Below are 72,089 nucleotides of genomic sequence, written 5' to 3' on the forward strand. Positions count from 1 at the left end.
TGATGAGTATAACTCAGTGGTGGAAGAACTCAATCTGATAAATTCTTGATCAGAAGACACATCAGAGGTTTCTAGATCTTTCGGCGGTTTTAGCGACGGAGGACGGTGGCCGACGTGAGCTCTTCGTGCTGATAACGTGTTATGATTTCATATTGTATATGACATATAAGGAAGATACTAATATGAAGGAAGAAAGAAGAGATTAAATTCTTATTTAAGAATGGTGTACATATCCTTACAATTGAGTGAGTATTTATAATACTAAAAGTTAACTATACATTACTCGTTTTCACAATCAATTATAGAGTAGGTGAAATAGTAATCAATAATTTATAATTTTACTGTACATGATTATCAATCATCTCTATTCATCTGCATGCGTACAAAATGAGAATCCATCCATATCGTAACAGTTCTCCATAATTTGCAAAAGTCTAATTAAATATAATCCTTCTACAGAAATATTCATTTACATCCTTAGTTTTTGCATCCTTAATTTTGTTTGAACACTAGGGAATAAATCTCAGCTCTTGGATCAATATAATCAATGGCTATGGCTGAGATTAAAAATGCAGGACAATCACATGTAATTGGTTAGGATTTAAAATGCAGGACAATCACTTGTGATTGTCATTACGATTACAAGTGATTGTAAGATTCAATCACATGTGTTGTAAGATCTCAAGCAAAATTAAGGATTCAAATGAATATTTAACCTTCATTATAAGCAAAATTAAGGATTCAATATGAATATTTCACAATCCGTCTAATCAGAATTGAACAATTTGTTCAAGTAAGACCATACACTATGGTTATCAACGGGAGCACCGTTGTATTACGTGGAAAACAACAATGAACACAACAATGGCTTATGGGCCGTTGTTATTTTCTTAGTTGTGGTGTAATGATGAAAAACCACGATGAACGTGTTTCTTATAACGATTACATACCTTCATCACACTCATCCTGCTTTGCCTCATTACGATGACTCCAAATGGAACTGGATGAAAGGTGCATTCGCGACGGTAGATAGGGTTTATGGAGTTTTAAACAAGGTGTTTCATAATATCACTGATACACATGTGTTGCACCATTTGTTTTCATACATTCCTCATTATCATGCTATGGAGGCTACTAAAGCGATTAGACCGATTTTGGGAGAGTTTTATAAAACTGATAGCACACCTTTTTCATGGCGTTATGGAGAGAATCTAAGAACTGTCTGTTCATTGAGCCCGATGAGAGTGATGAGAAGAACAAAGGTATCTACTGGTATAGGAACAAGTATGACTGAACAAGAGGGTATAAAAGTTAAAAGAGAATGTGTTATTATTCTATATAATTTGGATGAATGCTGTAATATTTGAACTTTGTTATTTTCTGTTCTCAATGTGATGTAATTCCTTCAAATGGTGTTCATCAATAAAAATAATATAGTGTTATATGTCACTACTAGCTAGTATCTGATAGAAGGATCAAAGTGATCATTTTCTGATTACAAGTGGAGCAACATAGAAAAGAAATTAAATTTACGTGGAGCAACTAAAGTAAAATTAATAAAAAAAAATTAGCGAATTTTGATATCTCTGAGATGACATACGAATTTGAACGGACTATAGAAAAAATTTCAAATTTGAGTGATCTACAAAAATAAAATAATAATATAACTTGATAATCCAATAACGATACATATTCACTGAAGTTTCAATAAATATTCGTATAACCATGTAAATATTTCTTCGTTTCGTTTGCAAAAGTTTACATTGAAAAGACTAACGGAACAGAGGAATGATTGTATGTAATAAAGCGCAAACTAATACGGATCGGAAGAAGTAAGGCTTTAGATTACCAGATCCTGGACAAAATCTTTCTAGAAATGGAGAATTTTTCTAGTCTTTTAATTGAATCTATAGGGATAGAGGTGTGACGATCCGGAAATTTTCAACCAAATTTAAACTTAATCTTTATAAGATCTCGACATGATAAGCAAGGTCTGTAATGTGAGTTTCAAAATTTTTGAACTGTTTTAATATATTCATTTAACCATTGACTACTCTCGACGATTCACGAACTATGGTCTGTAAATAAATATGTAATTAATAAACGATAATATTAACATATTAAATTTAAATTATAAGTAAAATATAGTTAATACATTATTGTTAGTATCATGGTTATTAGTAAAATTTTAAATTTAATTATTATTAGGATTGTTGAAGGTATTATTATTAATCTGATTACTAAATTATTATATTATTTAAAATTGATAGTTTCATTATTCTTACTAGTATTATTATGATGTAATATCATCTTTATTATAAATATTACTAGTTTTGTTATTAAAATTAATATTAAAGTTAAATATTAATGTTTGTGTTATTTATAATATTATGTTTCCTTAATATGAAAAATACATATATATTGATATATAAATTTCAGATAAACAGATATATAGATATAAAATACGGGGATATGTACAGATTAAACATATATACATAATACAGACATATATATATAATAAATATAAATACCGTATATATATATATATATATATATATATACATAAATACAGGTAAACAAGTATTCTGTTTCCAATCATTTTCAAACTTTAAGCAAGTTGTTTTCTATCTCTTGAGTCGTACAATTAAGAATCCAATTATCATGAACAAACAAATTTCTGTTACAGTAAATTTTATTTTATATTCTGACAGAATATTTTTCTTGTCGAGCAAATCAAGCTATAATACATATACATAGAATGATAGAGAATGACAACGGGAATCTTGTGTGTTTTCGATCACCATTAACTTACTCTCTTCTTCTCCATCACCTCATTTCCCTCTTCTCTCTTTCTTCATATTTTTTTTTCTTTTCTTTTCTTTCTGATGGATTCATGAACACCAACAAAACAAACCTGCAACTCATTACTAATCACTGCTAGATACCTGCTTCTGTCTCCTTGCTACTGCTATATTTTCCTGTTCTAGTATACTCCATGCTATAAACACCTTAGAATAAATCGTTGCTGCTACACTGCAACTTTCTGATTTTATACAAACTATAAACCAACACCACTCACCACCCTAAATCCACCACATAAAATTTAATGCAACTATCATGGTTTCCTTTTCTTATTCGAACAATATCATCAAATAAACCAACAACAATTACTGCTATATCAATGTTGTCGATGCTCAATGTTTCTGCTGTTTGTATTCAAAAACTAACCAAGAAAAAGAAGAGGAGAGGAAGAGTATAAGGGAAGATGATAGGCGATTATGAAACTAGATTATGATAAATATAATGACCTGAGTTGTAAAGAAAATAGCACTTACCAATTATTTATACAAAAGTATTGTTTTTCTAGCAATGGTACGGTATGATTAGGATTGCTAAACTAAACTGTTCCTGTTCCTGCTTTCTTTCGGTCGAGCAACCCACAGTTGGATATTATTATTTTTTTCTCCCCTTGCGACTTTAAGATAAAGTATGATTACACCTCAGTTTATTAATGGATCACGTTCAAATAAAGTAGATCCTCAACAACGAAATTTTTATTAAAGCTCCCCACTTGCCATTTTCTATGATTAGTTCCATTTTTTTTTTACCAAAAGCCAACTTGCTAAGATTAAAGGTAGTTGTTATTGCTTTAGGTAAAGAGCATTACCAACACCCACTAACAAGTTAATTGAATAAATACGGAAAACGAGTATCTGAGGTATGCAATTTCGGTTAGGTCGAAGGGTACAAGATGGTATTATGGGCCATACATGTTTTAAGAGGAGAGTGTCGGTTTTTACAATTATAAATGCATACAGCCGTGTAAAGTTTGATGCTGGGCCATCGGGTACCTCTTTTCACACTTGAGCCATAAGGATTAAAGAAAATAAAAGGTGGTAGAATAAATTATGTTGTGGGACAAACCATACACCATTTGGCCGATCAATTTGGACTAGGGGATGTAAGTGCATTTTTTTTTTAACTTGATAAAGATAAACAATGATGATGATGATGATGTGCTATGATGATGAGGTGACCTACGGGTTATTATTGATGAAGGTAGTTCGACAATGAGGAAATGGTCACGAATGATATTAATTAAAAGACGATAAAATTGTTGAGTTGTCGTGGATGCTACTGTGATCGGGCAAAACAGACAAATAGAAACTCAAGATTTTTTTTGACAACATGTTATGAATCATTCTTTTATCATAAGTGGACTTGTCAAAAATTGCTAAGTGGGTTAGTGTAAACTTGGGTTTGGGAAATAGTTGTTGGGCCGTTACAATGCTTGATCTACTAAACGAATCTAGCTGCTATATTTTTTTTGCGTTTATTGTTGCTGTAAGCCGAAGAAGAACACAGAAATTTAGTTAAAAAGATTTAAAGTATGAGATAAATAAGAAGGGTTACAAGCAGAACAATGGTTTGGTACATTATTGGGTTAGCGGGACGTCGTGGGTTCAAACTCGGATTTGGGCAATTTTAAGGATACTCCTTTGAGGTAGTATTACTAGTACCATTATTATTATTATTATTATTATTATTATTATTATTATTATTATTATTATTATTATTATTATTATTATTATTATTATTATTATTATTATTATTATTATTATAATCATTATTATTTTTATTATTATCATAAGTACTAGTATTATTATTAGTAGTATTATTATCATTATAGATATTAAAATAAATATTAGTATTATTATTATTTGTAAAATCATTATTTTTATAGTTATTATTATTAGTAGTATTATTATTATAATCAAACACAACTTTTATTACTACTATTGATATTATGTTACCAAATAAACATTTCATATATAAAATATACTTTTAGTAATATTACATATAAGTAGGTATTAATCACATTAACATTTTTATATAGATATTCATATATAACAAATTAAGTATTTTTAATATAATAATAATCAAATATATATTAATATAACTATATAAATAGTAGTCATTATAAATGTATATACACAAATTAAATATATATATGTATATATATATAATATAAAAAATAAGTTATAATATATGAAATTGTTCAAATACGATTATAGGTATTAATAAATATACAAATGATATAGGTTCGTGAATCCGAAGTCAACCCTACACTTGTTAAATGACGTCATATGTATTTTTACTACAAAATACAATATGGTGAGTTCATTTTCTCCCTTTTACTCTTTACATTTTTGGGACTGAGAATACATGCACTGTTTTTACAACTGCTTTATTAAATGCTTTTGAAATATATTTTTGAATTGCGAATACATGAAATGCTTTTTTATAAATGTTTGACAAGATAGACACAAGCAAAACATTCCTCGAATGAATTATTATGTAGACGGAAGTTGTGTGAATTATTATTGCATTAGTTGGACGTGATAATTGCCATTAATTGTTGTGAATATTTTCCCCTGGTTATTATTGCTTGGTAACCTAAGAATTAGAATCGGGTATAGCCCTAATTCACGCGAATCCTAAAGGTAGCTACCGGGTTTAACACCCCCACCCAGAATGTTCACTAGACGAAAGAGCTAGTGGGCGTGGTGTTTAGTACTTCGAGGTTTATATATTTATACAGACGAGATGTTCTGTTTTGGGGATATTATTATGCGCATTATATGTTAAGGTGGGTTACCAAGCCAAGCAATGAATGAAAAGTGAATGTTATGTATCGAGAGAATGATTTTATACACAGGTTATGTGTATGATATTTTTGTACACGAGATATGTGTACGGTTACTAAGATTTATGAAAAATGGTTTTGTACACGAGATAGGTGTACTGTATTTAAATCTTGTGGTTAATCAAAATGATGAATTTTATTGTTTACGATAAACTTATGAACTCATCAACCTTTTGGTTGACACTTTAAAGCATGTTTATTCTCAGGTATGAAAGAAATCTTCAGCTGTGCATTTGCTCATTTTAGAGATATTACTTGGAGTCATTCATGACATATTTCAAAAGACGTTGCATTCGAGTCATTGAGTTCATCAAGATTATTATTAAATCAGTAATAGTTGGATATATTATAAAATGGTATGCATGTCGTCAACTTTCGATGTAATGGAAGTTTGTCTTTTAAAAACGAATGCAATGTTTGTAAAATGTATCATATAGAGGTCAAGTACCTCGCGATGTAACCAAATGTAATGTATTTGTCTAGATGGATTAGTACGGGTCGTTATAAGAGGAATATAGTAAGAAAGAAAGAGAAAAAGGATAGATTTCAGATTTCTTACATGAATTCGATCCAACTTCGATTTGAGCATTTCCCTAGCCTACCTACTTTCGAATGAGTTACAGGGACTTTGCAATACTATCAGTGGTGGAACTTGAACCCGACTACAGAGGGGGCGAGTCTAAAAATTTAATAAATTTTTCATTGTCAGTAGGGGCAAACACTAAAAAAACCCTTATTTTTTGGTAATTTTTTTTTTAGTGTAAAATTTTTTTCCCGTTAAATCCAAGGGGGACGGGCGCCCCCCATTGGAATACCTTATGTTCCGCCCCTGAATACTATGGAAATAAAAGTACAAGGCAAGTTCTTCAATTTTAATACATGATTCGATTAAAAATCACAATCTCGTTTTTAGCTTTAACAAGGATCGATACGAATGGATTTTGATTGAAAACGATGTTATGTCTTCTGAAATAGTTGAGGGTGATGGTAGATACATGATTATCAATTCAACTAAGACATCGAACTCAAAATCTGTTTTTGATAATCACGTTTCTAGCCCTCTCGATCCTTCTTTCGGTGGTGAGACATCTTCCGGTTAAAAAGTCAAAAGTGATTGCAGCCGAAATGGAATGGAGTCAATCGTCAAACCTTGGTCCCCCAGAAAACCTCTATTATCCGAGAATGTAATCGGCGATGAGGGAATTCAATAGACTCAATGTCATGATTCTTTTCAAATTACAACTATGATTCTGACGTTTCCATGGGTGTTGGCGGTCAGCTCAAAAGATCGTCAAATGAAAAAGATCATTGTGACGCCCCGTACAAAACCATCGTGTACGATTCATCAACAACAGGATCTTTACACGGTCAATTACTACATGCTGTTTGAAAATCAGTTTTGCATTCATAAAAAGATAGCGTTTACAAAAGATAACGTGAAGCAAAGGTCGTTACAAAGTTGTTATTTGAAAATAACATAAGTTACGAATGCAAGATAAAGTTCCATGATTGAGACATCTCTAAGTAATGCAGCAGAAATCTAACACAGCAGGTCCATAACAGCAAGTCTAAAACACCAAGATAGTAAGTCTAACAGCGGAAGCAACATCGTCTAAGCACCTGAGAAATACACGCTTAAAAGTCAACACGAATGTTGTTGAGCTATAGTTTGTAAACAGTAAAGTAATGTAGACCACGAGTTATCGTATTCAAAACAGTATGAAAAGTATATGCTTATCCGTGGGCACCCGGTAACTAACTTAACGTAATAGTAATATCCCCTAAAAGTACACTTGGAGAGTGAGTATGTCCTCGAAGTATCTAACACCCGTTAAATGCTAGCGCGACTAGCCCGAGTGGGGATGTCAAACCCTATGGATCCATATCTAATATTCGCATTCACCGGTTCAAAACCAATGATTAAACGTTACCGTGCTAAGGGGAATTTTTATGCCGTTATATAACCCACACATATGTAAAGTTTAAGTACTCGTGTAAAGTAAGTAAAACATAAAAAGCGCATGTATTCTCAGTACCAAAAATAGTAAAAAAGTAGTAAGGGATGCAATAACTCACAGTGAATAAGCAGTAAAAGTCGATACGAAACGTATGCAGGTAGTAAGTCAGTCCGAAAGGTCGTCAACCTAAGTCAAAGGACACTAGGTCAGTATGTTGTCCCAAAAGGTTAAAAGTGAATAAATTAAGTTTAAGTGTCATCATCATCATCATTCATCATCATAAAAGCTAAGTAAGTTTGACAAGAATAGAGATCGAAACAATAGGCTGACTTAGGTCAGCTACTACGACCTCTATACAAAACGAAAAGATGCGTAGTCAGTGGCTATGGCTCCGTATATGAGTACTATAATCGTTGACCAATTTCCAGAACCTAAATCGTCTTCGTTTGACCGTGGCGACGGTTTAAGTGCGAGTAGGTCAGAAATTTCAGCACAATGTTACAACGGCGTAGTGACTTTCGGAGGGCTATAAATCCTAAACCGTATATCGGATTAAGACGAGGCCTAAACAAAAAGTCATTTACTCGAAACGAACTAATTGAAAATCAATTTTCCAGAAGTACAGGAATCTGATCAGATCCCAAAAAATAGTAAACAAGTGCTCCGGTGGGGTTCTTGGTGCTTGATGCTCATCACGGTTCTCATCCTTGATGCTTGTAGCTTCAAGTGTACAACTCATTGATGGGTTAGCATCACCTTGACCAAGATTCTACCATCAACATATAATATGTTAAGACCAAGTAAGAACACAACTCATTTAAGAGTCTTAGATGGATGATGAACCAATGTTACATCATATCCTTAGTCTTAACACAATTACAAGTTCTATTTACAATGAAAGCTACAAACTTTACTTCAATCAAACAAATATGAACATAATATAAATCAAATAAAGTGATGGAACCCTAAGCTAGAGAGCTTGGATCCTTTTCACACAAGTTATAAGATTACAACGCGAGAAAGCTTGAACCTTTACAAGATTAATGAGACCATAAGCTATAAAGTTAAGATCTTTAACAAAATAATGAAAGTAATGAGACGATAAGCTAAAAAGCTAAGATCTTTAACATAATAATGAGACCCTAAGCTAAAAAGCTTGGATCTTTAGTGTTCTTGAAAATCTTGAAGCATAAAGCTTGGATCTTTAAGATACATGAAGATTACAAACACAAGTTTGAATCTTTATAACAAAATAACAAGATTAAAGCTAAAAAATTTAGATCTACAAAGTAGGTGAAGATTCAAAGCTAGAAAGCTTGAATCTTCCATGTTCTTGAAGGATTCAAATCCATGTTTGAATCTAAAAGATGTAATCAAGATCAAAAGCTAAAAAGCTAGACTCGTGATGATGATGATGATGATGATGATGATTTCGTGAGAGTGAGAGGAAGAAGAAGAAGAAAAATCAAATACTTACACTTTTTAGAGAGAGAAAGAACTAGAAAAGGAATTAGAGAGTGAGTGTGTGTAAATTACAAATGAAAGCAAGTGTAAAATGGATGGAATAAGGCTTGTATTTATAGGTGGTGAGGTGAGGGAGGGGGTGGGTTGGCCGTAGGTTTAGTGGGGGGACAAGGGGTACACCTTTTTGCTTTTTGGTTAATGGTTGTCTAAAGTTGGTGCTTATGTTAGGATCCCATGCAACATTAAGGATAATACTTGACAAAAATGCTAGCATGTTCCCTCTAATAAATGGACATTTGTCTTACTTATTAATGGGTCACTAGTTACTTATAATTGGGCTAATTAAATAGTCCACTAACTAGTGTAGGGTGGGCTAAGGTCCAACAAGGTAGAAAGTCCAACAAGACTAACTAGTGTGCTCTAGTAAATTACTAAGCGTAATTAAACATCCAAAAACCAAAGTAATTGTTATTATAAAATAACAATTTGTATTTCGTAGTCATAATATTCCGTTTACGACAAAAGTTAAACGTGTACGCAGTACGCAGTTCGTTAAAAACGTCAAGTGACACTAACGGTCATAAAGGCTTCCGAGGGTTAAGTTAAGTACCCTACGTACTTAATGATACGTTTTAACATATAAACGAAAGTAATCAACTTGTAGGGAGTCTCCATAGTATAATATAGCTCAGTACGCAAAAATTCGCAGTTTCGTGAAAACACAAAGCACAAAAGCAAGTCGAAAAAGTCGGGTCGTTACATTACCCACCTGTTAATGAAAATTTCGTCCCAAAATTTTATGATGAGGTATACGGTAGAGTTGAAAAGAGGTGAGGATACTTCTACATCATTTGATCCTCTCGCTCCCATGTAAACCCTGGTACTCGTTTTGCATTCCATCGTACTCGGATGATCGGAATCTTGTTGTGTTTCAAGGTTTTAACCTCATGGTCCATAATTTCGACAGGTTCTTCCACGAAATGGAGTTTGTCGTCAATCGTAAGCTCCTCAAGAGGTATGACGAGTTCTGGTTCAGCAAGACACTTCTTTAGATTCGATACATGGAAGGTAGGATGAACGGAGCTCAATTGAGTCGGAAGATCCAAACGGTAAGCAACGGGTCCAACACGTTCCAAAACTTCAAAAGGACCAATTTATCGCGGGTTCAACTTTCCACGTTTTTCGAAATGGATTACACCTTTCCAAGTTGCGACTTTCAACATAACGCGGTCGCCGATTTGAAATTCACGATCTCCACGTTTAAGGTCGGCATAGCTCTTCTGACGATCACGGGCCGTCTTGAGCCTCGCTTGAATTTGAACAATCTTCTCCATTGTCTCATGGACTAACTCGGGTCCGGTGATTTACTTCTCACCTACTTCAGCCCAACAAATAGGAGAACGACACTTGTGGCCATACAACGCTTCGAAAGGTGCGGCATTAATACTCGAATGATAGCTATTGTTGTAAGAAAATTCGGCTAGCGGCAAATGCTTCTCCCAAGCTTTTCCGAAATCTATAACGCAAGCACGCAACATGTCCTCCAAAGTCTGAATCATTCGTTCGCTTTGTCCGTCAGTTTACGGGTGATACGCAGTGCTCATGTCGAGACGAGTTCCCAAGGCTTCTTGCAAAGAATGCCAAAATCTAGAAGCGAAACGGGTATCGCGATCTGAGATAATCGATAAAGGTACACCGTGGCGAGATACAACTTCATTTATGTATAGTTACGCCAGTCTTTCCATCGTATCGGTTTCCTTCATGGCTAGGAAGTGAGCAGATTTGGTAAGACGGTCAACGATAACCCAGATGGTATCATAACCTCCTACTGTCTTCGGTAGCTTTGTGATGAAATCCATTGTTATTCCTTCCCACTTCCATTGCGGGATTTCGGGTTGTTGGAGTAATCCAGACGGCTTCTGATGTTCGGCTTTGATCTTGGAACAAGTCAAACACTTTCCAACATAAGTTGCAACATCCCTTTTGAGGTTCGGCCACCAATATTGAACCTTGAGGTCGTGGTACATCTTACCAGCTCCTGGATGAATTGAATACCTTGACTTATGGGCTTCGTCTAGAATAAGGCTCCGTAAATATCCATATTTAGGCACCCAAATTCTTCTGGAAAAAGTATCGGAGTCCAGTCTCCTTGACCTCAAATCGAGAAACGAGAATGTTCAAGTGCTCTTGAGAAATATTCTCCTCCTTGAGAGCCTCATCTTGAGCTATGCGGATCTGGTTATTGAGATTCGCCTGAATGGTGATGTTCAAGGTACGGACACAAAGAGGTACCGTTCTCTCCTTTCGGCTCAAGGCATCCGCTACAACATTTGCCCTTCCGGGATGATAACGTAGTTCACAATCATAGTCGTTCAACGTCTCGATCCATCGTCACTGTCTCATATTCAGCTGCTTCTGGTCGAAAATGTGTTGGAGGCTTTGTGATCGGTGAAGATAGTACTTTTGGTTCCATAAAGATAGTGTCTCCACAGTTTTAGTGCAAAGACAACAGCTCCAAGTTCAAGATCGTGCGTTGTGTAATTTCGCTCGTGAATCTTCAGTTGTCGAGAGGCGTAAGCAATAACTTTCGTTCTTTGCATCAATACGCAACCAAAACCATTTTTCGAGGCATCACAGTACACAACAAAATCATCACTGCCTTCGAGAAGTGATAAGATAGGTGCGGTGGTTAACTTCTGCTTCAGGGTTTGAAATGCCGACTCTTGTTCGGCTTCCCAAACGAACTTCTTCCCCTTATAAGTTAATACAGTCAAAGAACGTGCAATCAGAGAGAAACCTTCAATGAATCTTCGGTAATAACCGGCGAGGCCTAAAAATTGGCTGATATGAGTAGGAGTAGTGGGAGTTTCCCATTTGCTGATAGCTTCGATCTTTGCGGGGTCAACTTTGATACCCTAGTTGCTCACAATATGACCCAGAAATTGGACTTCCTTCAACCAAAACTCACACTTGGAGAATTTGGAATAAAGTTGCTCTTGTCTCAGGAGTTCTAGCATGAGTCGAAGATGTTGCTCATGTTCTTCTTCGCTTCTGGAATAGATGAGGATATCATCTATGAAGACGATAACAAACTTGTCCAGGTAGGGTTTACATACTCGATTCATGAGATCCATGAATACAGCATGTGCGTTGGTTAAACCGAAGGCATCACGAGAAACTCATAATGACCATAACGGATTCTGAACGCAGTCTTCATCACATCGCTCTCCTTCACCCTCAACTGGTGATATCCTGATCATAAATCTATCTTGGAGTAAATGCTGGATACTTGCAGCTGATCGAAAAGATCGTGAATTCTGGGAAAAGGATATCGATTCTTAATCGTCAGCTTATTCAGCTCACGATAATTGATACACATGTGGAAAGATCCGTCCTTCTTCACAAACAAAACAGGTGCGCCTCAAGGCGATGAACTCGGTTGGATAAATCCACGGTCTAGTAATTCCTGCAGTTGACTCTGCAACTCTTATAGTTCAGAAGGTACTAGTCGATAAGGTGCGCGAGCTACGGGTGCAGCTCCTGGTACTAGATCAATCTGTAATTCCACTGATCGCCGCGGCGGTAATCCAGGCAACTCTTCCGGAAAGACGTCGAGAAATTCGTTCACAATCCGTACATCATCAACACTCTTCTCCTCGGTTTCTAACTTCTTCACATGTGCCAGAATAGCAAAACGCCCTTCCCTCATGACCTTCTGTGCCTTCATGCAACTAATAAGGTTCAACTTTGGGCTACCTTTCTCTCCGGGTACGATCAATGGCACACTGTCTTCGCGAGGTATACGGATAATCTTCTCCCCACAAACAACTTCTGCTCTTACTTTGGACAACCAGTCCATACCAACTATCACATCGAAACTTCCCAACTTGATGGGTATCAATTCAATCTCAAAATCTTCACCAGCTAAGTTTATTATACCTCCTCGACCAATTTGGTCGACTTTCTCAAGTTTTCCATTGGCTACTTCAACAAGCATACTCTCCTCCAAAGGTACTAATGACCAATATATCTTAGAGCAAAAGTGTCTATCTACATAACTCCTATCGGCACCGGTATCAAACAGAACAGAAGCCAATAGGTTATTGATAGTTAATGTACCTGTGACTAAATCAGGATCCTCAAGGGCATCTCGAGCGTTCATGTTGAAAACTCTCCCACGTGCTGGTCTGACATCCTTCTTGTGATGCCCTGTATAAAACCATCGTGTACGGATCATCAATAACAGGATCATCACAAGGTCAAACACTATATGCTGTTTGAAAACCGATTTGCATTCATTAAAAAAATAACGTTTTACAAAGATAACATGTCATAAGACTTATTACAAACCATTGTTCCAAAATAATATAAGTTAACGAATGCAAAACATAAGTTTCATAATATGAGACATCTCTAGTAATGCAGCGGATAACTAGTACAGTAGGTCCATAACAGCAATTCAATAACAACATGACAGCAAGTGTAACAGCGGAAAAAATAAACCTCTAGGCACCTGAGAAATACACGCTTAAAAAGTCAACACGAATGTTGGTGAGCTATAGTTTAAGTTGTAATAGTAACGTAAGATAGGCCACGAGATTTCAGTGCTGCAACAGCGTATCAAAACAGTATAAAAAGTATATGCATAACCGTGGGCACCCGGTAACTAGACTTAACGTTTATTACCCCCTGAAAGTACAGTTGGCGAGTGCGTATGTTCACGAAGTATTAAACACTCGTTAAATGCTAGCGCGACTAGCCTGAGTGGGGATATCAAACCCTATGGATCCATATCTAAGATTCGCGTTCACCGGTTCAAAGACCAATGACTAAACGTTACCGTGCTAAAGGGAATGTTTATGCCGTTATATAACCCACACACATATAAAGTTTAAGTACTCGTACCTAGTATGTAAACATAAAAAGCGCATGTATTCTCAGTCCCAAAATAGTTAAAGTAAAAAGGGATGCTATAACTCACAGTGATAAAAGCGGTAAAGTCGGTAATGAAGGTACGCAAGTAGTAAGTCGGTCCGAAAGGTCGTCAACCTAAATCAAATGATACTAGGTCAGTAGGTTGTCTTTATAAATTCTAATAGTGCATAAAATAAGTTTAAGTGTCATCATCATCATCATTCATCATCATAAAAGCTAAGTAAGTTCGACAAGAATAGAGATCGAAACAATAGGCTGATACGGTCAGCTGCTACGACCTCTACGTAAATTGAAAAGACGCATAGTCAGTGGCTATGGCTCCGTATATGAGTCCCCTAACAGCTGACCAATTTTCAGAACCTAACTCGTCTTCGTTTGACCGTGGCGACGGTTTAAGTGCGAGTAGGTCAGAAATTTTAGCACAACGTTAATAGGGTGTAGTGACTATCGGAGGGCCATAAATCCTAAACCGTAAATCGGATTAAGACGAGGCCTAAACTGAAAATCATCTACTCGAACCGAACTAACTGAAAATCAACTTTGCAGTAGCCCAGGTGGTGTGATCAGATACGAAAATTAGTGGACAAGTGCTCCGGTGGGGTTCTTGGTGCTTGATGCTCATCACGGTTCTCATCCTTGATGCTTGTAGCTTCAAGTGTACAATTCGTTGATGGTTTAGCATCACTTTTGACCAAGATTCACCATCAATACACAATATGTTAAGACCAAGTAAGAACACAACTCATTCATGAGTCTTAGATGGATGATGAACCAAGGTTACATCATATCCTTAGTCTTAACACAATTTCAATTCACAATAACAACTAAAGCTACAAACTTTACATTAATTCAACAAGTATAAGCACAATCCAAGTCAAAAGAGGTGATGGAACCCTAAGCTAGAGAGCTTGGATCCATTTCACACAAGTTACAAGGTTACAAAGCTAGAAAGCTTGAACCTTTAAGTGTTCTTGAAGATCTTGAAGCATAAAGCTTGGATCTTGAAGATACATGAAGATTACAAACAAAAGTTTGAATCTTTTCAACAAAATAACAAGATCAAAGCAAAAAGAACTTAGATCTAACAAAAAGATATGAAGATTCAAGCTAGAAAGCTTGCATCTTGTTTGTTCTTGAAGATCTTGAAGCATAAAGCTTGGATCTTGAAGATGCATGAAGATTACAAACAAAAGTTTGAATCTTTATCACAAAATAGAAAGATTAAAGTATAAGAGAAGTAGATCTACAAAAGATATGAAGATTCAAGCTAGAAAGCTTGAATCTTCCATGTTCTTGAAAAATTCATGCTTGAATCAACAAGATATAAGTAAGATCAAAGCTAAAAGGAACTTGATCTCCATAAGAATGATGATGATGTACACGAAAATGATGAAGAAAAGAGGAAGAAAAAGAAAACTTACAAGTAAGGAAAGAAAGAAAGAACAAGTGTGTGTGAAATTCAAATATGAGTAAGTGTTAAATGAATGGGATTAGGCTAGTATTTATAGGAATAATTTGACTTGGATTGGTGACATGGAAGGCCATATGGCCAAAATTTTTGAGGGGGGGGGGGGGGAGACACCATTTTGCTTTTTGGTTAGTGGTTGTCTAATGTGTGTCCTTTTGCTAGAATCTCATGTGACAATTAGATAAACCTTATCCATTATGCTAGTATGACTCACTAATTATTTATTTATTTATTTATTTATTATTATGGGCCACTAGTAATAATACTTGGGCTAATTAATTGGGTCACTAGCTAGAGTAGGGTAGGCTTGAGCCCAACAAGGTAAAAAGTCCAATAAGACTAACTATTGGGCTTTAGCAATTAAATAAATAAAGTTAAGCATCCAAAGGCCCAAGTAATTATTATTATAAAATAATAATTAATATTTCGCAGTCCAAAAGTTCCGGTTCCGACAAAAGTCAAACGTGCGCGCAGTCCGCGGTTTATTCATAACGGCAAGTAACACTAACGTTTATAAAGCATCCAATGGACAAGTTAAGCATTCCACATACACCAAGGCATGTTTTAAGGTATATATGAATATAAAACATGTGTGTCAAGGTTTCGGAGTAATAAAGTAACACAGTACGCACAAATACGCAGTTTCGCTAAAATACAAGGCACAAAAGCAAGTCGAAATAGTCGGGTCGTTACATTACCCACCTGTTATTGAAAATTTCGTCCCGAAATTTAAGCTGAGGCAGGTGTTGGAGTTGAGAAAAGGTGAGGATACTTCTGCATCATTTGATCCTCTCGTTCCCAGGTAAACTCAGGTCCACGCTTGGCATTCCATCGAACTCGGACAATTGGAATCTTATTGTGTTTCAAGGTTTTGACCTCACGGTCCATAATTTCTACAGGTTCCTCCATGAAATGGAGTTTGTCATCAATTGTAAGTTCCTCCAGGGGTATGATAAGTTCCGGTGGAGCCAGACACTTTTTCAAATTTGATACATGGAAGGTAGGATGAACAGCACTCAACTGAGTCGGTAGATCCAAACGGTAAGCAACCGGTCTAAGACACGTTCCAAAATTTCAAAAGGACCAATGTATCGCGGGTTTAACTTTTCGCGCTTTCCAAAGCGAATTACACCCTTCCAAGGTGCGACCTTCAACATTACTCGGTCACCTACGTTGAATTCGAAGTCTTTACGTTTAAGATCAGCATAACTCTTTTGGCCATCGCGGGCCGTCTTAAGTCTTGTCTGAATCTCAGATATCTTCTCCGTCGTTTCATGGACTATCTCGGGTCCGGTGATTTGCACTTCGCCTATCTCGGGCCAACAAATAGGAGAACGACACTTGCGGCCATACAACGCTTCAAAAGGCGCGGCTTTAATACTCGAATGATAACTGTTGTTGTAAGAGAATTCGGCTAATGGCAGATGCCTTTCCCAAGACTTTCCGAAGTCAATAACACAGGCACGTAACATGTCCTCTAAAGTCTGAATCGTTCGTTCACTCTGACCGTCGGTCTGGGGGTGATACGCGGTGCTCATGTCGAGACGAGTTCCCAAGGATTCTTGCAAAGAACGCCAGAATCTGGAAGCAAAATGGGGATTTCGATCTGAGATAATTGATAGAGGCACACCATGATGAGATACAACCTCTTTGATGTACAGTTAAGCAAGTTTCTCCATTGTGTCTGTTTCTTTCATCGCTAGGAAATGAGCAGATTTGGTAAGACGGTTAACGATAACCCAGATTGTATCGTATCCGCCCACCGTCTTTGGTAGCTTCGTGATGAAGTCCATTGTAATTGCTTCCCATTTCCATTGTGGGATTTCTGGTTGCTGAAGTAATCCAGATGGCCTCTGATGTTCAGCCTTAACCTTCGAACAAGTCAAACACCTTCCAACATAAGTTGCAACATCCTTCTTAATATTTGGCCACCAATACTGTTCCTTAAGATCGTGGTACATTTTTCCGGCTCCTGGATGAATCGAATATCTTGACTTGTGGGCTTCATCAAGTAAAAGGCTTCGTAAATCTCCATAACGAGGTACCCAAATTCTTCCGGCATAACATCGGAGTCCAGACTCCTTAACCTCGAATTTAGAGACAAGAATGTTCAGGTATTCACGAGATATGTTCTCCTCCTTGAGAGCCTCTTCTTGGGCTACTCGGATCTGGCTATGGAGGTTCGAATGGATGGTGATGTTCAGAGCCCGAACGCGAAGAGGTACCGTCCTCTCCTTTCGACTTAATGCGTCAGCTACAACATTGGCCTTGCCCGGATGGTAGCGAAGTTCACAATCGTAGTCGTTTAGCATCTCAATCCATCGACGCTGTCTCATGTTCAGTTGCTTCTGATCGAAGATGTGTTGGAGACTCTTGTGATCGGTAAAGATAGTACTTTTAGTTCCATACAAATAATGTCTCCATAATTTGAGCGCAAAGACAATGGCTCCAAGTTCGAGATCGTGAATAGTGTAGTTTCGCTCGTGGACCTTCAGTTGACGAGATGCATAAGCAATGACCTTCGTTCTTTGCATCAACACACAACCAAAACCAATCTTCGAAGCATCGCAGTACATAACGAAGTCGTCACTGCCTTCAGGAAGCGATAAGATATGTGCGGTGGTTAACTTCTACTTCAGGGTTTGAAATGCTGCTTCTTGTTCGGTTTCCCAAAAGAACTTCTTTCCTTTGTGAGTCAGTGCGGTCAAAGGACGCGAAATCAACGAAAAACCTTCAATAAACCTTCTGTAGTAACCGGAAAGACCTAGAAATTGGCGGATGTGAGTCGGAGTAGTGGGTGTCTCCCACTTGCTGATAGCTTCAATCTTGGCGGGGTCAACTTTGATACCTTGATCACTCACAATATGACCCAGAAATTGGACTTCCTTCAGCCAAAATTCACACTTGGAGAATTTGGCATAAAGCTGCTCTCGTCTCAAGAGTTCAAGCACTAACCGAAGATGTTGCTCATGTTCTTCTTAGCTCTTGGAGTATATGAGGATATAATCTATGAAGACGATAACGAATTTATCCAGATAAGGCTTGCAGACACGATTCATGAGATCCATGAACACAGCAGGTGCGTTGGTTAATCCGAATGGCATCACGAGAAACTCGTAATGACCATAGCGGGTTCTAAACGCAGTCTTCATCACATCACTCTCTTTCACTCTCAACTGGTGATAACCGGATCACAAATCGATCTTAGAGTACACGCTTGATCCTTGTAGTTGATCAAAAAGATCGTCAATTCGGGGAAGAGGATATCGATTCTTGATCGTCAATTTGTTGAGTTCGCGGTAGTCGATACACATACGGAAGGATACGTCCTTCTTCTTCACGAATAAAATAGGTGCACCCCAAGGCGATGAGCTCGGTTGGATAAACCCTCGGTCGAGCAATTCCTGCAGTTGACTCTGCAACTCTTGCAGTTCCGAAGGTGCCAGACGATAAGGCGCACGAGCTACGGGTGCAGCTCCCGGTACTAGATCGATCTGGAACTCCACTGCTCTTGGTGGCGGTAATCCAGGCAACTCTTCCGGAAGGACGTCAGGGAATTCATTCACGATTCGCACGTCATTCACACTCTTCTCCTCTGATTCTAAAGCCTTCACGTGTGCTAAAACAGCAAGACGTCATTTCTTCATGATCTTCTGCGCTTTCATACAACTAATGAGGTTCAGTTTCGAACTACATCTCTCTTCGTATATAACCAGTGGCTCGCCATCTCCTTATGGTATACGAAGAGCTTTATCTCCACAGATAACATCAGCCCTTACTTTAGTCAACCAGTCCATGCCGACAATCACGTCAAAGCTTCCCAATTTGATGGGTATCAAGTCAATTTCGAAATCCACGCCAGCTATGTTGATAATAGCTCCTCGGCCAATTTGGTCAACCTTTTCAAGTTTACCGTTGGCTACCTCGACAAGCATACTTTCTTCTAAAGGAACTAATGACCAATTTATCTTATCGCAAAAGTGTCTACATACATAACTTCTATCGACACTAGTATCAAATAGGACATAAGCTAAAAGATTGTTGATTGTGAATATACCTGTAACCAAGTCGGGGTTCTCACGTGCATCCCTTGCATTAACATTAAAAGCTCTACCTCGCGGTGGTCCGCCGTCCTTCTTCTTATTGGGGCAATCATTCCTAAAGTGGCCCTGCTGTCCACACTCATAGCATTTCCTTGGCCCATTTTGGTTTGTCCCATTTTGGTTTGTCCTCGCAGCTGGGACGGGAATCTTGCAATTCTTACCAACATGTCCGATCCTGTTGCACTTTTCACAGACCACATTACAGTACCCAGTGTGGTGTTTGTAACACCTCTTGCACTGCGGTAGAGTGCCCTTGTAGTTCGGGTTTGAACTTGTACCGGGGTTGGGGTTTCTACCGTTATTGTGTCTCTTGGCAAGGATTTGATCGTAGATTCTTCCCTTGTTATTATCCCACTTGCGCTTGTCACTACTACCCGCTTCAGACTTGGACTTCTCCGGTTCATCGATGAGAATCTGATTCATGAGTGTATGCGCCATGAGCATTGCTTCGGGAACATTTGGTGGCTTGGACGAGGTGGCATTACCCTTGATGGACTTAGGGAGTCCCCAAAAGTATCTCTCCATACGCTTGAATTCCGGGGTGACCATGGTAGGACACATAAGAGCTAACTCAAGAAACCTCCGATTGTAACCATCGAGATCGTTGCCAACAGCTTTCAATTGCATAAACTCCATTTCCATCTTTTGTATCTCGGTTCTTGGGCAATACTCATCAATCATAGCCGCTTTGAACTCCTCCCATAGTGTAGCATACGCCTCATCAATACCTTGTGCCTGAGCCATGGTGTTCCACCACGTGAGGGCGCCATCAGATAGCGTGCAGGAAGCAAATTTAGTTTTGTTAGACTCGGAACAGTTGCTGACTCGGAATACTGATTCAAGCTTTTCAAACCATCTTGTGAGACCAACAGGCCCCTCAGTTCCGCTGAAGTTATGTGGTTTACAGCTCTGGAATTCCTTGTACGTGCACCCGTTTCGAACGGGTTGGATAATCGGCGGTGGTTCAGCTTGAGGGTTCATTTCCGCCAAGGCTGCGGCGACTCGTTCATTAATCATCTCTTCGATTTGAGCTGCTATGGGTGTTGTTCGTGTGTTTGCCATTGCCTTTCGAAACAGAAATTTTGACTCAAGTCAAAATCCAGCATACAACATACAATAATACCGTATATAGTAAACAGGGAAACAACACAACGCATGCCAATATAGTAACGCAACCAGGTATAAATACTGCAAAACCAACATACAGTAATGTAGATAGAACACTGTGCAAGAATTAAACAATACAAAGTTCCACTAATTAATAAAGAGTTGTATACATTCGCATAAGTTCGCACATTACATAAGGAAAACATGGAGCTACAAACGAGATTACAAAATGAAACCTACTACAAAGCTCTATGGTGACGGTGGGTAAAGGATGTCCAGCACATGGGACATCTGCTCCTCGAGCTCAGTCACCCATGTACGGAGGATCTCCACCTCCCTTTCCAGTTCCTCGATAGAGGGAGGGGCTGGCAGAGCAGGTGGTGCTGCTGGTGCAGGTGGTGCTGGTGGTGCAGATGGTCCGGCTCCAGAGGTAGATGTTGCACGACGGTAAGGCTTACGCACGAACGGATCAGCCGGGTAAGGCACGACCCACTTATGGGCGGTAACCTTACAACGCTGGCCATGTGCGTCAGTGAATTTTCGTCCTCCGTTGATCCCCGGAATAACGGTGCCATCGAAACGGTACCGCTTCTTCGACGGGGTGGAGGGTGGCTGTACAGGTGCATCATCAGGGTCCTCCTCGTCAGAGTCATCATCACTAGAGTCATCTGTGGATGAGTCGTCGGATGATGAATCAGCTGGGAGTGGCTGCACGGGTGGCTGTACTGGCTGTCCTCGAGCGGCCATCATCTGTCGGTATCTGCCGGGCGGAATCGGCACAAGACGTCCATCAGGAGCGCGTCGGCACCACATACATAAATGATTACGGAATGGAACTTCCCCGAATTCCGCAGGAATCACAACACCACCGGGGCGGGGCTGTAGCTCCTGAGGTACCGGGGCAACTGGAGCTGGAATCTTCGGAGGGTCCTGGGCTCCGACTGCGGTAACCACTGGTACAGGTGTATGGCTGCTGGTTCCGGAGGATGAAGCGCCGGGGTCACTGGTTAACGGGATCTGTGTGTCGGTAGCAGCAGTAGGTGAGGTGGCTGACGAGTCTGAATCACTGTCCAAAATGATGACAGGTGGAATATCCGACATCTGAACAAGGAAAATAACTTTTCCATATCAGTAAGTCATAAGCAAGCAAGTATTAGGCACTATAGCAACCTATCATGGCAATCAGTACTAATCAGAGATAACATGTGAAAGCAGTTAGTAATCATGCAATAGCGGAAATAAGCATACAACAAGTTTGCATGGCAGTGAAGATAAGCAATAGCAGGCAGTAAGATCACATAGCAGTAAAAGTAAGCAGTAGCATGCAGTAAGCCTCGCAGAAACAAGTAAACTAGCAAGTTGTAGATTAGTTCTATTAGTGAATCCTACTCGGGTCAGTCTAGACTCACTAATGCAACCTAATTCCCTACAACCAACGCTCTGATACCAACTGTGACGCCCCGTACAAAACTATCGTGTACGGATCTTCACAAGGTCAAACACTATATGCTGTTTGAAAACCGATTTGCATTCATTAAAAAGATAACGTTTTACAAAGATAACATGTCATAAGACTTATTACAAACCATTGTTCCAAAATAACATTAGTTTACGAATGCAAAACATAAGTTTCATAATTTGAGACATCTCTAGTAATGCAGCGGATAACTAGTACAGTAGGTCCATAACAGCAATTCAATAACAGCATGACAGCAAGTGTAATAGCAGAAGCAATAAACCTCTAGGCACCTGAGAAATACACGCTTAAAAACTCAACACGAATGTTGGTGAGCTATATTTTAAGTTGTAATAGTAACGTAAGATAGGCCACGAGATTTCAGTGCTGCAACAGCGTATCAAAATAGTATGAAAAGTATATGCATAACCGTGGGCACCCGGTAACTAGACTTAACGTTTATAACCCCCTGAAAGTACACTTGGCGAGTGCGTATGTTCACGAAGTATTAAACACTCGTTAAATGCTAGCGCGACTAACCCGAGTGGGGATGTCAAACCCTATGGATTCATATCTAAGATTCGCGTTCACCGGTTCAAATACCAATGACTAAACATTACCGTGCTAAAGGGAATGTTTATGCCGTTATATAACCCACACACATATAAAGTTTAATTACTCATGCCTAGTATGTAAAACATAAAAAGCGCATGTATTCTCAGTCCCAAAATAGTTAAAGTAAAAAGGGATGCTATAACTCACAGTGATAAAAGCGGTAAAGTCGGTAATGAAGGTACGCAAGTAGTAAGTCGGTCCGAAAGGTCGTCAACCTAAATCAAATGATACTAGGTCAGTAGGTTGTCTTTATAAATTCTAATAGTGCATAAAATAAGTTTAAGTGTCATCATCATAAAAGCTAAGTAAGTTCGACAAGAATAGAGATCGAAACAATAGGCTGATTTCGGTCAGCTGCTACGACCTCTACGTAAATTGAAAAGACGCATAGTCAGTGGCTATGGCTCCGTATATGAGTCCCCTAACAGGTGACCAATTTTCAGAACCTAACTCGTCTTCGTTTGACCGTGGCGACGGTTTAAGTGCGAGTAGGTCAGAAATTTTAGCACAACATTAATAGGGTGTAGTGACTATCGGAGGGCCATAAATCCTAAACCGTAACTCGGATTAAGACGAGGCCTAAACGGAAAATCATCTACTCGAACCGAACTAACTGAAAATCAACTTTCCAGTAGCCCAGGTGATCTGATCAGATATGAAAATCAGTGGACAAGTGCTCCAGTGGGGTTCTTGGTGCTTGATGCTCATCACGGTTCTCATCCTTGATGCTTGTAGCTTCAAGTGTACAACTCGTTGATAGTTTAGCATCACTTTTGACCAAGATTCACCATCAATACACAATATGTTAAGACCAAGTAAGAACACAACTTATTCATGAGTCTTAGATGGATGATGAACCAAGGTTACATCATATCCTTAGTCTTAACACAATTTCAATTCACAATAACAACTAAAGCTACAAACTTTACATTAATTCAACAAGTATAAGCACAATCCAAGTCAAAAGAGGTGATGGAACCCTAAGCTAGATAGCTTGGATCCATTTCGCACAAGTTACAAGGTTACAAAGCTAGAAAGCTTGAACCTTTAAGTGTTCTTGAAGATCTTGAAGCATAAAGCTTGGATCTTGAAGATACATGAAGATTACAAATAAAAGTTTGAATCTTTTCAACAAAATAACAAGATCAAAGCAAAAAGAACTTAGATCTAACAAAAAGATATGAAGATTCAAGCTAGAAAGCTTGCATCTTGTTTGTTCTTGAAGATCTTGAAGCATAAAGCTTGGATCTTGAAGATGCATGAAGATTACAAACAAAAATTTGAATCTTTATCACAAAATAGAAAGATTAAAGTATAAAAGAAGTAGATCTACAAAAGATATGAAGATTCAAGCTAGAAAGCTTGAATCTTCCATGTTCTTTAAAGATCCATGCTTGAATCAACAAGATATAAGTAAGATCAAAGCTAAAAGGAACTTGATCTCCATAAGAATGATGATGATGTACACGAAAATGATGAAGAAAAGAGGAAGAAAAAGAAAACTTACAAGTAAGGAAAGAAAGAAAGAACAAGTGTGTGTGAAATTCAAATGAGAGTAACTGTTAAATGAATGGGATTAGGCTAGTATTTATAGGAATAATTTGACTTGGATTGGTGACATGGAAGGCCATATGGCCAAAATTTTAGGGGGGGGGGGGGGAGGGGGGGAGACACCATTTTGCTTTTTGGTTAGTGGTTGTCTAATGTGTGTCTTTTTGCTAGAATCTCATGCGACAATTAGATAAACCTTATCCATTATGCTAGTATGACTCACTAATTATTTATTTATTTATTTATTTATTATTATGGGCCACTAGTAATAATACTTGGGCTAATTAATTGGGTCACTAGCTAGAGTAGGGTAGGCTTGAGCCCAACAAGGTAAAAAGTCCAATAAGACTAACTATTGGGCTTTAGCAATTAAATAAATAAAGTTAAGCATCCAAAGGCCCAAGTAATTATTATTATAAAATAATAATTAATATTTCGCAGTCCAAAAGTTCCGGTTCCGACAAAAGTCAAACGTGCGCGCAGTCCGCGGTTTATTCATAACGGCAAGTAACACTAACGTTTATAAAGCATCCAATGGACAAGTTAAGCATTCCACATACACCAAGGCATGTTTTAAGGTATATATGAATATAAAACATGTGTGTCAAGGTTCCGAAGTAATAAAGTAACACAGTACGCACAAATACGCAGTTTCGCTAAAATACAAGGCACAAAAGCAAGTCGAAAAAGTCAGGTCGTTACACTTCTTCTTATTCGGGCACCCATTCTTGAAGTGGCCCTGTTGACCGCACTCAAAACACTTTCTTGGTCCAGTAGGGTTTGTCTTCACAGCTGGGGTGGTAATCTTGCAGTCCCTGCCAATGTGTCCAGTCCTTTTACACTTTTCACAGACCACGTTGCAGTACCCTGCATGATACTTGTAGCATCTCTTGCACTGCGGAAGACTACCCTTATAGTTAGGGTTCGAGCTAGGGTTCGGGTTGGGGTTCCTCCAGCCGTTGTTTCCCTTGAAACCCTCGTGCCTCTTAGTTGGGTTCTGATCAAAGACCTTCCCTTTGTTGCTCTCCCACTTACGTTTCTCATAACTAGCTCCTGATTCTAGTTTCGCTTTCTCTGGTTCCTTGCGGATGATCTGGTTCATCAGGGTGTGCGCCATGCGCATAGCTTCCGGGACATCTGCTGGTTTTGAAGAGGTAACATTTCCCTGAATGGTCTTGGGAAGTCCCCACAAGTATCGTTCCATTCGCTTAAATTCAGGGGTAACCATCGTGGGGCACATCAAAGCTAACTCCAAATACCTTCGGTTATAGCCATCAAGGTCGGTTCCCACAACCTTCAGCTCCCAAAACTCAGCTTCCATTTTCTGAATTTCGGTTCGGGGGCAATACTCCTCGATCATAGCACTCTTAAACTCCTCCCAAGGGGTAGCATAAACCTCGTCAATTCCTTTAGCCTGAGCAAGCGTGTTCCACCAGGTTAAAGCGGCGTCCAACAGAGTACATGAGGCATACTTAGTTTTGTTCACTTCCGAGCAGTTGCTCACACGGAACACAGCTTCCAACTTCTTAAACTATCTCGTCAGTCCAACTGGCCCTTCTGTACCACTGAAATTATGGGGCTTGCAGCTTTGGAATTCCTTGTAGGTACACCCGTTCTGAACAGTTGGGTTGGGAGGTGAAGCTGGAGTAGGGTTGGCATTCACCATAGCTGTGGCGACTCGAGCAGCTATCATTTCCCCAATCTGTGCCGATGTGGGCGTTTCCCTTGGGACTCTCTCGTTTTCCATTGTTCCTCTGAACAAAAGTTTCGACTTACGTCAAAATTCCGCATTCAATAATATTATAGCATAAGGCACCCAGTATGGAACACAATACACAATTAAGTAAGGCAACCAGATACATATACCACAAAATCATCATACAGTAGCGTAAATAGAACACCGTACAAAATTTAAACAACAATAAGTTCTATTCAATAATAAGAAAGTTGCATACATCCGCATAAGGTTTGTACAACACATGAGTAAAACATGAAACTACTAACAGAGTTACATAAGGAAATCTAATACAATAATCCTACGGTGAAGGTAGGTAAATGATGTCCATCAGGTGGGACATCTGATCCTCGAGCTCAGTTACCCGGGCACGGAGGATATGCACTTCCCTCATTAATTTCTCGACGACGGGGGATGTTGGTGGGGCAGGCAGTGCAGATGGTGCAGATGTAGACGGCACAGTACGGGTGGTCTTACGTACGAATGGATCGGCAGGATACGGCACGACCCTCTCATGGGATGTGACCCTAACCAACTGTCTATGTGCATCCACGAACGGTCTTCCTCCGTTAATACCTGGGATAACGGTACCATCAAAACGATACCGCTTCTTCGGTGGGGTAGAGGGCGGCTGCACGGGCTCCTCCTCAGGGTCCTCCTCAGAATCCTCCTCGGGATCCTCCTCGTTGGAGTCATCGGATGACGAATCGTCTGAATCATCTGAAGGTGGATGTGCTCGGCCAGTGGTCATAAGTCGATATCTGCCAGGCGGGATCGGCACGACACGTCCATCAGCAAGGCATCTGACCCAATATCCTCGCTCGTTACGGAAAGGACCGTCTCCATTTCCCCCAGAAATCACAGTACCACCGGGATGGTGCTGTGGCCCCGGGAGTCTAGGGCTAGGTGAAGCCGGAATCTCCTCTGGATCCTCGTCTCCGTATGAGACATCCATAAGGTAAAGCACGAGTCCACTGGAAGGTGAATCGCCAGAGTCGTCGAAGGGTAGCGGTGAATCAGCAACAATCGTAGGCGAGGCAACAGTCGTCTCTGAGTCACTCTCGAAGTCAAAGGTCATGGGCAGCATGTCTGTCATCTGAACAAGGAAAAATAAATTTTCCATGTCAGTAAGACATATAGCAAGCACGTAATTAGGCACTACAACATCCTAGCAGTACATATCATGGCAATATTAACAAAATCCTACAAAAGTATCATGCAATCGAAAGCAAATAGTAGCATGCAGCAGCGAGAATAAGCAGTAGCATACAGCAAGTACACATAGTAGTAAAAGTAAGCAGTAGCATGCAGTAAGTTCCGCAGAAACAGTTAAACAAGGAAGTTGTAGATTAGTCCTATCAGTGAATCCTACTTGGCTCGGTCTAGACTTACTAATGCAACCTAATTCCCTACAACCTGGCTCTGATACCAAATGTGACGCCCCATACAAAACCATCGTGAACGATTCGTCAACAACATGATCTTTACACGGTCAATTACTACATGCTGTTTGAAAACCAATTTTGCATTCATAAAAAGATAGCGTTTACAAAAGAAAACGTGACACAAAGGTCGTTACAAAGTCATTATTTGAAAATAACATAAGTTACGAATGCAAGATAAAGTTCCATGATTGAGACATCTCTAAGTAATGCAACGGAAATCTAACACAGCAGGTCCATAACAGCAAGTCTAAAACACCAAGATAGCAAGTCTAACAGCGGAAGCAACATCGTCTAAGCACCTGAGAAATAGACGCTTAAAAGTCAACACGAATGTTGGTGAGCTATAGTTTGTAAAGTAATGTAGACCACGAGTTATCGTATTCAAAATAGTATGAAAAGTATATGCTTATCCGTGGGCACCCGGTAACTAACTTAACGTAATAGTAATACCCCCTAAAAGTACACTTGACGAGTGCGTATGTCCTCGAAGTATCAAATACCCGTTAAATGCTAGTGCGACTAGCCCGAGTGGGGATGTCAAACCCTATGGATCCATATCTAATATTCGCGTTCACCGGTTCAAAACCAATGATTAAACGTTACCGTGCTAAGGGGAATGTTTATGCCGTTATATAACCCACACATATGTAAAGTTTAAGTACTCGTGTAAAGTAAGTAAAACATAAAAAGCGCATGTATTCTCAGTCCAAAAATAGTAAAAAGTAGTAAGGGATGCTATAACTCACAATGATTAAGCAGTAAAAGTCGATACGAAACGTATGCAGGTAGTAAGTCGGTCCTAAAGGTCGTAAACCTAAGTCAAAGGTCACTAGGTCAGTATGTTGTCCCAAAAGATTAAAAGTGAATAAATTAAGTTTAAGTGTCATCATCATCATCATCATCATCATTCATCGTCATAAAAGCGTAGTGAATTTTTTGACAAGAATAGAGATCAAAAAAATAGGCTGACTTCGGTCAGATTCTACGACCTCTATACAAAACGAAAAGACGCGTAGTTAGTGGCTATGGATCCGTATATGAGTACTCTAATCGCTGACCAATTTTCAGAACCTAACTCGTCTTCCTTTGACCGTGGCGACGGTTTAAGTGCGAGTAGGTCAGAAATTTCAGCACAACGTTACAACGGCGTAGTGAATTTCGGAGGGCTATAAATCCTAAATCGTATATCGGATTAAGACGAGGCCTAAACGAAAAGTCATATAATCGAAACGAACTAACTGAAAATCAATTTTCCAGAAGTCCAGGAATCTGATCAGATCCCTAAAAATAGTAAACAAGTGCTCCGGTGGGGTTCTTAGTGCTTGATGCTCATCACAGTTCTCATCCTTGATACTTGTAGCTTCAAGTGTACAACTCATTGATGGGTTAGCATCACCTTGACCAAGATTCTACCATCAACACATAATATGTTAAGACCAAGTAAGAACACAACTCATTTAAGAGTCTTAGATGGATGATGAACCAAGGTTACATCATATCCTTAGTCTTAACACAATTACAAGTTCTATTTACAATGAAAGCTACAAACTTTACTTCAATCAAACAAATATGAACATAATCTAAATCAAATAAAGTGATGGAACCCTAAGCTAGAGAGCTTGGATCCTTTTCACACAAGTTATAAGATTACAACGCTAGAAAGCTTGAACCTTTACAAGATTAATGAGACCATAAGCTATAAAGCTAAGATCTTTAACAAAATAATGAAAGTAATGAGACCATAAGCTAAAAAGCTAAGATCTTTAACATAATAATGAGACCCTAAGCTAAAAAGCTTGGATCTTTAGTGTTCTTGAAGATCTTGAAGCATAAAGCTTGGATCTTTAAGATACATGAAGATTACAAACACAAGTTTGAATCTTTATAACAAAATAACAAGATTAAAGCTAAAAGATTTAGATCTACAAAGTAGGTGAAGATTCAAAGCTATAAAGCTTGAATCTTCCATGTTCTTGAAGGATTCAAATCCATGTTTGAATCTACAAGATGTAATCAAGATCAAAAGCTAAAAAGCTAGACTCATGATGATGATGATGATTTCGTGAGAGTGAGAGGAAGAAGAAGAAGAAAAATCAAATACTTACACTTTTTAGAGAGAGAAAGAACTAGGGAAAGAATTAGAGAGTGAGTGTGTGTAAATTACAAATGAAAGCAAGTGTAAAATGGATGAAATAAGGCTTGTATTTATAGGTGGTGAGATGAGGGAGGGGGTGGGTTAGTTGGTCGTAGGTTTAGTGGGGGGAAAAGGGGGACACCTTTTTGCTTTTTGGTTAATGGTTGTCTAAAGTTGGTGTTTATGTTAGGATCCAATGCAACATTAAGGATAATACTTGACGAAAATGCTAGCATGTTCCCTCTAATAAATGGACATTTGTCTTACTTATTAATGGGTCACTAGTTACTTATAATTGGGCTAATTAAATAGTCTACTAACTAGTGTAGGGTGGGCTAAGGTCCAACAAGGTAGAAAGTCTAACAAGACTAACTAGTGTGCTCTAGTAAATTACTAAGCGTAATTAAGCATCCAAAAACCCAAGTAATTGTTATTATAAAATAACAATTTGTATTTCGTAGTCATAATATTCCGATTACGACAAAAGTTAAACGTGTACGCAGTACGCAATTCGTTAAAAACGTTAAGTGACACTAACGGTCATAAAGACTTCCGAGGATTAAGTTAAGTACCCTACGTACTTAATGATACATTTTAACATATAAACGAAAGTAATCAACATGTAGGGAGTCCCCAGAGTATAATATAGCTCAGTACGCACAAATAAGCAGTTTCGTGAAAACACAAAGCACAAAAGCAAGTCGAAAAAGTTGGGTCGTTACAATCATGCTGGAAGTAATAAGGTTTCCTTGAAAACATTCGACAATTCATTAAGGTCAGCAGGACCTTTAAACTTAGAGAATGTAGTTGGAACAGTGGGATGTAATGGGTTACCAGATCAAATAAATGGGCTAGTGGGAACTAATCGGTTAATAAGCCCAAATCGGGAAAAAATATTATTTGCAATTTGTGCGAGCATTTACATATGTTTTTTTAGGTTATTCTTGTAACACGTTTAAACACCTAAAAATAATAGCTATACTATAAAATATAGTAATAGTAATGTTAATAATAGCATAAATATATAAATATGGTACAATTTATGAAAGCATGTTTTATAAAATAATAAATAAAGACTTTTTTGTACCGTTGGTCCTTAAGTTATACATGAAATTGCAATCCGAGCCTCTTAAGTTTTTAATTGGATTTTTGAGTCCTTTTAATTGCATAATTTGGCAATCCTAATTTCTCCGTCTACGTGTCGTCTAAATTGGCCGTTAGCCATTGACATGTGTCATGCATGTGAGGGTAAAATTGTCTTTTTACTCTTTTCTTCATTAAAAATGAGGGACCACCGGCGCAAAAAATTTATATATTCACTTTCAGCCTTTTTATCGGTTTCTTTCATACACTTAATATCCTTCATTTACAATTAATTATTCATGAATCCATATATCATTCACATAATTATATCTAACATCCAAATATCTCTCACTTCATATGATCAAATATAAGCAATTACATCAATTTAAATTTTAAATAAGTGCTAAAACAAAAACACATTTGTTGAAACACAGAAAAAAGTAATCATAACCAAGAAATTGGATCAGAAACCCATTTGTTCACTTCGATGATCAGATCCAAGAAATTGGATCAGAAACCCATCTCCTCATAATCTCTGCGTTCATGATCATCATCATGGGTATTCATCATAAACAAAACCCAGAACATAACCAAATGTTCATCATCATCTCTAAACAAAACCCGGAATAAAGCTTCAATTTGAAAGAACAAAACGGAATCAAAAAAAAAAGGAAAGTTTACCTTGATTTGAAACCTCTGTTGAACTTCGGCGAGTGGTTGTGGCTGTTGAACCAATGCCACCGTTGATGCACCACTAACACCACCACTGCCATTAAATGATGATTGGTATTCCTTTTAACAAACCTCCTTATCTTTGATTCATACCCGTCTAGTCATCTTTATCATTTAAACCTCCTGTGTAAACCAAATCAAAAAAACAAACTCAAACAATAATTATCAACCTTGAACGATATAATAAAATCATAATAAAATCATGAAAGTTTGAGATCAACCCAAAATATCAGATCCGCAAAATACCACCGTTTCTGCACTAAGTTTCAAGTTTTGCGAACCCAATTCGGTCCAGTAATGGGTCATTCCAATTATGATTTCATCTTGTTTTTAAATTTATTTATATGTATAAAGTAAATAAATAAATTAAAAATACGGAGTATATTAAATTAAAGAAAAGTAAATATAATTATATTATAAGAATTTTTAAAGTAAATATAATTATAATTATATTATAAATTTATAAATTAAAAATAAGTAAATTAAAAGATTTTTTGCACTAGTGGTTCCTTGTTTTTAATGACTTGAGGGATCACCGTAGCTAAACATCTTAAAAAAGAGAGACCAACAGAGTTAAAAAGGTTGAAATGAAATAATAAGACGAAAATGCCCATCACGTGTTAATCACGTGATGGCATTTAACCGCCAATTTAGACGACAGGTAGATGGAGGACGCGGATTGCCAAATTATGCAATTAAAAGAATTCAAAAATTCAATTAAACTTGAGGGACTCTAATTGCAGTTTTGTGTATAAACGAAGGATCAACCCGAGAAAAAAAGTCAGAACAATGTTTTGTTTAAAACGACATAGTCAAAGTCAAATAAAACCTGACAGCGATAATTCACCAGTGATTCGAGAAAACTCACATGTCATTTGGGGCAAATCCTAGGGTTTCAATTTTTTGGTCGAATTTTTGATAGTTGATCACTCAAGCTTTCAAGGTAATCGTTCTAGACCATCTATCATTAACATTCTTTAATTTCAAGTTCAGATTAATGTTTGATATTTTGTATTAAAAAATTGTTTGTGATATTTGTTAATTGATCATGAATACGCTCTTCATTAGGCGCTAGTACTGCTAGTACACAACTAATTTAGTTTTTCTACTTGATTGTTGGAGCAATTAAATATCGCCATACCCCGTTAACTTTAGATACCTGTATATTGATCATTGTGGTCTTCGTGATCCTAAGTATTTAAAGCAAAACAAGCTATTCGGGGAGTAATCGGGGAGTAATCAGTCGGAAATTTGGAAGGAGTAATCGGTAATTAGAATCGGATTGTAACTTTATACATTTACTTATTAGATTTCAATATTATATGTCTAAAAATAGAAGAAAATCATAAACATTAAACATAAGTTTTAATATAATTGTCTAAAATCCTTCATTTTGTTCAAAAACTCTAAAACTCTAGTTTAAATTAATGTTAAAATGTTGACCAATTTTGACTATGAACGACTTTGATCAACAAATCTGATTTTGACCTATTAATCGACGTTGACCGATTAATTAAACGTATGTTGAAAATCGGAACGGACTGCTCTTAAAAAGTAGTAATCGAGGTTTTTAGAGGTTTTTTACAACAGTGCTTGTAGGGGTGAGGAAAAAACCGCATTAGCCGAACAGCGTCCATAATCGATAAATTCGAACCGAATTAACCGAACCTAATGTATAACCGTGAGTATGGTTAACATTTTTGGATTAACCGCACTTTGTGGATTGGTTATGAAAATGAAGAGTACTAGCACCATTTTAACTACAACTACACTGTTTAGTACTTTTCATATGATTTTTCTTTACGAAGATGGTCAATTTGTCAAAATAATAAAGCTCATAGGCTTATGTGTAATATAAAGTTTAAATTTGGAATAGATAACAACAATCAATTGTAATCTCCAAATGTTCTGAAATTCTTTTCAATTTGCTACAAAAAAATACAACACGACATTATCGAATTACTCAATTACGCTACGCTTTCATCATGGAGTATAACTCTAAATATATATGCAGTGCGGTTGAGTTAGAGAGGAAAATTTTAATGGTTTATTGTTTGACATAGACTACTTTTATGTTATGTTGTTTTTTCTATATTGTTAAGCATAAACCCTTGATTGTTTTTTTGCTCGTACCAAATTAACCGTTTTATGTCAATTAGTTTACCAATATAACTACCAAACCGCTTATTAACAAATCTAAACGGCTAAAAAAATTAATTAATGGCAATGTTGGTTATGGGTTTCGTACTTAAACCGCCCCATGCTCACCCCTAAGTGCTTGTACCTGATCAAACCTATTTCGGTTACCGGTTAGGATAAGTGGTATTTTGTTATAACTTGAGTGCAAAAAGTTGGGGAATGTTTTGGGAATGATTGTTTACTCTCCAGTCCGGTTATCGTGAATGACCCTGATAGAGATGAGGATCTCAATAGGGTGGTTCACAATCAATCTATGTGGGTTCAACTCGGTAATTAACTCGAGGGAGTTGAGTCTTGAGGCGGTAGTGAGAGAGAGTACTTAGAGAGAGAAAGTGTTAGTCTCAATAAAGGATTGTTAGTTTGTAGTGAAATGACAGGAGCATGATACTATTTGGCAAGTACTAGGGTTTGTACTACCATGGGCCTGACTATGTGACGTGTCACTTTATGATGGGGTGCCAATGTTGGGAATTGGGCCCAAGCCTTTTAGGGCTGACATGTCGGGCTTACATGGCACATCTATGACATGTGCATACTCAAGGTTGTAAAATTCATCATTCGGGGATTAATCGGTATTCGGTAGGGACTTTAGAAGGAGTAATCGGCAATTCGGGGTTTATTTTATTGTAAATATTAAATTATACATTTAAATATTAAATTTCAAAAATTATATATATAAATATAAAAGAAAATGATAAACATAAACATACACTTGACTTACCATTAGTACCATTCCGGATAGGGTATCCGGTAGGCGTATCATTTGTACCATTCTTGAATTCATCTATATAATTACTTCTTGACTTACCATTTGTTCCAAATGCATTTGGGTTTTTCATATATTTTTTATCTGGGTTTGGATTGGGTATCCGATTTCAACTGATTAATGGCAGTTTGTGGTTAGGTTTTGAATGCTCAGTTTCTGGTATTGGTGTGATGGGCCAACCCTAATTTGGAACCACATGAAATTATTTTGCAGTCTTTTTTGAATTTGATTATTATTGTTATAGTTGGTGTAGTTGACTAGTTGCTCTTTGTTTTTGTTTGATATTCATGCTCTATATTTGATATTTATAGAAGATATTTCTATCTGTATTGTCATTATCGTTCACTATTACTTTGTTTTATTTTTTAATTAAAATAGTAATAGTAATAATATATGTTTTTTAAAATAGTAATAATATGTTTTGCATTTTGGTTTGGTTAAATAATATCTTGTACAACTATTGGTTTTATATAGATTTATTATTTTGACTTGGCCAATGTGTTGGAAATAGTCAATACTCCCATAGTTATTCATATTATATCCTTAATTGTTCATCAGTGATCTAGATCGAATACAGTCGATCGTTCCCGTACAATTTTATATATATCCTTCTATGAATATATGTTATGTGTCTCACTAATTTGTATTGTAATCAGTTATTTTGTTGTATCATGTATCCACAATCTGATGAATTTGACTACCAATTTTTGAACTAGTTTAATTCCACCAGTTGATTTTATAGTGTTAGTTTCTTCCATATTCTCATTTCTGATATGTTCCATATTCTTAATTGTTCATCAGGACTATTATTTGGCCGATGAGAACTACACGTAATTAGCTTCGAATTATTGTCCTTTTGCAATTATTCTATGGCTTCCAATCACAAAGGTGGTTAATTTTGTCTATATCTTGTCAGAGCCTAGACAAATGAAGCATTTTGTCAAATCATTTTTACATCTTTTTACTGTTTCTTTAGTTAATCTTTCTGCTTTGCAGGAACTGTTGTCGTATTAATGGGAGTAAGTGGTGCCGGGAAATCGTAAGTTTAATCTCACTCCTCTTATTATCATTATCATTAAAACCCTTTTGTGTATGCACCACCGCGTAGCTTCTTGTACTCATTGCTAATATGAAAGCTTAAGCAATTAACGGATCGTTAGAAGTATAATCATTTTTCACACTATATTCCTTGATACCAAAGAGCCAATGGCTTGGCGGTATCGAGGTCACTCTTATAACCTTGAGGTTGAGGGTTCGAGTCCTACTTAGGGCATTTTGTGGTGTATATATTCATGTTAGTATTAGGTTGTTTTTAAAAAAGAAAAAGGATAAAAATTTAGTCACATAAGGTTACCATTCTTGTTGAGAGTCATAGTTTTTCGCCCTAATTTCTTTTACTTGGAAATTGGAATCAACTCTAAACCCTTTTATCGTTATTTGTGTAGAACAATTGGAGAAATGCTTGGGAAAGCTCTAAGCTGTAACTTTATTGATGCTGATGATTTTCATCCACAGTCAAATAAAGGTAAGCAAACAGCATTTTAAATAAGTAAAATTCTCTTACTACTGAAATCCAATTGTTCTTATGTAAACATACGAGTCGCGGGCTATTAGCAGTTGCTGCCAAGTTCATGTTGCACATATTTTGTGTAATCACTGCTTATATACTACATATATTTTGTATTTTCATTTTCTTGCATTTTTTTTTTTTTTTTGGTTTCCATAGTGATCATGGTCATTTGTGAAAAATAGCAATGTGTCTAATAAAACAGAGAAGATGAAGAATGGGATTCCATTATCAGACGAAGACAGAATCCCATGGCTTGAGTTACTTCGTGATGTTGTAAATGCGGAGTTAGTCAGTGGCAAGACTGTAATTCTTGGTTGTTCTGCCCTCCAAAAGCACTACAGAGACATTCTTAGGTCTGCTGACCCAAATTATCAAGGTGGTGAACACGACCCGTGTGTTGTGAAGTTTGTTTTGTTGGATGTAGGCGTAAATGTGCTTATGAATCGAGTTCAGAAAAGAGCAGCTGAAGGGAATCATTTCATGCCAGCTGAACTACTGCAATCTCAAATTGATTTACTTCAGGTGGATGCATCTGAAGGGATATTAAAAGTTGATGCATCGTTGAGTCCTGAAATTATTGTGGACAAGATAAAAGCCACACTTGACTGATATCAAGTATTTATGGAGTATGTTTTTCTTGTATTTATCGTAGTAAAGAAACTGTCTGTAGTTATTTTGGAGTTGAAATTGATTTGAGATACAAAACCCTGCAAAATACAGAATAACCTGAATTGGATAAGGAAATCTTATACCGGCCTGATCAGGTAAATGAATTGTATGTACATTATATGAGAACGAAGGATATATATGGATGATTGATACGTGCATAGATAATGGCCAAAGAATACTTATAGTTGGCCCACTCGTCACAAGAAAATGTCAGCCCATTATCTGACTTGATGGATGTTGGAAAAGTATCAGCCCAATAGAAGTGCATCTAGAAGAGTAGCAGTTCAATGAATAAGGATGGTGTACTGTGATGTTGGACGTGTGATACATGGGCATGCTTCATGTAACCTCTCACGCATGCATGTTTAGTTTTATGTTACCCATGTTCTCCATATTTGTAGGCATTATAAGAAGCAATTAAGTACGCATGTATCAGTAGAAGGGGGCAGGATCAATGGGGAAATAACCAAGCGGGGGGAAGCAAATTTTTTTTTTTTCGTTTTTTTTTGAAATTTTTTTTTCTCGGCATCAAGATCACACGAAAATATGAACATTTAGAAGAGACACTTCGTGATGAATGTTATTATTTAGGCGGAAAAACGATCGATAAAAATAACATTCAAGATAATATTATTCGTGAAGAATATGAATGTTTTTTTTTCATGTTTTGTGAAGTAAAATTTAGCCTGATTTAGAGTTTAGGGTCTAGGGTTTAGGGTTTGGTGTTTTGGGTTTATTTCATAAACCCTAAACCCTAAACTCTAAACCGTTCGTGTTAAAAACTCAATCTAAATTCTAAATCTAAACTCTAAATCTAAACCCTAAATTTCTAAACCCTAATATCTAAACCCTATAAACCCTAATATCTAAACCCTAATATCTAAACCCCAATAGCTAAAACCTCAAAATACGCTCGAAAAACACGATAATTGTTGTATATTATTTCTTCGAGCGTTTTCCCGCCAAAATAAAAACATTTATCACAAAGTGTCTCTACTAAATGTTCATATTTTCATCTCATTTATAATGTTCGTGAACAAAGTTTTTTCAAAAAACGAAAAAAAAAAAGTTTTTACTTCCCCCCGCTTTCCTCCGAATGGTTACTTCCCTCTTGATCCTACCACTCAGTAGAAGTTATCTCACTTTTTAGTATAAACTAGTTGTGGAGCCCTCGCTTCGCGCCGGGGGCTCCGTTTTGAATGCGAGTTAAAAAAAAAGTGTTGAACTATTTTGTAAAAAAAAAAAAAATTTCGACATCTAACATTGAAGGGTTGTTCCTTTGTGAAAGTTACTTCTTTTAGCGTTCGGATTTTTTTTTTTTTAAAAGTTAGTTGATCTATTTTGTAAAAAAAAATATTTTTCGACATCTTTTGGTAGCATTGAAGGGTTGTTCCTTTTATGAAAGTTGTTTTTTTATCATTTGAGACAAAAAAAAGTAACACATTAGTAGCGTGATGAGTATTATTATTCAATATTTTTAGTGTTAGTGATGGGATAAATAATATTTAGAATATAGGTATAAAATGGGGGGTTCGATTTGTATTTTAATGAAAGTTAGGGGGTTGGGTGTGTGAAAAATGAAATATTAAATAGTACTATAAAATGAGGAGTTCGATTTGTATTTTAATGAAAGTTAAGGGGTTGAGTGTGTAAAAAATGAAATATTAAATATTACTAGTCATAACTAATAAGACAAATTTTGTCTATTAGTTATATTAGTAATAGTAATAATATGTAGCCTAGTTTTATTAATTAAAGGTGAAGAAAATTAGCAAAGTTGCTATCTCTGTTTCTCTCTTGCTTTCTTGGAGTCTTGACCGACTCGAATAGGTCTCTATCTAGGATTTAGCGGTCGACTCAAATAGACCATATCAATGATTGAAATGGCAAAATAGACGGGAGAGGTCAGGTTGGGGCAAAAGGGGTTTGGGTCAAAATGAGTTGCTAGTTGGCTTTTAAATCGAGTTGAACTGGTCTGGTCAGTGTCGAACCCGGTCAGATGGTAAGGTCAACATTTGTATTAAAATAAAATTTGTTCATTTTCGTTAAAATAACTGAGTTCAGTAGTATAACGTAGATTGTTTATAAAGTCGATCATTTGTTTACTTGAACATACGACATTTCATTCCTTACTTTTCTTATTTATAAACGTTAAAAATATTCCACATTCAACCTTTAATTTTAGCTTGATTTTGATATTGATACATCTTACGTATTAGTGTTTCAAATAATTTTTACTCAATTTTTTTAATTACTTAATTATTAAATTTATTAAAAGTAAGCGTCCGACACGAAAAAACCGTTCATTACTTCAAAAAACCTAAACAGATAAACAATAAAGGTCCGAATAACGTGTCGAGATCAGAAGCAACATGATGTCTCATTAAGCCACGTATCATAGTCTTGCTACGTGGCACCAGCCAATACAAACCTGCAAATCGATATAAACCCTAAGCCAACCAGCTCGATTTCAAACATCACTCTTTATCCGATAATTAAAAATTAGCAGCAACAATTAATCAACAGAAGAATGCAGACAGCTAAAAATGCAGCAGCTTCCATCAAGGAGACGGCAGCAAACATAGGCGCCTCTGCCAAGTCCGGCATGGAAAAAACCAAAGCCACCCTTCAAGAAAAGGTTACTTTTTATTTTCAGTTTTTTTATTTTCTCCCTCAAGGTTACTATTTTAAGTTATTCAGCAAAAATTGATACTCAATATTACAAATATGGGTACAGCCTACAGGGATGTGAGAATTGAGAGCTGAGACGTAAAGATTCCTTTACATCAGAGTTATACCTGGCAAATGAGTCGGGTTTGTGTCGCTGACTCAAATGGATTTTGTTCAAAATGGGTTTCAAAATTCAAATGGGTCGAACGGGTTGATCCAAACGGGTTGGGTTGGGTTGGTCGAGCCCTAAATTTTTCCTAATAAAAAATATTTTTGAATTTTTTTAAAAATTTTATAAAAAAAAAGATTTCACTTTTTCTTTTTTGTAAAAAAAAGATATACTTTTAAAAAATTGATTTTTAGTTTTTTAGGTTTTGTTACTTTTTTTAATTTTTATAATTTCTAAGTTTTTAAATTTTTTTTAATTTTTTATGCTTAGTATAATGGGGTTGAAATGGGTATCAACAAGTTTATATGCACCTTTTAAACTAAAGATGAGTCCATATTAGACCGCATTCTCTTTGCTTTCACTCGAGATCCAATGGATCCAAATAATTGACCCATTGCACTCTAATTTTAGTGTATGGGTCTTGATTTCAAGGTACAATCAGACTTAAAAAAAAAAAAAAAGTTTAGATTTTTCATGTTTAAGGGACAAGGGATAAGTATATATATATATATATATATATATATATATATATATATATATATATATATATATATATATATATATATATATATGGATCCATGGAGAACCAAAGGTAGTTGAGAACTCATGGAACTCCTGCAGATTCACTAAATCTGCGTGCAGATTCACATATATTTTTTTATTTTTATTTTTTGCAATTTTTTTTTCTGTTCAGATTTTTTTTTGCAGATTCAGTCAATCTGCGTGCAGATTGACGATTTTTTCAGCTTTTTTTTACAGATCGACTTTTTTTTATTTTTTTTATGCAGATTGAGTCAATCTGCGTGCGGATTGAGTCAATCTGCGTTTTTTTCTGCAGTTTTTTTTTTGCAGATCGACTTTTTTCTGTGCAGATTTGACTTTTTTTTTTGTGCAGATTGAGTCAATCTGCGTGCAGATTGACGTTTTTTTGCAGTTTTTTTTTTTTTTTTTTTTTGCAGATTCATTTTTTTCTGTGCAGATTCACTGTTTTTTTTGCAGATTTTTTTTTTTTTTTTGCAGATTGTATTTTTTTTTCCATAGATTGAAGCTCAATCTCCACATAGATTGAAGTTCAATCTATGAGTTCTATGGGTTCTCTACATACTCTAGTTCTCTAGGGATCCTTTCACTATATATATATATATATATATATATATATATATATATATATATATATATATATATATATTTATGTCAGACTAAAAAAATAAAAAATAACGTAGCTTGTTGCTTATTGTGATCCACTTCAACTGTTGCATCTTGTGATCATAAATTGATATGTATTTGATCAAGTATACCTATAAAATGATACTTTAAACTCTGTATATGAATAACAGGGTGAAAGATTAACTGCACATGACCCAACACAAAAAGAGGTGGCAACTGATAAAAAAGAAGCTCGAATAAACGAAGCCGAGTACGAGAAGCAAGTAGCGCGTGAACAGAACGCGACACAAAGACAAGCTACAGAAGCAAACAAGACACATTCCTACTCGACAACAGGAGCAACGGGTCATCCAATGGGAAGCCACCAGATGTCAGCATTACCTGGACATGGAACCGGAGAACCAGCTGGAAATGTAGTTGAAGGTATTGTCAAGTCACACCCGATTGGAACGGATACGGGTATGGGTACCACATTGGCTGGACATAACTTGAAATCGGGTGGTGGTGCTAGTGGATATACCACCGGTGGAGCATACCGTTGATTTAGAATCATTTTCATTTGCTATGTTTGTTTGTTGCTTTTAAAAATTGTTAGATCTATTTTGTAAAAAAAAAAAAATTTCGACATCTAACATTGAAGGGTTGTTCCTTTGTGAAAGCTGCTTCTTTTAACGTTCATTTTTTTTTAAGTTAGTTGATCTATTTTGTAAAAAAGAATATTTTTCGACATCTTTTGAGAGCATTGAAGGGTTGTTCCGTTTATGAAAGTTGTTTTTTTATCGTTTGAGACAAAAAAAAAGTAGCACAGTAGTAGCGTAGTGAGTGTTATTATTCAATATTTTTAGTGTTAGTGATGGGATAAATAATATTTTAGAATATAGGTATAAAATGGGGGGTTCGATTTGTATTTTAATGAAAGTTAGCGGGTTGGGTGTGTAAAAAATGAAATATTAAATAATACTATAAAATGGGGGGTTCGATTTGTATTTTAATGAAAGTTAGGGGGTTGAGTGTGTGAAAAATGAAATATTAAATAGTACTATAAAATGGGGGGTTCGATTCGTATTTTAATGAAAGTTATGGGGTATAAAATGGAGGGTTCGATTTGTATTTTATTGAAAGTTAGGAGGTTGAGTGTGAAAAATGAAATATTAAATAGTACTATTTATAATTAATAAGACAAATTTTGTCTATAAGACAAATTTTGTCTATTAGTTATGTTAGTAATAATATTATAGTATAATTTCTTAGTTATATTATCATGTAATTATGTCTCTTTTCGTTCGTGTTTGGATAATTTGGTTGCTAACGAGGTTTTAGTTGAAGCCATTTGAGTTATTTAATGCTTATTTTATTGGGATTTATTTAAGATAATAGATAGATGGTAATCAGCATTAAATAAAATAATAAATTCAATGACTAAAGCGTATCCAAGACGTCTAAATTTCAATTCGATAGGGTGATAATATGAACTTAACCGTATTCTAGACATCTAAATTTCAATTTGGTAGGTCATAATTTGAATTTAATATAATTGGTTCCTAAAATCATAGAAATTGCTAGCGAGGATAAAAGTTTCAGATGTGTTTTTGAGCATAGGTAAGATAGTTAACCGCCTAGGGCTCAAAAATTTAAAAGGGTCCAAAATTTTGAATATGTAAATATTATTCTCAATATATTTAAATAAATTAAATAAAAAATTGTCAATTAAAGTTAAAATACCTTGTTTTAATTGTTAAATACAATGTAAGTAAATAAGTAGATAAAATTGGAGTTTTATTTTTTATGCATATTAAAAAAATTTAATGTATATGTGAGCTCATTTTTTATTTTTATCTAGGGTCTTTAAATTGCTGAGACGGCCCTGAACTTGTTAGGGGAGCATGGTGAAATGTCCCGTTCATATTGATTATAAACGTTCCATATTAATTGATTTCGTCGCGAGGTTTTGACTTCTATATGAGACGTTTTTCAAAGACTGCATTAATTTTTAAAACAACCATAACCTTTATTTTATCGATAAAGGTTTAAAAAGCATTACGTAGATTATCAAATAATGATAATTTAAAATATACCGTTTACACACGACCATTACATAATGGTTTACAATAAGAACATATTACATCAAAAATAAGTTTCTTGAATGCAGTTTTTACATAATATCATACAAGCATGGACTCCAAATCTTGTCCTTATTTTAGTATGCAACAGCGAAAGCTCTTAATAATCACCTGAGAATAAACATCCTTAAAACGTCAACAAAAATGTTGGTGAGTTATAGGTTTAACCTATATATTATCAAATCATAATAATAGACCACAAGATTTCATATTTCAATATACATCCCATACATAGAGATAAAATTCATTCATATGGTGAACACCTGGTAACCGACATTAACAACATGCATATAAGAACATCCCCTATCATTCCGGGAAATCCTTCGGATATGATATAAATTTTGAAGTAATAAAGCATCCGGTACTTTGGATGGGGTTCGTACAAGTTGATTAAGTTATGGTTGGAATAGATTTGTTGCCAATTTTCACGTAGCTAAAATGAGAAAAAATTATCCAATCTTGTTTTACCCATAACTTCTTCATTTTAAATCCGTTTTGAGTGAATCAAATTGCTATGGTTTCATATTGAACTCTATTTTATGAATCTAAATAGAAAAAGTATATGTTTATAGTTAGAAATATAAGTTACAAGTCGTTTTTGTAAAGGTAGTCATTTCAGTCGAAAGAACGACGTCTAGATGACCATTTTAGAAAACATACTTACACTTTGAGTTTAACCATGATTTTTGGATATAGTTTCATGTTCATACGAAAAATCATTTTTCCAGAAGAACAACTTTTAAATCAAAGTTTATCATAGTTTTTAATTAACTAACCCAAAACAGCCCGCGGTGTTACTACGACGGCGTAAATTTGGTTTTACAGTGTTTTTCGTGTTTCCAGGTTTTAAATCATTAAGTTAGCATATCATATAGATATAGAACATGTGTTTAGTTGATTTTAAAAGTCAAGTTAGAAGGATTAACTTTTGTTTGCGAACAAGTTTAGAATTAACTAAACTATGTTCTAGTGATTACAAGTTTAAACCTTCGAATAAGATAGCTTTATATGTATGAATCGAATGATGTTATGAACATCATTACTACCTTAAGTTCCTTGGATAAACCTACTGGAAAAGGGAAAAATGGATCTAGCTTCAACGGATCCTTGGATGGCTCGAAGTTCTTGAAGCAGAATCATGACACGAAAACAAGTTCAAGTAAGATCATCACTTGAAATAAGATTGTTATAGTTATAGAAATTGAACCAAAGTTTGAATATTATTATTACCTTGTATTAGAATGATAACCTACTGTAAGAAACAAAGATTTCTTGAGGTTGGATGATCACCTTACGAGATTGGAAGTGAGCTAGCAAACTTGAAAGTATTCTTGATTTTATGTAACTAGAACTTGTAGAATTTATGAAGAACACTTAGAACTTGAAGATAGAACTTGAGAGAGATCAATTAGATGAAGAAAATTGAAGAATGAAAGTGTTTGTAGGTGTTTTTGGTCGTTGGTGTATGGATTAGATATAAAGGATATGTAATTTTGTTTTCATGTAAATAAGTCATGAATGATTACTCATATTTTTGTAATTTTTTGAGATATTTCATGCTAGTTGCCAAATAATGGTTCCCACATGTGTTAGGTGACTTACATGGGCTGATAATAGCTGATCATTGGAGTGTATATACCAATAGTACATACATCTAAAAGTTGTGTATTGTACGAGTACGAATACGGGTGCATACGAGTAGAATTGTTGATGAAACTGAACGAGGATGTAATTGTAAGCATTTTTGTTAAGTAGAAGTATTTTGATAAGTATATTGAAGTCTTTAAAAAGTGTATAAATACATATTAAAACACTACATGTATATACATTTTAACTGAGTCGTTAAGTCATCGTTAGTCGTTACATGTAAGTGTTGTTTTGAAACCTTTAGGTTAACGATCTTGTTAAATGTTGTTAACTCAATGTTTATAATATCAAATGAGATTTTAAATTATTATATTATCATGATATTATCATGTATGAATATCTCTTAATATGATATATATACATTAAATGTCTTTACAACGATAATCGTTACATATATGTCTCGTTTAAAAATCATTAAGTTAGTAGTCTTGTTTTTACATATGTAGTTCATTGTTAATATACTTAATGATATGTTTACTTATCATAATATCATGTTAACTATATATATATATATATATATATATATATATATATATATATATATATATATATATATATATATATATATATATATATATATATATATATATATATATATATATATATCCACATATATGTCATCATATAGTTTTTACAAGTTTTAACGTTCGTGAATCACCGGTCAACTTGGGTGGTCAATTGTCTATATGAAACCTATTTCAATTAATGAAGTCTTAACAAGTTTGATTGCTTAACATTTTGGAAATATTTAATCATGTAAATATCAATCTCAATTAATATATATAAACATGGAAAAGTTCGGGTCACTACAGTACCTACCCGTTAAATAAATTTCGTCCCGAAATTTTAAGCTGTTGAAGGTGTTGACGAATCTTCTGGAAATAAATGCGGGTATTTCTTCTTCATCTGATCTTCACGCTCCCAGGTGAACTCGGGTCCTCTACGAGCATTCCATCGAACCTTAACAATTGGTATCTTGTTTTGCTTAAGTCTTTTAACCTCACGATCCATTATTTCGACGGATTCTTCGATGAATTGAAGTTTTTTGTTGATTTGAATTTCATCTAACGGAATAGTGAGATCTTCTTTAGCAAAACATTTCTTCAAATTCGAGACATGGAAAGTGTTATGTACAGCCGCGAGTTGTTGAGGTAACTCAAGTCGGTAAGCTACTGGTCCGACACGATCAATAATCTTGAATGGTCCAATATACCTTGGATTTAATTTCCCTCGTTTACCAAATCGAACAACGCCTTTCCAAGGTGCAACTTTAAGCATGACCATCTCTCCAATTTCAAATTCTATATCTTTTCTTTTAATGTCAGCGTAGCTCTTTTGTCGACTTTGGGCGGTTTTCAACCGTTGTTGAATTTGGATGATCTTCTCTGTAGTATCTTGTATTATCTCTGGACCCGTAATCTGTCTATCCCCCACTTCACTCCAACAAATCGGAGACCTGCACTTTCTACCATAAAGTGCTTCAAACGGCGCCATCTCAATGCTTGAATGGTAGCTGTTGTTGTAGGAAAATTCTGCTAACGGTAGATGTCGATCCCAACTGTTTCCGAAATCAATAACACATGCTCGTAGCATGTCTTCAAGCGTTTGTATCGTCCTTTCGCTCTGCCCATCAGTTTGTGGATGATAGGCAGTACTCATGTCTAGACGAGTTCCTAATGCTTGCTGTAATGTCTGCCAGAATCTTGAAATAAATCTGTCGTCCCTATCAGAGATAATAGAGATTGGTATTCCATGTCTGGAGACGACTTCCTTCAAATACAGTCGTTCTAACTTCTCCATCTTGTCATCTTCTCTTATTGGTAGGAAGTGTGCTGATTTGGTGAGACGATCAACTATTACCTAAATAGTATCAAAACCACTTGCAGTCCTTGGCAATTTAGTGATGAAATCCATGGTAATGTTTTCCCATTTCCATTCCAAAATTTCGGGTTGTTGAAGTAGACCTGATGGTTTCTGATGCTCAGCTTTGACCTTAGAACACGTCAAACATTCTCCTACGTATTTAGCATCATCGGCTTTCATACCCGGCCACCAAAAATGTTTCTTGAGATCCTTGTACATCTTCCCCGTTCCAGGATGTATTGAGTATCTGGTTTTATGAGCTTCTCTAAGTACCATTTCTCTCATATCTCCAAATTTTGGTACCCAAATCCTTTCAGCCCTATACCGGGTTCCGTCTTCCCGAATATTAAGATGCTTCTCCGATCCTTTGGGTATTTCATCCTTTAAATTTTCCTCTTTTAAAACTCCTTGTTGCGCCTCCTTTATTTAAGTAGTAAGGTTATTATGAATCATTAAATTCATAGATTTTACTCGAATGGGTTCTCTGTCCTTCCTGCTCAAGGCATCGGCTACCACATTTGCCTTCCCCGGGTGGTAACGAATCTCAAAGTCGTAATTATTCAGCAATTCAATCCACCTACGCTGCCTCATATTCAGTTGTTTCTGATTAAATATGTGTTGAAGACTTTTGTGGTCGGTATATATAATACTTTTGACCCCATATAAGTAGTGTCTCCAAGTCTTTAATGCAAAAACAACCGCGCCTAATTCCAAATCATGCGTCGTATAATTTTGTTCGTGAATCTTCAATTGTCTAGACGCATAAGCAGTCACCTTCATTCGTTGCATTAATACACAACTGAGACCTTGCTTTGATGCGTCACAATAAATCACAAAATCATCATTCCCTTCAGGCAATGACAATATAGGTGCCGTAGTTAGCTTTTTCTTCAATAACTGAAACGCTTTCTCTTGTTCATCATTCCATTCAAATTTCTTCCCTTTATGCGTTAATGCAGTCAAGGGTTTTGCTATTCTGGAAAAGTCTTGGATGAACCTTCTGTAGTAACCAGCTAGTCCTAAAAACTGGCGTATGTGTTTCGGAGTTTTCAGGGTTTCCCACTTTTCAACAGTTTCTATCTTTGCCGGATCCACTTTAATACCTTCTTTGTTTACTATGTGACCGAGGAATTGAACTTCTTCCAACCAAAATGCACACTTTGAAAACTTAGCGTACAATTCTTCCTTCCTTAATACTTCTAACACCTTTCTCAAATGTTCACCGTGTTCTTGGTCATTCTTTGAGTAAATAAGTATGTCATCAATGAAAACAATGACAAACTTGTCAAGGTATGGTCCACACACTCGGTTCATAAGGTCCATGAACACAGATGGTGCATTAGTTAAACCAAACGGCATGACCATAAACTCGTAATGACCGTAACGTGTTCTGAAAGCAGTCTTTGGAATATCATCTTATTTCACCCGCATTTGATGATACCTGGAACGTAAGTCAATCTTTGAATAAACAGATGAGCCTTGTAGTTGATCAAATAAGTCATCGATTCTCGGTAGTGGGTAGCGGTTCTTGATGGTAAGTTTGTTCAACTCTCGGTAGTCGATACACAACCTGAATGTACCATCTTTCTTCTTGATAAACAAAACAGGAGCTCCCCACGGTGATGTGCTTGGTCGAATGAAACCACGCTCTAAAAGTTCTTGTAATTGGCTTTGCAGTTCTTTCATCTCGCTGGGTGCGAGTCTGTAAGGAGTACGAGCTATTGGTGCAGCTCCTGGTACAAGATCTATTTGAAATTCAACGGATCGATGTGGGGTAATCCCGGTAATTCTTTCGGAAATACATCGGGAAATTCTTTTGCAACGGGAACATCATTGATGCTCTTTTCTTCAGTTTGTACTTTTTTGACGTGTGCTAGAACAGCATAGCAACCTTTTCTTATTAATTTTTGTGCCTTCAAATTACTAATAAGATGTAGCTTCGTGTTGCCCTTTTTCGTACACCATTAAGGGTTTTCCTTTTTCTCGTATAATGCGAATTGCATTTTTGTAACAAACGATCTGTGCTTTCACTTCTTTCAACCAGTCCATACCGATTATCACATCAAAACTCCCTAACTCTACTGGTATCAAATCAATCTTAAATGTTTCGCTAACCAGTTTAATTTCTCGATTCTGACATATATTATCTGCTGAAATTAATTTACCATTTGCTAATTCGAGTAAAAATTTACTATCCAAAGGGGTCAATGGACAACTTAATTTATCACAAAAATCTCTACTCATATAGCTTCTATCCGCACCCGAATCAAATAAAACGTAAGCAGATTTATTGTCAATAAGAAACGTACCCGTAACAAGCTCCGGGTCTTCCTGTGCCTCTGCCGCATTAATATTGAAAACTCTTCCGCAGCCTTGTCTGTAGTGACCCGAACTTTTCCATGTTTATATATATTAATTGAGATTGATGTTTACATGATTAAATGTTTCCAACATGTTAAGCAATCAAACTTGTTAAGACTTGATTAATTGAAATAGGTTTCATATAGACAATTGACCACCCAAGTTGACCGGTGATTCACGAACGTTAAAACTTGTAAAAAAACTATATGATGACATATATATGGTTATATATATAGTTAACATGATATTATGATAAGTAAACATATCATTAATTATATTAACAATGAACTACATATGTAAAAACAAGACTACTAACTTAATGATTTTGAAACGAGACATATATGTAACGTTTATCGTTGTAACGACATTTAATGTATATATATCATATTAAGAGATATTCGTACATCATAATATCATGATAATATAATAATTTAAAATCTCTTTTGATATTATAAACATTGGGTTAACAACATTTAACAAGATCGTTAACCTAAAGGTTTCAAAACAACACTTACATGTAACGACTAACGATGACTTAACGACTCAGTTAAAATGTATATACATGTAGTGTTTTAATATGTATTTATACACTTTTTAAAGACTTCAATACACTTATCAAAATACTTCTACTTAACAAAAATGCTTACAATTACATTCTCGTTCAGTTTCATCAACAATTCTACTCGTATGCACCCGTATTCGTACTCGTACAATACACAGCTTTTAGATGTATGTACTATTGGTATATACACTCCAATGATCAGCTCTTAGCAGCCCATGTGAGTCACCTAACACATGTGGGAACCATCATTTGGCAACTAGCATGAAATATCTCATAAGATTACAAAAATATGAGTAATCATTCATGACTTATTTACATGAAAACAAAATTACATATCCTTTATATCTAATCCATACACCAACGACCAAAAACACCTACAAACACTTTCATTCTTCAATTTTCTTCATCTAATTGAACTCTCTCAAGTTCTATCTTCAAGTTCTAAGTGTTCTTCATAAATTCCAAAAGTTCTAGTTTCATAAAATCAAGAATACTTTCAAGTTTGCTAGCTCACTTCCAATCTTGTAAGGTGATCATCCAACCTCAAGAAATCTTTGTTTCTTACAGTAGGTTATCATTCTAATACAAGGTAATAATCATATTCAAACTTTGGTTCAATTTCTATAACTATAACAATCTTATTTCAAGTGATGATCTTACTTGAACTTGTTTTCGTGTCATGATTTTGCTTCAAGAACTTTGAGCCATCCAAGGATCCATTGAAGCTAGATCCATTTTTCTCTTTTCCAGTAGGTTCATCCAAGGAACTTAAGGTAGTAATGATGTTCATAACATCATTCGATTCATACATATAAAGCTATCTTTTTCGAAGGTTTAAACTTGTAATCACTAGAACATAGTTTAGTTAATTCTAAACTTGTTCGCAAACAAAAGTTAATCCTTCTAACTTGACTTTTAAAATCAACTGAACACATGTTCTATATCTATATGATATGCTAACTTAATGATTTAAAACCTGGAAACACGAAAAACACCGTAAAACCGGATTTACGCCGTCGTAGTAACACCGCGGGCTGTTTTGGGTTAGTTAATTAAAAACTATGATAAACTTTGATTTAAAAGTTGTTATTCTGAGAAAATGATTTTTATTATGAACATGAAACTATATCCAAAAATTATGGTTAAACTCAAAGTGGAAGTATGTTTTCTAAAATGGTCATCTAGACGTCGTTCTTTCGACTGAAATGACTACCTTTACAAAAACGACTTGTAACTTATTTTTCCGACTAGAAACCTATACTTTTTTTGTTTAGATTCATAAAATAGAGTTCAATATGAAACCATAGCAATTTGATTCACTCAAAACGGATTTAAAATGAAGAAGTTATGGGTAAAACAAGATTGGATAATTTTTCTCATTTTAGCTACGTGAAAATTGGTAACAAATCTATTCCAACCATAACTTAATCAACTTGTATTATATATTATGTAATCTTGAGATACCATAGACACGTATACAATGTTTCAACCTATCATGTCGACACATCTATATATATTTCGGAACAACCATAGACACTCTATATGTGAATGTTGGAGTTAGCTATACAGGGTTGAGGTTGATTCCAAAATATATATAGTTTGAGTTGTGATCAATACTGAGATACGTATACACTGGGTCGTGGATTGATTCAAGATAATATTTATCGATTTATTTCTGTACATCTAACTGTGGACAACTAGTTGTAGGTTACTAACGAGGACAGCTGACTTAATAAACTTAAAACATCAAAATATATTAAAAGTGTTGTAAATATATTTTGAACATACTTTGATATATATGTATATATTGTTATAGGTTCGTGAATCAACCAGTGGCCAAGTCTTACTTCCCGACGAAGTAAAAATCTGTGAAAGTGAGTTATAGTCCCACTTTTAAAATCTAATATTTTTGGGATGAGAATACATGCAGGTTTTATAAATGATTTACAAAATAGACACAAGTACGTGAAACTACATTCTATGGTTGAATTATCGAAATCGAATATGCCCCTTTTTATTAAGTCTGGTAATCTAAGAATTAGGGAACAGACACCCTAATTGACGCGAATCCTAAAGATAGATCTATTGGGCCTAACAAACCCCATCCAAAGTACCGGATGCTTTAGTACTTCGAAATTTATATCATATCCGAAGGGTGTCCCGGAATGATGGGGATATTCTTATATATGCATCTTGTTATTGTCGGTTACCAGGTGTTCACCATATGAATGATTTTTATCTCTATGTATGGGATGTGTATTGAAATATGAAATCTTGTGGTCTATTGTTACGATTTGATATATATAGGTTAAACCTATAACTCACCAACATTTTTGTTGACGTTTTAAGCATGTTTATTCTCAGGTGATTATTAAGAGCTTCCGCTGTCGCATACTTAAATAAGGACAAGATTTGGAGTCCATGCTTGTATGATATTGTGTAAAAACTGCATTCAAGAAACTTATTTTGTTGTAACATATTTGTATTGTAAACCATTATGTAATGGTCGTGTGTAAACAGGATATTTTAGATTATCATTATTTGATAATCTACGTAAAGCTTTTTAAACCTTTATTGATGAAATAAAGGTTATGGTTTGTTTAAAAATGAATGCAGTCTTTGAAAAACGTCTCATATAGAGGTCAAAACCTCGCAACGAAATCAATTAATATGGAACGTTTTTAATCAATAAGAACGGGACATTTCAGTTGGTATCCGAGCGTTGGTCTTAGAGAACCAGAAAATTTGCATTAGTGTGTCTTATCGAGTTTGTTAGGATGCATTAGTGAGTCTGGACTTCGACCGTGTTTTCTTTAAAAATGATTGCTTAACATTTTTGTTGGAAACTATATATTTTTAACATATGAATATTATGTGATATATTAATCTCTTAACGTGTTTGATATTATGTGATAGATGTCTACCTCTAGAACAAGTCCCATTGACTCACCTAATAATAATGAAGAGTCAAATGTAAATTGGAATGATTTGTGGACTGATTCACAAGTTCCCGAAGAGGAACCGGAAGAAGAGTCGGAACCGGAAGAAGAATCGGAACCGGAAGAAGAATCGGAACCGGATGAAGAAATAGAACCAGTGGGGGAAATAATAAAACGGTTAAGTAAAAGAAAATCCTCAACCAACCGACCAAAGTTAATTATGGTCAATGGTGTTTCCGCCAAGGAAGCAAAATATTGGGAGGATTACCAATTCTCCGATGAATCGGATTCCGACGAGAATTCCGATGATGTTATAGAAATTACCCCAACTGAATTTAAAAAGGCAAAAGAAAATAATAAGGGAAAGGGCATAAAAATAGAGAAATCTAATTCCAACCCCGATGAACTTTATATGTATCGTCAACCCCCGAAGTCCTTAAGTTGTAACAATGACCCGGGAACCTCTAAACCACCAGGTTTTTCTAAACCAATGTGGACAACGACGGCTCGTATTAGGGGAACATCATATATCCCTAGAAACTTGGCAAAACGAACCAAAACCGAAGAAGAAGAAACGAGTGAGTCGGAATAAGATAGTTGTATTCGTGTGGTGTAATATATGGAATATAGTGTTCTTATGCTTTATGATATATGTAAAAATTGCTTGTATTAATAAGTATTTTTTTTTATGAATCTAACTCTTGTCTATTTTACAGTTTAAAAACACAAAATGGATAGACAACCCAATATTTTAAGAGACCTACCCGGAGACATGATTGATGAAATCTTGTCTAGAGTCGGCCAGAATTCTTCGGCACAACTATTTAAGGCGAGATCAGTTTGTAAGACATTCGAAGAACGTTCCAAGAATGTCTTGGTTTATAAGAGACTTTCGTTTGAAAGATGGGGGATATCACATTGGGAAACCCATAAGTTACGATGTGTTTACTTTGACGCATATATTGCGGGGAACCCAAATGCTATTTTACGCAACGGGTTAAGAAATTATTTTGACTCAATATATCCGAATATTGGACTTCGTGATTTAGAAAAAGCGGCTAACATGCAACATAAAGAAGCATGTTATGCTTACGGATTAGTAATGTTCGCTTCTCACCAAAGTGAGAACAAGAACATCGGGCTACAACTATTAAACAAAACGTTTCCACAAGTGACGGAGTCGGTAATTGGGGTAAGAAATGAGGTTTTTAGATTATTACGGGACTGTTGGACATTACGTAACCCTCGTCCCTTTGATGACGTTACAACACGCTGTCTTATCAACGGCCATAACGGTTATGTTGCACAAGACCAAGGATGGGAAGTAGTCCTAGTAAAACCAGAATGCATGACTTGTTTCTGGACGTATGAATTACGTGTCTTTATTGCCTTTGCTGAACGACTTGTGTACTAGCTAGAATTATCTTCACAACTATCTTGTATCAAAGTTATTGTGTGCTATATTTCATGCTTTATGTAAAATAAGCGGTATTGTAAGTTTGTAAAATATTGTATAAAAGTTTGAACGCGAAATATTATTATAATCAGTTTTTCATATAGAATTGTAGTAGTTGAATTGTATATTAGCTACTAAGTATGAACTTAACGGGTAGGTACTACCCGAATTTAAACTTATAAAACGCTAATATGAAGAAAAAGCTTTTATAAATGAGTTCATATTATGCTACAAAATACTATTAACTACTCTTAATATTCTGTATGATTAACTTGTTCCATTTAACTATTTTGAAGGAAATGGCACCGACTACTCGACACACCGTGAATATGAATGAAGAGGAATTCCGTACTTTTCTAGCTTCAAACATAGCCGCAGTACAGGCTGCGCTACATACCAACAATAACCTTGGATCTAGCAGTACAGGAAATCGTGTAGGATGCACCTACAAAGAATTCACTGCCTGCAAACCTTTGGAATTTGATGGAACCGAAGGACCGATCGGATTGAAACGGTGGACCGAGAAGGTCGAATCGGTGTTTGCCATAAGTAAGTGTACTGAAGAGGACAAAGTGAAGTACGCTACGCATACCTTCACAGGTTCTGCGTTAACATGGTGGAATACCTATCTAGAGCAAGTGGGACAAGATGATGCGTACGCACTACCGTGGTCAGCATTCAAGCACTTGATGAACGAGAAGTACCGTCCCAGAACCGAGGTCAATAAGCTCAAGACAGAACTTAGAGGGTTACGAACCCAAGGATTTGATATTACCACGTATGAAAGACGATTCACAGAATTGTGCCTATTGTGTCCGGGAGCATTCGAAGATAAGGAAGAGAAGATCGACGCGTTTGTGAAAGGATTATCCGAAAGAATCCAAGAAGATATAAGTTCACACGAGCCCGCCTCCATACAACAGGCATGTAGAATGGCTCACAAACTAGTGAACCAGATTGAAGAAAGAATTAAAGAACAGACTGCTGAAGAGGCCAATGTGAAGCAAGTCAAAAGAAAGTGGGAGGAAAATGGTGATAAGAATCACCAATACAACAACAACAACAATCGCAACATCAATCGCAACTACAACAAACGGCCCAACAACAACAACAACAACAACAGCAACTACAACAATCATCCCAACAACAATAATAACCGCAACAACAACAACAATCAGAAGCAGCTATGCCAAAGGTGTGAAAAGTATCACTCGGGATTCTGCACCAAATTTTGCAACAAGTGTAAAAGAAATGGTCATAGCGCGGCGAAGTGTGAGGTCTACGGACCAGGGGTTAATAGAACGAAAGGAACAAATGGTGTCGGAACGAGTAATGGCGGAGCAAGTAGTGTCGGAGCAAGTTATGCCAATGTAGTTTGTTATAAATGTGGAAAACCGGGCCACATTATTAGAAATTGCCCGAACCAGGAGAACACGAATGGACAAGGCCGCGGAAGAGTTTTCAATATTAATGCGGTAGAGGCACAGGAAGACCCGGAGCTTGTTACGGGTACGTTTCTTATTGACAATAAATCTGCTTACGTTTTATTTGATTCGGGTGCGGATAGAAGCTATATGAGTAGAGATTTTTGTGCTAAATTAAGTTGTCCATTGACGCCTTTGGATAGTAAATTTTTACTCGAATTAGCAAATGATAAATTAATTTCAGCAGATAATATATGTCGGAATCGAGAAATTAAACTGGTTAGCGAAACATTTAAGATTGATTTGATACCAGTAGAGTTAGGGAGTTTTGATGTGATAATCGGTATGGACTGGTTGAAAGAAGTGAAAGCGGAGATCGTTTGTTACAAAAATGCAATTCGCATTATACGAGAAAAAGGAAAACCCTTAATGGTGTACGGAGAAAAGGGCAACACGAAGCTACATCTTATTAGTAATTTGAAGGCACAAAAACTAATAAGAAAAGGTTGCTATGCTGTTCTAGCACACGTCGAGAAAGTACAAACTGAAGAAAAGAGCATCAATGATGTTCCCATTGCAAAAGAATTTCCCGATGTATTTCCGAAAGAATTACCGGGATTACCCCCACATCGATCCGTTGAATTTCAAATAGATCTTGTACCAGGAGCTGCACCAATAGCTCGTGCTCCTTACAGACTCGCACCCAGCGAGATGAAAGAACTGCAAAGCCAATTACAAGAACTTTTAGAGCGTGGTTTCATTCGACCAAGCACATCACCGTGGGGAGCTCCTGTTTTGTTTGTCAAGAAGAAAGATGGTACATTCAGGTTGTGTATCGACTACCGAGAGTTGAACAAACTTACCATCAAGAACCGCTACCCACTACCGAGAATCGACGACTTATTTGATCAACTACAAGGCTCGTCTGTTTATTCAAAGATTGACTTACGTTCCGGGTATCATCAAATGCGGGTGAAAGAAGATGATATTCCAAAGACTGCTTTCAGAACACGTTACGGTCATTACGAGTTTATGGTCATGCCGTTTGGTTTAACTAATGCACCAGCTGTGTTCATGGACCTTATGAACCGAGTGTGTGGACCATACCTTGACAAGTTTGTCATTGTTTTCATTGATGACATACTTATTTACTCAAAGAATGACCAAGAACACGGTGAACATTTGAGAAAGGTGTTAGAAGTATTGAGGAAGGAAGAATTGTACGCTAAGTTTTCAAAGTGTGCATTTTGGTTGGAAGAAGTTCAATTCCTCGGTCACATATTGAACAAAGAAGGTATTAAGGTGGATCCGGCAAAGATAGAAACTGTTGAAAAGTGGGAAACCCCGAAAACTCCGAAACACATACGCCAGTTTTTAGGACTAGCTGGTTACTACAGAAGGTTCATCCAAGACTTTTCCAGAATAGCAAAACCCTTGACTGCATTAACGCATAAAGGGAAGAAATTTGAATGGAATGATGAACAAGAGAAAGCGTTTCAGTTATTGAAGAAAAAGCTAACTACGGCACCTATATTGTCATTACCTGAAGGGAATGATGATTTTGTGATTTATTGTGACGCATCAAAGCAAGGTCTCGGTTGTGTATTAATGCAACGAACGAAGGTGATTGCTTATGCGTCTAGACAATTGAAGATTCACGAACAAAATTATACGACGCATGATTTGGAATTAGGCGCGGTTGTTTTTGCATTAAAGACTTGGAGGCACTACTTATATGGGGTCAAAAGTATTATATATACCGACCACAAAAGTCTTCAACACATATTTAATCAGAAACAACTGAATATGAGGCAGCGTAGGTGGATTGAATTATTGAATGATTACGATTTTGAGATTCGTTACCACCCGGGGAAGGCAAATGTGGTAGCCGATGCCTTGAGCCGGAAGGATAGAGAACCCATTCGAGTAAAATCTATGAATATAATGATTCATAATAACATTACTACTCAAATAAAGGAGGCGCAACAAGGAGTTTTAAAAGAGGGAAATTTAAAGGATGAAATACCCAAAGGATCGGAGAAGCATCTTAATATTCAGGAAGACGGAACCCGGTATAGGGCTGAAAGGATTTGGGTACCAAAATTTGGAGATATGAGAGAAATGGTACTTAGAGAAGCTCATAAAACCAGATACTCAATACATCCTGGAACGGGGAAGATGTACAAGGATCTCAAGAAACATTTTTGGTGGCCGGGTATGAAAGCCGATGTTGCTAAATACGTAGGAGAATGTTTGACGTGTTCTAAGGTCAAAGCTGAGCATCAGAAACCATCAGGTCTACTTCAACAACCCGAAATCCCGGAATGGAAATGGGAAAACATTACCATGGATTTCATCACTAAATTGCCAAGGACTGCAAGTGGTTTTGATACTATTTGGGTAATAGTTGATCGTCTCACCAAATCAGCACACTTCCTACCAATAAGAGAAGATGACAAGATGGAGAAGTTAGCACGACTGTATTTGAAGGAAGTCGTCTCCAGACATGGAATACCAATCTCTATTATCTCTGATAGGGATGGCAGATTTATTTCAAGATTCTGGCAGACATTACAGCAAGCATTAGGAACTCGTCTAGACATGAGTACTGCCTATCATCCACAAACTGATGGGCAGAGCGAAAGGACGATACAAACGCTTGAAGACATGCTACGAGCATGTGTTATTGATTTCGAAAACAGTTGGGATCGACATCTACCGTTAGCAGAATTTTCCTACAACAACAGCTACCATTCAAGCATTGAGATGGCGCCGTTTGAAGCACTTTATGGTAGAAAGTGCAGGTCTCAGATTTGTTGGAGTGAGGTGGGGGATAGACAGATTACGGGTCCGGAGATTATACAAGAAACTACCGAGAAGATCATCCAAATTCAACAACGGTTGAAAACCGCCCAAAGTCGACAAAAGAGCTACGCTGACATTAAAAGAAAAGATATAGAATTTGAAATTGGAGAGATGGTCATGCTTAAAGTTTCACCTTGGAAAGGCGTTGTTCGATTTGGTAAACGAGGGAAATTAAATCCAAGGTATATTGGACCATTCAAGATTATTGATCGTGTCGGACCAGTAGCTTACCGACTTGAGTTACCTCAACAACTCGCGGCTGTACATAACACTTTCCACGTCTCGAATTTGAAGAAATGTTTTGCTAAAGAAGATCTCACTATTCCGTTAGATGAAATCCAAATCAACGAAAAACTCCAATTCATCGAAGAACCCGTCGAAATAATGGATCGTGAGGTTAAAAGACTTAAGCAAAACAAGATACCAATTGTTAAGGTTCGATGGAATGCTCGTAGAGGACCCGAGTTCACCTGGGAGCGTGAAGATCAGATGAAGAAGAAATACCCGCATCTATTTCCAGAAGATTCGTCAACACCTTCAACAGCTTAAAATTTCGGGACGAAATTTATTTAACGGGTAGGTACTGTAGTGACCCGAACTTTTCCATGTTTATATATATTAATTGAGATTGATGTTTACATGATTAAATGTTTCCAACATGTTAAGCAATCAAACTTGTTAAGACTTGATTAATTGAAATAGGTTTCATATAGACAATTGACCACCCAAGTTGACCGGTGATTCACGAACGTTAAAACTTGTAAAAAAAACTATATGATGACATATATATGGTTATATATATAGTTAACATGATATTATGATAAGTAAACATATCATTAATTATATTAACAATGAACTACATATGTAAAAACAAGACTACTAACTTAATGATTTTGAAACGAGACATATATGTAACGTTTATCGTTGTAACGACATTTAATGTATATATATCATATTAAGAGATATTCGTACATCATAATATCATGATAATATAATAATTTAAAATCTCTTTTGATATTATAAACATTGGGTTAACAACATTTAACAAGATCGTTAACCTAAAGGTTTCAAAACAACACTTACATGTAACGACTAACGATGACTTAACGACTCAGTTAAAATGTATATACATGTAGTGTTTTAATATGTATTTATACACTTTTGAAAGACTTCAATACACTTATCAAAATACTTCTACTTAACAAAAATGCTTACAATTACATTCTCGTTCAGTTTCATCAACAATTCTACTCGTATGCACCCGTATTCGTACTCGTACAATACACAGCTTTTAGATGTATGTACTATTGGTATATACACTCCAATGATCAGCTCTTAGCAGCCCATGTGAGTCACCTAACACATGTGGGAACCATCATTTGGCAACTAGCATGAAATATCTCATAAGATTACAAAAATATGAGTAATCATTCATGACTTATTTACATGAAAACAAAATTACATATCCTTTATATCTAATCCATACACCAACGACCAAAAACACCTACAAACACTTTCATTCTTCAATTTTCTTCATCTAATTGAACTCTCTCAAGTTCTATCTTCAAGTTCTAAGTGTTCTTCATAAATTCCAAAAGTTCTAGTTTCATAAAATCAAGAATACTTTCAAGTTTGCTAGCTCACTTCCAATCTTGTAAGGTGATCATCCAACCTCAAGAAATCTTTGTTTCTTACAGTAGGTTATCATTCTAATATAAGGTAATAATCATATTCAAACTTTGGTTCAATTTCTATAACTATAACAATCTTATTTCAAGTGATGATCTTACTTGAACTTGTTTTCGTGTCATGATTTTGCTTCAAGAACTTTGAGCCATCCAAGGATCCATTGAAGCTAGATCCATTTTTCTCTTTTCCAGTAGGTTCATCCAAGGAACTTAAGGTAGTAATGATGTTCATAACATCATTCGATTCATACATATAAAGCTATCTTTTTCGAAGGTTTAAACTTGTAATCACTAGAACATAGTTTAGTTAATTCTAAACTTGTTCGCAAACAAAAGTTAATCCTTCTAACTTGACTTTTAAAATCAACTGAACACATGTTCTATATCTATATGATATGCTAACTTAATGATTTAAAACCTGGAAACACGAAAAACACCGTAAAACTGGATTTACGCCGTCGTAGTAACACCGCGGGCTGTTTTGGGTTAGTTAATTAAAAACTATGATAAACTTTGATTTAAAAGTTGTTATTCTGAGAAAATGATTTTTATTATGAACATGAAACTATATCCAAAAATTATGGTTAAACTCAAAGTGGAAGTATGTTTTCTAAAATGGTCATCTAGACGTCGTTCTTTCGACTGAAATGACTACCTTTACAAAAACGACTTGTAACTTATTTTTCCGACTAGAAACCTATACTTTTTTTGTTTAGATTCATAAAATAGAGTTCAATATGAAACCATAGCAATTTGATTCACTCAAAACGGATTTAAAATGAAGAAGTTATGGGTAAAACAAGATTGGATAATTTTTCTCATTTTAGCTACGTGAAAATTGGTAACAAATCTATTCCAACCATAACTTAATCAACTTGTATTATATATTATGTAATCTTGAGATACCATAGACACGTATACAATGTTTCAACCTATCATGTCGACACATCTATATATATTTCGGAACAACCATAGACACTCTATATGTGAATGTTGGAGTTAGCTATACAGGGTTGAGGTTGATTCCAAAATATATATAGTTTGAGTTGTGATCAATACTGAGATACGTATACACTGGGTCGTGGATTGATTCAAGATAATATTTATCGATTTATTTCTGTACATCTAACTGTGGACAACTAGTTGTAGGTTACTAACGAGGACAGCTGACTTAATAAACTTAAAACATCAAAATATATTAAAAGTGTTGTAAATATATTTTGAACATACTTTGATATATATGTATATATTGTTATAGGTTCGTGAATCAACCAGTGGCCAAGTCTTACTTCCCGACGAAGTAAAAATCTGTGAAAGTGAGTTATAGTCCCACTTTTAAAATCTAATATTTTTGGGATGAGAATACATGCAGGTTTTATAAATGATTTACAAAATAGACACAAGTACGTGAAACTACATTCTATGGTTGAATTATCGAAATCGAATATGCCCCTTTTTATTAAGTCTGGTAATCTAAGAATTAGGGAACAGACACCCTAATTGACGCGAATCCTAAAGATAGATCTATTGGGCCTAACAAACCCCATCCAAAGTACCGGATGCTTTAGTACTTCGAAATTTATATCATATCCGAAGGGTGTCCCGGAATGATGGGGATATTCTTATATATGCATCTTGTTATTGTCGGTTACCAGGTGTTCACCATATGAATGATTTTTATCTCTATGTATGGGATGTGTATTGAAATATGAAATCTTGTGGTCTATTGTTACGATTTGATATATATAGGTTAAACCTATAACTCACCAACATTTTTGTTGACGTTTTAAGCATGTTTATTCTCAGGTGATTATTAAGAGCTTCCGCTGTCGCATACTTAAATAAGGACAAGATTTGGAGTCCATGCTTGTATGATATTGTGTAAAAACTGCATTCAAGAAACTTATTTTGTTGTAACATATTTGTATTGTAAACCATTATGTAATGGTCGTGTGTAAACAGGATATTTTAGATTATCATTATTTGATAATCTACGTAAAGCTTTTTAAACCTTTATTGATGAAATAAAGGTTATGGTTTGTTTAAAAATGAATGCAGTCTTTGAAAAACGTCTCATATAGAGGTCAAAACCTCGCAACGAAATCAATTAATATGGAACGTTTTTAATCAATAAGAACGGGACATTTCATTGTCCATTCGTGTTCTCCTGGTTCGGGCAATTTCTAATAATGTGGCCCGATTTTCCACATTTATAACAAACTACATTGGCATAACTTGCTCCGACACTACTTGCTCCGCCATTACTCGTTCCGACACCATTTGTTCCTTTCGTTCTATTAACCCCTGGTCCGTAGACCTCACACTTCGCCGCGCTATGACCATTTCTTTTACATTTGTTGCAAAATTTGGTGCAGAACCCCGAGTGATACTTTTCACACCTTTGGCATAGCTGCTTCTGATTGTTGTTGTTATTGCGGTTATTATTGTTGTTGGGATGATTGTTGTAGTTGCTGTTGTTGTTGTTGTTGTTGTTGTTGTTGGGCCGTTTGTTGTAGTTACGATTGATGTTGCGATTGTTGGGATAATTGTTGCGATTATTGTTGTAATTGCTATTGTTGTTGTATTAATGATTCTTATCACCGTTTTCCTCCCACTTTCTTTTGACTTGCTTCACATTGGCCTCTTCAGTAGTCTGTTCTTTAATTCTTTCTTCAATCTGGTTCACTAGTTTATGAGCCATTGTGATGACCCGGGAATTTCCGACCAAATTTAAACTTAATCTTATATGATTTCGACACGATAAGCAAAGTCTATTAAACTGAGTCTCATAATGTTTGAACTATTTCCGTGAATGCATTTAACTTTTGACCATTCTCAACGATTCACGAACAACTATCTGTAAATAGATATCATATATATATTTAAATAAATATTTATAATTTGAATTATAATTTAAAATTTTATATAGTATGATCATTAGGATTTATATTGTAAAATAAATAAAATAAAATGCGATTAATGGAAACTATAAAATATATAGATATATGTATAAATCTGTAAATAAATATTACTAGCAAATATATAAAGTTATATTAAATCTATTTGTTTAAAAATATATAATATAATTGTTTTAGTATTTAACTTTGCTATTTGAAAAAAAAAACTGTTTATATATAGAAAGGGAATATAAACGATTTTGAGCTTAATTATTAAACGTCAGTAATACTCGGTTGTCATTTCGCTAGCGTTCATATAGTTTTAATATAAGTTTATGTTGGATTAAAATAAAAGCTAAACTGTAAATTGATTGCGAAGATTTTAAATTTGATAAATGTATTTTTTACCTTTTTTAAATTTAAATATTAGTACTCCGTACATATAAAAAGGAACAGAAAATAAATAATTTTCGAACCTTTTTGATCAGGTTTCAAACAGGTATTGAGTAAAATAATTAAATATGTTTAATCTAAAAATTTGAGATTTTTAGGAACACCTTTATATTTGAACTGTTTAGCAACGAGCACGATATAGCACTGTGTGGGAAAAGCATCGGTAGAATGAATCCAATTCTCAGGCTGCTTATTGTTCATCTGCACGTTTTTAGTTTACACTATATTATTACTTTATGTTATATGTATATATTATGGATGGATATATAGACAAATTACATCTAAGAGTCACCACCACTTGTATTTTCTTTCTGTTTCAACTGTACCCTTTTAGACTTTTACACATCATATGATCATATAATAATATCTACCCTTTTAGACTTTTACACATCATATGATCATATAATAATATCAACCCATTTCATCAAAATCCTTGATCCTTTTTTTCCATATATTCGGCAACCACAACCACGGTGGAACTTTACAACCGCCACCTGGTTACTACAATTGACGATTCACCAAACCATCATTATTATTGCGTTTTTCTGTTTCTAATTTGAGCCAAAGTCAAGAACCCATCTTCTTCAACCGTGAACCACCAAATAACCACCACCCTTTTCAATCATCACCAACTAACCACTTCAAGTCAACACCATCTTAAACCGCCACCATTAACCTTTCTGTTTCATCAAACCACCTTAACCGCTTCTGCACGATACCTTATGTTTTCTGTTAGTCACAACCGTCATCACATTCCCCACCTTCTTCTTCCTCATGAATACCCAAACCGCCACTCTCACCCAAATCATTACAAAGCTGCTGTAACCTGATTCGATTTTGCGTTGTGAAAACTCTGTACAAACCCACCACCATTTTTCTTGATTATTTCTATTTCAAACGACTATTACTTCTCGTTTTCGTTTTCCTGATTCGGATACTATACTCGAAACCACGAACCCTTTTAATATGATGCTTATACTCGTTTTCTTTCTAGTTCTGATTGAAGAGATAACCAACACAACCATCATTAAACAAAAAACAAAAAAAGAAAAAAAAAAGAAAATCAACTTATACATGATAAAGACAACGGTGGTGCTACTGTTCGCGTATGTTGCTCACCGACACCTTCACTATATGTATATTTTTTTTCATTCCTACTACGATGCTGACCCCGTGATGATATGATGATGATAGATGATATGAATATGATGATAATGATGTTAATGAATCTTATGATGATGATGATACCGTGAGCATGATGAAGAATCATATGATTGTGATGATGCCGTCGCTGTATGTTTCTGTTTTGGATTATCTGTTGTGGGCCGTTTAAACTTTACAAAGGATATTTACTTGGGCTTTGAAAGTTAGCCCAACAAAAAGATTATGAATTAAATTGAGCCGAGATTGATAATTAATGATAGTATCGATCGATGTTAAAGATGATAACTAGAAGAGCAAGAAAAAAAAACAGATACATAGTTATACTGGTTAAAGTGTAAATTAAAATAGAAAAACCAAGACAGACGGATGGTTGAGGGTGTGTTTGTTATTCGAGAAGTCCCTGGTTCGAACCTTGACATAGACAAATGTATTTTTTTTTTAGCTGGGCTGTTGGCAAAAGGTGGGGTATTGGGCCGAGACATAGTCATTTGCAATTGGGCCGTGACCCAGTAAACCTGCACAAGAAAAAACAGAAAATTCAGATTAAGTAATTTAATTTGAGGTAAATCAGAAAAAATGGATTTAGCTGGATGGTTGGGTATGTTGAGGTTGAACGAGAGGTCGTGGGTTCGAATCTCGTCTGAAGCATCTCTTTTTTTAGACAAAGCTTTTAAGGGTATATACACTTTTAAATTTATTTTCCATTATTATTACTCTCAATTATTATGATAAAAAAAATTATTGTTGTAGTATTATGAATATTATTGTTATTATTTGTAATATCATTATTATTATTATCATTATTATTATTATTATGATCATTAACTTATCATTTTAGTGCTATTATTAACATAAGTATTTTCTTAACAATATCGTTATTATTATTAGTAAATCATAATTATCAAAACTATTATTTTTGTTACAGATAATATTTTGACCTAACATATATATTATAATTATATTAATAGATTATATACCTATATATATAAAACATACTATCATTATATCCATAAATACTTATATATAACAAACCAAAGAATTTTTGATAAAATACTAACCATATAATTATATATATAGATATATTAATATAATTAAATATATAGATACTAATTATTTTAAATATATGTACAACATAAATATATAACTATATAAGTAATAATCATTTACAAATATATATATATATATATATATATATATATATATATATATATATATATATATATATATATATATATATACAAATTAAATAAATAATATATAAAGAGATAGTATATGAAATTGTTCGAGTACGGTTATATGTATTAATGAATATATAAATGATATAGGTTCGTGAATCCAAGGCCAACCCTGCATTGTTCAGTTGTTGAATATAGTCATATGTATTTTTACTACAAAATATATTAGGTGAGTTCATTTGATTCCCTTTTACTCTTTACATTTTTGGGACTGAGAATACATGCGCTATTTTTACAACTGCTTTATTAAATGCTTTTGAAATATATTTAGAACTGAGAATACATGAAATGCTTTTATAACTGTTTTACGAAATAGACATGAGTAAATGAAACTACATTCTATGGTTGAATTATCGAAATCGAATATGCCCCTTTTTATTTAGTCCGGTAATCTAAGAATTAGGGAACAGACACCCTAATTGACGCGAATCCTAAAGATAGATCTATCGGGCCCAACAATACCCATCCAAAGTACCGGATGCTTTAGTACTTCGAAATTTATATCATGTCCGAAGGAGGATCCCGGAATGATGGGGATATTCTTATATGCACATTGTGAATGTCGGTTACCAGGTGTTCAATCCATATGAATGATTTTTGTCTCTATGCATGTGACGTATGTTTATGAGAAATGAAAATATGAAATCTTGTGGTCTATTAAAATTTATGAAATGACTATTTATGTTAAACTAATGAACTCACCAACCTTTTGGTTGACACTTGAAAGAATGTTTATTCTCAGGTACGAAAGAAATCTTCCGCTGTGCATTTGCTCATTTTAGAAACATTATTTGGAGTCATTCATGGCATATTTCAAAAGACGTTGCATTCGATTCGTCGAGTTCATCAAGATTATTATTAAGTCAATTATAGTTGAATATATTCTGAAATGGTATGCATGCCGTCAATTTTCGTTGTAAAGAAAGATTGTCTTTTAAAATTGAATGCAATGTTTGTAAAATGTATCATATAGAGGTCAAATACCTCGCGATGTAATCAACTGTTGTGAATCGTTTATAATCGATATGGACTTCGTCTGGATGGATTAGGACAGGTCTTCACAGTTGGTATCAGAGCGGTGGTCTTAGCGAACCAGGTCTGCATTAGTGTGTCTAACTGATAAGTTGTTAGGATGCTTTAGTGAGTCTGGACTTCGACCGTGTCTGCATGTCAAAAGTTTTGCTTATCATTTTTGTCGAAAATCATTTGCTTATCATCCTTAGTAAATTACCTGCTTATTATTCTTAGTCTAGACACGTTTTACTGCATTGACTGCATAAATAGTGTATAGACAATTCATATCTTAGCGTATCTGCGAATTCGTATCTTAGCGTATCTTCTAATTCATATCTTAACGTATCTGTTATTGTTATCCTTGCCTGACAGCTTCCGTAGATTCCTCCGTAACTTATGGGATTTTAGTATTATATATGCATATGTAAATTATGTATTGCAAGGTACTAATATATATCCTAGAATCTATTTCTTATCGAAAATCCTTCATCTGATCGTACGAGATGAATCCCTCAACCAGTTCGAGTCCCTCAGATTTCGATAGCTATTCCGATAGTTATTCCGACAGCTATTCCGACATGGATATTCACCTAAGCTCCGAAAGCGGTGTCTCCAGAATGAATCAATCAATCAACCATTCTCAATTCATCTGATGGGTTTGTAGTCGATTTAATCAATGGAAATGTGAAGAAGGCGATCCCTTCCACCAACCGAATTTATCTCTTGGCGAAGAACCTGAAGCACTTACCGACGAACCACTTCGATACACTATATTCACTCTCATTTCCAGGATATCTCATCAGGATTATATGATATCCAAAATTCTCAACCTTATTCATCCGCTCGTTCCAACCGATAATCATTTCGGAATAAGGGAAGAAGTCAACGAGCTTCACGCTCGAGTAATCAATTCGGAGAATATGGTGCAAAATGTACCAGCTTCAGCAACATCACCGACATCAACAGTACCATCAATAACAGCACCAGTACCATCAACGATCCATACTTCAATATCATCATCTGTACTTTGAGTATTATCTTCGTTCTACGTATCGTTCTACCTCATTTATCTTCGTTCGACATGACGAATATGTAATCTCTAAAGTTTTAGAGATTATTTATTCTAGTTCCAACTGAAAAGCAAATGAGTTTAATATCATGTTAACTTATTAAATCCATAAATACATCTGAAGAAAATATATATGTATATATGTTTTCATAAAGATTGTAATTAAAAAAAAAATTCTCTTGTACAAACTGTTAATGGTGAAAATATTTTAACGGGTAGGTAATACCCGAGGAATATTTAAAATTTCACATTAATAAGTTATATTGTACGTTCTTCGAATTTGATTCAACAGTCATTTACCATCCTACTTGCAACCACAGCTATACGAATCCGTTCATCACAAAATAACCATTTTCATTTAATTTCATATTTGGATTTTGACTTATCAAAATCCAACAAGTGGCATAATGAAGAAAATATTGGACAAAAAAATAAAATTTGTTAGAAACAAACAAATTAACCATGAGTAAATTTTGTTAAGAAACCACGCTAACAAAATCCTAGCTAACTGTTCCTAGCTAACTGTTAATTCCATATTACATTTTGTTTATCGCAATTTATATTATTGCAATTTACATTCTCGCAATTTTATTTATCATCATTAAATTTCTGTTATTTACTTACGCACTTTATTTATCGTTATTTAATTTTCTGTTATTTATTTTACGCACTTTAAATATCGGGACACGTATACAAGGTTTTGACATATTATATCGACGCATCTATATATATTATTTGGAATCACCATAGACACTCTATATACAGTAATGATCGAGTTCTCTATACAGGGTTGAGGTTGATTCTACAATAATATATATAGTTTGAGTTGTGATCGAGTCTGAGACGTATACGGGTCACGATACGTATTAATTAATTCGAATATTATATAGTAACTTATATATGAATTATTATTTGTACACTGCTAACTGTGGGCTATCAACATTGGACAATTAAAATGAATTAAAATATTAATTATAACATATGAAACTAAATAATTCTTCAAGTTTACCACTTGATTTCATCTTAAACCTCATTTGTATCTTGACGATTACAATCTGCGTTCAAACCTTTCATGATTCTTGAAGACACCTCAATCGATAGGATGAATCAACCGCACTTTATCTACGGAAAGAAAGATTTATGCATATAGTTATACACCTGAGAAACTCTCGGTAACTGAGTAAAAGTTTAACATGTAGCCGCATTAGATTCTTTGGCATTAATTAGCAAAAATAATTTTGCGATCCCTTTTCAAAGTAGCCAATTTTGTCACAGCTCCAGCAAGTCAACTCCGAATTTTCATTCGAAGTAGTCTTACTATAATCCTGATATATATACGATTACCCTTTTGATACCGGTGAATTCTTTTATATTCCACCATATTACCAACAGATGTACCAACAACCTCGTTTCTTCTTGGCTTAAATCTCTCTGACAAATCATTATATTTATTCATTGAAACCCTATCATATACTCATCCGCATCTTGTAACAAGAACGGCCATAACAATTACCAGGAATCAGCAATCAGTACTTTGAAAACTCACAGCATATCTACATCAACAGTTATATGTATGACATTTATCTCTTAGAATTATGATCTCTCGTTCTGAAATTCTGAAAAGCACTCAGTCACAAATCAATACTCTGAATGTTGAAAAAGCTGAATGAAGCAACAGAAACCATAGACAACCGTAAATGACCTTAATCATCGAAAGTTTGATGATAAAGAATAGTAGGTTGGAAAAGCTCAGAAAAGTTGGAACTGGAAAACGGATTGAGCTAACCACGAAGGAGACCAAGGACAAATACAAGGACTAAACCCTATATTCAAAGGATTCAGGTAATTCTGGATCCGTTGAAATCTTTAGAGAATATCTTGCTCCGAAGTCATGTTAAAATCTTGCGGAAAATCTTTCTCCATCAACCATCGAACTTAGAAATTCCAAAATATCATCATCAATATCTTCGATATTTCTGAGGATATTTTCCTAAATATTCTCGTTTGAAATTATATACCTCCTCGTGCTTCCTGTGTATCATTATATTGGAAACATTCAATAGAAAATTTAGTACTGAAAAGCGGATTATGCGAAACTATGAAAGAAGTCGTGGACAAATCACAAGGAATAAGTTTGACTTCAAAGAATCTAAATGATTCAATGTCTGCTGAAGTCTTTAGCGAATATTTTGCTCATTACTCTAAACCCTTGCGGACAATAGTCTCCATCATCCTCTGATCTTAGATATTCAAAGATATTATCGTATCTTTCATTATAAATATCCTCGATATTTCTGAATATATTTTTATAACTAATACTATCTGAAATCATTTATCTCTTCGTGCTAGCAGTGTTACATTATATAGAAACTGTTAGTTTCTATATTCTGTAAAGTTTTGAGCTTAAAATATGAATGTTATTGAAGTAATGTTGGGAACTGATGCATGAGTTAGTATAATATAATGACACTTGATCAACGAGATTATATTACAGTAAGTCATGCTGAGTTCTAATGGGACATGATGGTTCACAGTAGATCATACCACCATCATGTGTCATGGCACATAACTCTTTCATTCTAATTAACTTCTGAACATATCAAGAAAGTATATTCTTGATAGCTCTATTCTCAATGATTCTGGTAATTTGACGAATCAAATCGTGCTATTACGTTCTTTCTTGATTATAACATTAAATTCATTCGAAACTCCATACTTACAAATTCTAGACCATTACTCGTTTTACTAGAGATCGAGAGGAGATTAAAAAGACGAAGAGCTCTGAAACATAAAGAAAGATATAAAACTCGACAACAACACTGAAATTACAATAATTAAAAATTAAAACATCACGACAATTAGAAATTAAAAGATTATAATCAAACTACTCATCGTCATCAATTGTCATCTGCAAAGTAGCGTTCACCAGTCATTTTACCATCCGTGAGATACTCTGGAGACATCGGTATTTCCCTTGATGCCTCAACTGCTGCTTCAGCTGATTCATCGAGGTAACGATAACCCAACGTCTCTTCATCTTCAAGAACCGCATACAAAGAAATGCGTTTACCGCGATCTTCAATGGTATCTTTTATAAAGTACCATTGATCATCGGTACACAGAAAACTTGCCCTACAATCCGCATTATAATCATCTTTATAAAAGAACACAGACGTGAATTCACACGGAACTTTTTCCTTCAGAAAGGATAGCAAGTCTGGTAAACCAACATCACGAATGTCGATATCTTCAAACGAAAAACTGTCGCCCCACTTATATTCCTTCATTTGATTACGAAAATCACCTCCGTAATGAACATCGAATGAAACAATCATTGGAGGAAGTGTTAACATTTTGCAGTTTGGGAGTGTTTGATTTTGATTTTGAGAAAGGTGGCAATATAAAAGAAATATATGTTTGAGTGTATAAAATGAAGTATATAGTTGGTATTTTTATAGTGTAAAAGTGACCGTTGGGATAGCCGTTAAATTTTTTTTATTTTTTTACTAACGGCTAAAAAAAAAAAAAATTTTGGGCAAGTTTTTGGGCGAAGTTGGACAATGCCCGTTGGGGCCTCTCTCGTGATAGTTTCATTCGTGCTCTTCGAATAATCGAATTATTTTATCTGTATTATTCTGTAATGATGAAAACTCTATTTATCAGCTCATATTCGTCAAGAAAAACATAATTATTGTTAGCCATGACGACCTCACTCAAATTTCGGGACGAAATTTCTTTAACAGGTAGGTACTGTGATGACCCGGGAATTTCCGACCAAATTTAAACTTAATCTTATATGATTTCGACACGATAAGCAAAGTCTATTAAACTGAGTCTCATAATGTTTGAACTATTTCCGTGAATGCATTTAACTTTTGACCATTCTCAACGATTCACGAACAACTATCTGTAAATAGATATCATATATATATTTAAATAAATATTTATAATTTGAATTATAATTTAAAATTTTATATAGTATGATCATTAGGATTTATATTTTAAAATAAATAAAATAAAATGCGATTAATGGAAACTATAAAATATATAGATATATGTATAAATCTGTAAATAAATATTACTAGCAAATATATAAAGTTATATTAAATCTATTTGTTTAAAAATATATAATATAATTATTTTAGTATTTAACTTTGCTATTTGAAAAAAAAAAAAACTGTTTATATATAGAAAGGGAATATAAACGATTTTGAGCTTAATTATTAAACGTCAGTAATACTCGGTTGTCATTTCGCTAGCGTTCATATAGTTTTAATATAAGTTTATGTTGGATTAAAATAAAAGCTAAACTGTAAATTGATTGCGAAGATTTTAAATTTGATAAATGTATTTTTACCTTTTTTAAATTTAAATATTAGTACTCCGTACATATAAATCGGAACAGAAAATAAATAATTTTCGAACCTTTTTGATCAGGTTTCAAACAGGTATTGAGTGAAATAATTAAATATGTTTAATCTAAAAATTTGAGATTTTTAGGAACACCTTTATATTTTAACTGTTTAGCAACGAGCACGATATAGCACTTTGTGGGAAAAGCGTCGGTAGAATGAATCCAATTCTCAGGCTGCTTATTGTTCATCTGCACGTTTTTAGTTTACACTATAT

The 72,089-nt window shown here is 35.4% G+C and overlaps 2 protein-coding genes across 4 annotated transcripts; both read left to right on the forward strand.

Annotated features, from left to right (window-relative positions):
• Positions 1–32,329: 32,329 nt before the first annotated feature.
• Positions 32,330–37,341, forward strand: LOC139876641 (gluconokinase). Of its 3 annotated transcripts, none has more exons than XM_071863985.1 (5): positions 32,330–32,436; positions 35,260–35,346; positions 35,455–35,497; positions 35,904–35,983; positions 36,231–37,341. In XM_071863985.1, the coding sequence occupies exons 2-5, from the start codon at positions 35,328–35,330 to the stop codon at positions 36,635–36,637; spliced, it is 549 nt and encodes a 182-aa protein (XP_071720086.1). In that variant the 5' UTR covers positions 32,330–32,436; positions 35,260–35,327; the 3' UTR covers positions 36,638–37,341. The 3 variants fall into 3 exon arrangements, with proteins under 3 accessions (XP_071720086.1, XP_071720101.1, XP_071720097.1); XM_071864000.1 differs by lacking the exon at positions 32,330–32,436 and adding an exon at positions 34,573–34,591; XM_071863996.1 differs by lacking the exon at positions 32,330–32,436 and adding an exon at positions 34,957–35,047.
• Positions 37,342–38,903: 1,562 nt separating this feature from the next.
• Positions 38,904–41,356, forward strand: LOC139876648 (11 kDa late embryogenesis abundant protein-like). Its single transcript, XM_071864006.1, has 2 exons — positions 38,904–39,335; positions 40,874–41,356. The coding sequence occupies exons 1-2, from the start codon at positions 39,228–39,230 to the stop codon at positions 41,243–41,245; spliced, it is 480 nt and encodes a 159-aa protein (XP_071720107.1). The 5' UTR covers positions 38,904–39,227; the 3' UTR covers positions 41,246–41,356.
• The last annotated feature ends 30,733 nt before the right edge of the window (positions 41,357–72,089 follow it).

Source organism: Rutidosis leptorrhynchoides, chromosome 1 (assembly GCF_046630445.1).
Source record: "Rutidosis leptorrhynchoides isolate AG116_Rl617_1_P2 chromosome 1, CSIRO_AGI_Rlap_v1, whole genome shotgun sequence".
In the NCBI taxonomy this organism is placed as follows: Eukaryota; Viridiplantae; Streptophyta; class Magnoliopsida; order Asterales; family Asteraceae; genus Rutidosis; species Rutidosis leptorrhynchoides.

Bases quoted from the DNA above. Each gene is read 5' to 3' on its own strand.
- LOC139876641 (XM_071863985.1), top strand. The intron at 35,498-35,903 runs GTAAGTTTAATC...TTATTTGTGTAG, and splicing joins GTAAGTGGTGCCGGGAAATC to AACAATTGGAGAAATGCTTG. The intron at 35,984-36,230 runs GTAAGCAAACAG...CTAATAAAACAG, and splicing joins TCATCCACAGTCAAATAAAG to AGAAGATGAAGAATGGGATT.
- LOC139876648 (XM_071864006.1), top strand. From the start codon at position 39,228: ATGCAGACAGCTAAAAATGCAGCAGCTTCCATCAAGGAGACGGCAGCA. The intron at 39,336-40,873 runs GTTACTTTTTAT...TATGAATAACAG, and splicing joins AAGCCACCCTTCAAGAAAAG to GGTGAAAGATTAACTGCACA.